Raw genomic sequence first — 71,195 nt, 5'->3', positions numbered from 1 at the left:
ATGTGTTAACACCAGCTGAAAGGGAAGAGGTGTTTTCTGTTCTGCAAGAACACGAAGAAGGGTTTTCAAGCCAGGGAAGACACACTTGCTGACCCATAAAATCACCACAGAAGAACCACAGCAGACCCGACAGGGCTACTGGCAAGGTGCAGGAACAAATTCATACAGAAATGCAAAACGTGTTAGACTGAGGAGTAATTAAAGAGTCTGACAGCTCTTGGGCGTCACTGTGGTCTTAGTCCCTAAGAAAGGGAGCACTGTATGGTTTGGGGTTGATTATAGAAGACTCAGGGCTGTCACAGTACCAGATGTGTGTCCCAGGCCTAGAACTGATGATGTGCTGGATGTTTTAAGCAAAGCAAATATCTCAGCTCTTTTGATCTACCTCAAGGTTATTGGCGGATTCCTTTAGATAAGGATGCCCAGAAAAAATCTGTTTTCATCACTGATACGGGGCCCTATGAGTTCATAATGTTACCCTTTGGGTTAATTAATACCAGAGTGTTAAATGGTTTACAAAACTTTGCAATGGCACATGTGGACAACAACACAGTGTTTAGCAACACCTGGGCTGATCATGAAAAATACTTGGAGATTTTGAGCTTTGACAGCCCAGAGGGCAAACCATAAAAGCCTCTAAGTGTAAAATTGGAGCAGGCAGAGTTCCTTATTTGGGGCATTGAGTCTGGGGGAAGAGCCATGTCAAATATCCCCTGATCCCTTCAGGGGATATGCCATTGCAAATTGGCCTGTACCCCAACCACAAAGCAGGTCCAATCTTTCATAGGTCTGGTAAACTGTTACAGAAGGTGAGTTAGTGTGTGGGGAGGGAGGGAGGGGGTTCAGTGATATTGTATCTGCAATCACAGCTCTGTGTAATAAGATTAAACTAACAATGTCACATGTGTGATGGCATCTCAGGAAGGGTTTGATAAGGTAAAGAAAATCTTGTCTACCACAGCACAAACAACTACACAATGGTTGTGTTATTTCCCAACCCAAACTTAAGGAGAAAGCTTAATGTTAAGCCTTCCAGAAGTGACTCCAAGTGCCGCTTACAGACAAACATTGATGCTGAGCTAACTCCACCCCAGCCAGGCAGGCCCATCCTTTCAAATAAACCAGCTGATTTCTGCACAGTGAGGTTTTACTTTTGACATCCTCAGATTCTGGACACCCTTCACTTCAGAGCCCTCCCCTTTTAAGGGTTTGCAATTCTTTTCTCTTTCTCTCAGACAATGGTGATTCCTGGTTACACAGAGGGGGCACCTCCCTCCGTTCTTAGATTTCCAAGACTGGGGTTTTCTTCTCAGTTTCAAGGTCTTTCCATTAACTTTCAGGGTCCCCCGTTGCCTCATCCTGGCTGGACAATGGATGGGAACTTGAAGTTAGTTTTGTCTAAACAGCTGGTCTGGGGGGAGCCCCTGCCTGCTGGAGGTGCACTGGGAATGGTGGTACAGGTCAGGAGCGTAGCGGTCTCTGTACAGGGACACACAGACTCAGGACCACCGTCCGTACAGAGCTCCTAATGACCACCCAGCTCAGAGCATTCCAAGTGTTCATAACAGACCTCACCGGACATATTTTATACCCACTAACGTTGCAGACACCGGTCGGGTCAACTGCTCCCTCCTGGGGGTTCAGCGCCCCCCTGTTCGCCCCTTGGGGTGGTGGGCCCTGCGAGTCACAGCAGGAGAACAGGGATAAGATCGGGAGAGCTGGCAATCTTGGGGCTCAGCCTTTCGCTTTGAAAACACGTATTTCCTGTTATTCCGCTGTGAATGTAGCGGCAGCCGCAGTGGGACACTCGCCAGCAGTGGGAGGCCAAAAGCAAAACCTTCCTGCTCAGAAATCAGCTGGTTTATTTGAAAGGGTGGGTCTGCCTGGCTGGCATGGAGTCAGGGCGGGGTCAATATTTGTGTGTCTGACAATGGCACCTGGAGCCAGTCACAGCAGGCTTAAAACTAACAAACAAATCTTTAAGGGCAGGTTGGCAAACAGCGTGACCAGGCGTGGGGCAGCTGTGGGGCTGGAGCAGGGACTGACCCAGTGGCACATGGAAGCATTAAAGATGAACGATCTAAAAGCATTTTGTTAAAATGTGACCATGTGAGATTTTGTGTGCCTTTTGACAGGCGGGGTGGGGTGGTTTTTCTTTGACCTATCCTGAAGCTTTTCATTGGGCTTCAAACAAAAATTAAATCAAGGAGAGGGAGGCACAGTGGGGAGGGGACGTGGATTGTAGTTGAATCCTCTGGGCGGGTTAGTTAGAAGGTCCGAGTCCCCCGGAGCAGGGCTGCCGCAGTTACTAGATAGAAACAGCTGCTGAACCTGATGCTGTAAGGAGAGTTTCCATTAAGGGCTAGCGGTCTTTCAGAACTGTGTCTGCTGTGAAGGCTGTGTCCCAAACCTCTACCGCTCTGGGACAGTGGTTTCTGTTGGTGGGGGAGGCAGGGCTAGGAGGGGTCCCATCCCCCCTCCTGGTTTCTGTGCTCGCTCACAGTTCCCTAGGCTGGGATGCCATGGCCTGAACGCTTTTAAGCAGTGGTCCTGTACTGAGTCCGGAGTAGGGTCATCACCTGGCTGGTATTTGACCATCCTGGCCCGATTTTTTTTATGGATTTGCCAGTTGCAAGGAAAATAATTTAATCTGTTGAGCCTTTTTTAAGTGGGTCTAAAGATCATAGAATCATAGAATCCTCGAACTGGAAGGGACCTTGAGAGATCATCGAGTCCAGTCCCCTGCCCTCACGGTAGGACCGAGCACCATCTACATCATTCCTGATAGATGTCTATGCAACCTGCTCTTAAATATCTCCAGTGATGGGGATTCCACAACCTCCCTGGGCAATGTATTCCAGTGTTTCACCACCCTGACACAGGGCCATCCTTAGGCATACACAGAATATGCAGCTGCATTGGGCACTACGTAATTTGGGGCACCAAATTGCATGGTGCCCTAGGTCAGCTGCATGCTGCGTATGTGGCCCTGGCTCTAGCGGCCAGCCCCTTCCCCCGCCCTACCCCCCTTCCAGCCCCCCCCCAAACCCCCTCCTCCAAGTGACCTGGCACGCGAGATTAGCAGGGGTACTGGAGCTGGCAGAAGGGGGCGGGCCCACCCACCCCCGCACTCACCAGTGGCGGGAAACATTCTCTAGGCCACGATCTAAATTGTTGCTGAAGACATTGAACAGAACCGGATCCAGAACTGGTCCCTGCAGAACCCCACTCGTTATGTCCTTCCGGCATGATTGTGAACCGTTAATAACGACTCTCTGAAGATGGTTATCCAGCCAGATTTGCGCCCACCTTAGAGTAGCCTCATCTAGGTTGCATTTCCCTAAGGTCACGTGAAACAGTATCAGATGCTTTACTTTAGATGTGCATTATTCTCGCAACAGACTGGGATAGCTAATGTTCAAAGTTTCTGTGCCCAGCTAATAATGCTGCTGTGTTCCCAATTCTGCAGTTTACGTGATAACCGATCAAACTTGTGTAACCCTTCTGCCCATCAGAGTTGGCAGCAACAGGGGCCGGGTTCAGTATCTAAGGGTTCCATTTCAATAACACAATGCAAAACCGGCTCGAGCCCCCACCCAGTGACCTGGGACAAATATATACCACCCCCGCTGGGCGCCTCCAAGAGGCAATACTTCCCCTCTCGCAAGCACAGAGTCTGAGTGTGGCAAAAAGCCTTTTAATAACAGAGAGAAACCATGTGGCATTATGTTGGGGAAACACCACCAACAGGATTCATAACACAAACCATGAGCAAAAGACCCATCCCCAAGTAAGTTTGACAGTGTCCTTTTCCCCTCAGGGTCTTAAATCCAGCAACACAAAAGTCATCCCTCCCACAGTTTCTGTCCAGTGCAGCCCCCAGAGTTCAGAAGTTTACCTCCCAGCCTGGGCAGAAGTAGGGGGAGGTATGGGGGCAACTTACATGCCCCACACCAGCTGCGCCTCTCCACTATCCGCTCCTCTCTGCTAGCAGCTCACCAAATTGTCTTCAGGCCCTCGCCCTCTCCACACAGCTCTCAGTGATCTCAGCTCCTAGGAGGGGGGCCTCAGTGCTCACACACTCAGAACCACTAGCCCAAAGCAGGTCTAATGCTTAGACCTAAGAATCAGTGATTGCAGCTCTATAGCACCTAATAAGACTCCTAACTGTGTCAAAATTACACTCTGGAGAGAAAAGGAGCCAAAATGGTGTTTGCAGCCCACAGACAAACCTATGCCAGCCTCTCTCTCGTTTCATTGGTTTTGGAACCCGTGTCCCTTACCTAGCGAGTGCTACTACATTGAGAGCAAGTCCCTCCGTCATAAAATGTCAAGAACAGGTCACATTACAATTCACATAACCAGGATAACAACGCTTTATTACTCCTGCCCCAATAACAAAGAGACCGGGGATCCCACAGCAGCCAAAGTGACCATTTGGGCCAGCAGTCCATCATGCTCGGCAGGGTGGGTGTGCCCATGCAAACGAGATCAGCCCCTGAAGTCCCTTTCCACAGCTCACCACCAGGTGTCCGGGTAAAGCTCATTCGGACTCTGCTTACACTTGTAGAAAATACAGCAGCGTCTGCCCAGCACTGTGCAAGTGACCGCACATGTGTGTGCGAGAGGGTTTGAGTCACGTGAGTGAGGAGACCTGCGCTGTTCTCAGTCGTAGCTATCTACCTCATCTCTCTAGATGGCTGTTGAAGGGGAAGTTGCAGAGAGGCCTGGGGGTTGGGGTTGCAGTGGGATTGCTTTGGGGGTGGGGGGTTTTTGCATTACTAAGGTGGTAACACTATGCCGGAGCGGTCTGGAGGGTCGTTCTGGCTTCACAGTCCTAATGCTACAGTAATTTGGCTCCGCTGGAGACCAGGGTTGCAACATCACTGAAATTTGGCCCGGCTGCCCCTCCATCCAGCCCAGCCCTCCACCCCCATAGCAATCCCACCGCAACCGCAACCCCAACCCCCAGGCCTCTCTGCAACTTCCACTTCAACAGCCATCTCTCTACCCCAACCCCCAGGCCTCTCTGCAACTTCCACTTCAACAGCCATCTAGAGAGATGAGGCAGATAGCTACGACTGAGAACAGCGCAGGTCTCTTCACTCACGTGACTCAAACCCTCTTGCACACATGTGTGCGGTCGCTTGCTTGGTGCTGAGCAGACGGCTGCTGTATTTTCAACAGGTTTGATCTGTTATCACTTAAACTGCGGAAGGGGGAACACAGCAGCAGCGTCAGCTGTGCACAGAAACTCTGAACAGTAGCTATCCCAGTCTGTTGTGAGAATAATGCACATCTTTAGACCCACGTAAAAAACCCCGGCAGATTAAATTATTTTTCTGACAACTCAGTAAAAAAACCGGGCCAGGCTGGCCAAATACCAGTCAGGTGGGGACCCTCCTCTGGCTGCAGTGGTGCTGACTCAGTACAGGACCACGGCTTAAATGCACTCAGGCCATGGCATCCCGGCCTAGGGAATTTTGAGCGAGTACAAAAACAAGAAGGGGGGATGGGACCCCTCTTAGCCCTCCCTCCCCTGCCAACAGAAACCACTGTCCCAGGGCAGTACAGGTTTGGAACACAGCTTTCATAGCAGATGCACCTCTGCAAGACCGCTAGCCCTTAATGGAAACTCTCCGTACAGCATCAGGTTCAGCAGCTTTTTCTATCTAGTAACTGCGGCAGCCCTGCTCCGGGGGACTCGGAGACCTTCTAACTAACCCGCCCAGAGGATTCAACTACAATCCACGTCCCCTCCCCACTGCGCCTCCCCCTCTCTTTGGGCTTCAAACAAAAATTAAAAAATAAATCCGTGAAAAGCTTCAGGATAAGTCAAAGAAGAACCACCCTGACCCCGCCTGCTTTAAGTGTCAAAAGGCGCACAAAATGTCACAAGGCCACATTTTAAAAATGTTTTTAGATCGTTCATCTTTAATTCTTCCATGTGCCACTTGGTCAATCCCTGCTCCAGCCCCACTGCTGACAACCAGCTGGTAAGCAATCAGCTCCCCCACGCCTGGGGGGTGGCTTGGAAGCCAGAGATTTAGTTTTAAATGTGAACTATCAAGCTGTGCGCCCAGCTGACCACCGTAACCATGGGAACTGATTCCCATTTCCATCACTCTCTCCTTGTCTTTTGTTTTCAACTAGCCCGTGAGCTCTGTGGGGCAGGGACCAGGTCTCCCAGTGTCTGTGCACCACCCGGCGCAGAGGAGCCCTGACGCTGACTGGGGCCTCCATCCATAGATGCTACCACAGCACAAATTAATACACAATGGTCTTGTGATTTGCCAACCTGCACTTAAACATTTGTTAGTTAACTATAAACCTCCTGACACTGGTTCCTGGTGCCATTAACAGACAGACAAACAACGACCCCCGCCCTGACTCCATGCCAGCCAGGTAGACCCACCCTTTCAAATAAACCAGCTGATTTCTGAGCAGGAAGGTTCTGCTTTTGGCCTCCCACTGCTGGCGAGTGTCCCACTGCGGCTGCCGCTACATTCACAGCGGAATAACAGGAAATACGTGTTTTCAAAGCGAAAGGCTGAGCCCCAAGATTGCCAGCTCCCCCGATTTTATCCCTGTTCTCCTGCTGTGACACGCAGGGTCCAGCCACCCCAAGGGGCGAACAGGGGGGCGCTGAACCCCCAGGAGGGAGCAGTTGACCCGACCGGTGTCTGCAACGTTAGTGGGTATAAAATATGTCCGGTGAGGTCTGTTATGAACACTTGCAATGCTCTGAGCTGGGTGGTCCTTAGGAGCTCTGTACGGACGGTGGTGCTGAGTCTGTGTGTCCCTGTACAGAGACCGCTACGCTCCTGACCTGTACCACCATTCCCAGTGCACCTCCAGCAGGGAGGGGCTCCCCCCAGACCAGCTGTTTAGACAAAGCTAACACCAAGTCCCATCCATTGTCCAGCCAGGAAGAGGCAACGGGGGACCCTGGAAGTTAGTGGAAAGACCTTGAAACTGAGAAGAAAACCCCAGGCTTGGAAATCTAAGTCCAGCGGAGAGCAACGAAAAGGATTAGGGGGCTGGGGCACATGACTTATGAGGAGAGGCTGAGGGAACTGGGCCTATTTCGTCTGCAGAAGAGAAGAGAGAGGAGGTGTAACAAAGCGGGCTTTGGTGGGATACTACTAAGAGTATCAATTCAGGACAAATTGCTTGGAGCACGGCAGTCACAGCCCAAGGCTGGGGGTCCTTTACTAGTAAGGCACCAAACCACACAGACAGAGAGGACTTCGGTTTCACCACACTGGCTAACCAGAAGTCACACAAGCAATTCCCTTAGACACTCCAGTTACTCAGTATCACCACCAGCGCCACTCGGTATGGGGACGAATGGTTATGAAAACCAACACCCCAGTAAAAGAAAAAGGTTCTCTCGATCCTAAAGGACCAAGCCCCAGACCCAGGTCAATATACAAGTCAGATCTTACCCACAAATCACGCTGTTACCAATCTTTTAGAATCTAAAATTTAAAGGTTTATTCAAAAAGAGAAAGAAATATAGATGAGAGTTAAAATTGGTTAAATGGAATCAATGACATACAGTAATGGCAAAGTTCTTGGTTCAGGCTTGTAGCAGTGATGGAATAAACTGCTGGCTTAAGTTAAGTCTCTGGAGAACATCCACAGCTGGGATGGGTCATTCAGCTCTTTGTGTAGAGCTTCAGTTTGTAGCAAAGTTCCTCCAGAGGTCAGAAGCAGGATTGAAGAAAAGATGGAGAAGATGCAGCTGCCTTTTATAGTCTCTTGCCATCCGGCCTGTGCTTCCTTTGTTCCAAAAACAAGCTGCCCAGCACAAGGCCTGAAAGCCTTAAAGTCCTCTCCGTACGCTGGTCTCTCCATTCCTTGCTGAGTCCCCAGGTGTATCTGCCTTCTCTCAATGGGTCAGTTGTGTTGCTGATGGTCCTTAATGGGCCATCCAGCAGGCTAGGCAGTGCTGATGCCAAACTGTCTGGGGTGTCACCCAGAAGCAAGGCACAAGTTTGAAATACAAACATACATAAATATCTATAACTCATAATACAAAGGCCATACAAACATATAAAAGAGATTATCCTATCTGGCAAATTATAACATTTTTGCAGACGTCTTACATGGCATATCTGGCTGATTACTTTGTGAGCGTTATCCTAGGAGCCAACATTTGAAACAGGTATAGAGTCAATACTTGTAACTTTAACTACAAAAATGATACAAGCATAGAGATAGCATAATCATAACCAGCAAATCATAACCTTTTCATGGACACCTTACTTGACCTCCTTTGTACAAGATTTGGTACAACTACAGGACCTTGGTTGCAACAATGATCTATACGATCACAGTTCATCTCAACAACATCACAGGGGGGATTTGATAGTAGCCTCCAAAGAGGATGGAGCTCGGCTGTCCTCACTGGTGGCGGATGACAGAACAAGGAGCAATGGTCTCAAGTTGCAGTGGGGGAGTGTAACGGGTTCGGTCATAGAGACCCCCTTGGGACTGCCACCTGATGTGCTGAGACTATCTCTGAGCCTGTTTTCCCTGCCAGCTTGGGACTTCAGCACCCTGCCCTGTTGAGCTAACCTGCTTCAAACACAGACTCAGGTCTGAAGCATGTCCCCCAAAAGCTGCAGGCTTAACTGAAAACAGCTTAAGAAGTGCTCCTGTCTCTAACACCCAGACACCCAGCTCCCAATGGGATCCAAAACCCAAATAAATCCATTTTACTCTGTATAAAGCTTATACAGGTGTCACGGAGTCCCTGGGCGATACTCTGGAACTGCTCCCCATGAAGCCAGTCAGGACTCTGGGGCAGTCGCCTTTCTGTGAGCAGCCTGTCTTCAGGACACACAGCTCACACAGCTTCCACCTTCCTGGGTCTGACCTCGGAGCATTCAGCATCCTCTGCCCCTCCGTGCGCTTCCCCCAGCGAGTCCGCTCAGGCAGGGCTCCTGGGGAAGCCAGAGGGTCCTGCCCCCCAACTCCGCAGTCAGACGGGACTCTCAGCCAGCCAGTAAAACAGAGGTTTATTAGATGACAGGAACATGGTCTAAAACAGAGCTTGCAGGTGCAGAGAACAGGACCCCTCAGCTGGGTCCATTTTGGGGGGGGGGGGGCAGTGAGCCAGACAACCACGTCTGCCCTTCACTCCATGTCCCAGCCAGCCCCCAACTGAAACTCCCTCCAGCCCCTCCTCCTCTGGGCTTTGTTCCTTTCCCGGGCCAGGAGGTCACCGGATTCCTTTGTTCTCCAACCCTTTAGCTCTCACCTTGCAGGGGGGAAGGGCTCAGGCCATCTGTTGCCAGGAAACAGGGTGTCGGCTATTCTCCGTGTCCAGACCCCTGCCCACACCTGCCCTCTAGGGCTCTGCAGTGATTATACACCCTTACCCCACCACCTAGATACTTAAGAACTGCATAGGGGAAACTGAGGCACCCCCACAATATTCGGAGGAAACATTAAGAACAGTCCCACTTCGTCACAACAGGGTAAACTCATAAATTGTCTGTCTTCTATAACAGTGATAGAGAGATATGCACAGCTGTTTGCTCCCCCAGGTATTAATACTTCCACCTGGGTGGAATTAATAAGCAAAAGTGATTTTATTAAATATAAAAAGTAGGATTTAAGTGGTTTCAAGTAATAACAGACAGAACAAAATAAGTTACAAAGCAAAATAAAACAAATCACGCAAGTCTAAGCCTAATACATTAAGAAACTGATTACTGATGAAATCTCACCCCCTGAGATGTTCCAATAAGCTTCTTTCACACACCAGACTCCTTCCTAGTCTGGGTCCAGCAATCACTCACACCCCCGTAGTTTCTGTCCTTTGTTCCAGTTTCTTTCAGGCATCTCTTTGGGGTGGAGAGGCCATCTCTTAAGTCAGCTGAAGACAAAATGGAGAGGCTTCCAGGGCCTTTTATATTCTCTCTCTTGTGAGCAGAAACCCCTTTGTTCTTCTGTGCAAAGTCACAGAAACAAGATGGAGTTTGTAGCCACCTGGGCAAGTCACATGTCTATGAATGATTCAGGTTTTTGCAGGCCGACGCCATTGTTTACATGTTAGTTTGAACATTCCCAGGAACGCTCAGATGTGGATTGGCATCTCCCAAAGACCATTGTCAGTTAAGTGTTTCTTGATTGGGCACTTACCGAGAATAGTCCTTGCTCAAGAAGCTAACCAAATGCTTCACTGAGACTACTTAGAATCAAACACATTGAGATACAAATACATAACTTCAAATACAAAAACGATACACACATACAGACAGCATAATCATAACCAGCAAACTACAACCTTTCCATAGACACCCCATTTGAAGACCTTGAAACTGAGAAGAAACCCCCAGTCTTGGAAATCTAAGAAAGGAGGGAGGTGCCCTTGCTCTGTGTAACCAGGAATCACCTTCCTCTGAGAGAAAGGAAAAAGAACTGCAAACCCTTAAAAGGGGAGGGCTCTGAAATGAAGGGTGTCCAGACACTAAGGGCCAGCGTGTAAGGGGAGTGCTGTTTGTGAAACTCTGTGCAGAGTGTGTTCCCCGCAGTGAACTGATAATGGGGAGGGAAAAGGCAGAAGGGGTCGGTGTAAGCAGGGTCTGAACGAGCTCTCCTCTGACATCTAGCCATGAGCTAGGCGAGGAGACTTCAGGAACTGACCTTGTTTGCAGGGACACACCCACTTGGCCTAGGTGCGCCGAATGATGGGGCTGCTTTGCCTAAATGATCACTTGTGGCTGGTGCTGGATCACAAGTCACTTTGCTATTGGGGTGAGGAGTAATAAAGTGTTGTTACCCTGGGTGAGCGAATAACAGGCATCAGAGCTGTTCTGATCGAGGGACTCACCCTCCCCTGAACTGCACTCGCTAGGCAGGGGTGCCAAAGCCCAGTGGAAATGAGAGAAAGTGGGTCACAAAGTCACAAACCATTTTGGTGTCACTGAATCTCCATTTGTTGCTGAAAAAAAGTTGTGTGTGAAAAGCTTTTTGCATAACTCTGGCATTAACTCTGTGTTGGAGAAAAGCCCAGAAAGTTCTGGCTGCTTCCATTTGATAGCTGAATCATTTCAAAAGACCTGTGCCCATGAATCCTATCTAGAGGGGACAGGCTTTTACACTCACACAAAAATATAATTCCTGTAATACAATATAAAGCAATTATTGTGACCCTTATCAGAACTGGCCCCACACGGGACTTTCCAGTAACAAGAAACCGAAAGCGAATGGTTTGATGTCACAGGGGTTTCCTGTTGTTGTGGGGGTGATAGGACTAAGCTCTATATAGGGAGGAGGCCGTAGGGAAGATCCCACAGCACTTTTGGGACAAGCGATCAGCAAACAGCCCCGTGCCCCACTGGGCCTCTCTCATTCTGCAGCCAGCATTTAACCCGAGCTGCATTGGATCGTTCAGTGGACATGGAACGGCCGTCGCTGCAGCCCCTGAAGTGAGAGACCAGACGTGGCACCAACTCAGCAACATCTGGTGAGTACAGAGCCCAGCTCAGCCGTGACTCGCCCCTCTCCTGACTGACCGGGCATGAGGGCAGGGAAACTGACAATTCCGCTGGCTGCTCTTTAGTTCAAAGCACAGTGAAGAACCAAGCTTCGCTTTGCAACATTAGTAAGTTACTCTTGGAAGAGAGCGATTAAACCCCAGCCAGGGCTGCAGGTGGGTCAGGGCTGGCAGGGGATGGGGATTGCTCTGTGACATGGGAGTTGGTGCACCACACAGACTCGCCGAGATCACATCCTATCTCAGCCCGAAAGCGAAATGCTGCAAGTCTCGCTTTGCAATGCTCACAAGAGCGTCATCCCAACACAGGCTGGGCCAAGGAAGTCTCAGGACTGGACCAGGAGGGAGGGGCTGTCAATCGAGTTGAGGGGCATCAGCAGAGCTGTTGGGGGCTGGAATAGAAGGGGGGAGATGCAGATTGGAATTAAGGGGCATCAGCAGAAAAAGAAGGGAAAACTGAAACGTGCTCATATGCAGACTGAGTGAATACAGAGCAGGGTATCCCATTGTCAGGGGGCCACTCACCACTAGGTGCGCCTCCTCCTGGGGATTAGCTCTGCCAGGTGCTGCCCTCCTCTGGCGGTGTCCCCTGCCTGTCATCCTTTCTCACCCCCAGAGCCTCTCTCGCTCCAGGACCTGCAGCCTCTTCTTCATGACTCGGCCCTCCAGCCAGGTCACTACACGGTTCCCCCGTCGTGGGGGGGCGGGAGGGAGAAGAATGAGGGGGGATTTGATAGCTGCTTTGAACTACCTGAAAGGGGGTTCCAAAGAGGATGGATCTAGACTGTTCTCAGTGCTAGCAGATGACAGAACAAGGAGTAATGGTCTCAAGTTGCAGTGGGGGAGGTTTAGGTTGGAGATTAGGAAACACTATTTCACCAGGAGGGTGGTGACGCACTGGAATGCGTTACCTAGGGAGGTGGTGGAATCTCCTTCCTTAGAGGTTTTTAAGGTCAGGCTTGACAAAGCCCTGGCTGGGATGATTTAGCTGGGATTGGTCCTGCTCTGAGCAGGGGGTTGGACTAGATGACCTCCTGAGGTCCCTTCCAACCCTGATATTCTATGATTCTATGAGGAGCGGTTTCAGGGGGCGGTTAACCCCTGGGAGTGTGTGACCAGCGAGAAGGACTTTTGCAGTAACAGGGTTCCCCTGGGGATTGCAGCAAGCGGTCCCAGGGGTGGAGGAGTCTGCAGCTCGACCCTGACAAAGAGGTGGTGATCTCGAGAAGGGCTGGCACACGAGGAGTTCTCCCTGGAAACAGTGGGGAGCGGAGAGCACACAGGCCTGTAAGTCCACAACAACTTGGGAAGAGCGGAGTGATGGCCTGTCACCGTCTCCTTAAGAAGGACATTGTAACCCTGTGCAGAAAGAGAGGGTTGCACATTGGAAAGTTCACCAAAGCACAGTTAATCGTGCAGCTGGAGGAGGATAGTCCGCTCTAAGGAGCAGATTCCTGACCCCAAATGGGGCTATAGCAGGATCTGGGAGCAGCTGGAGTGGGAGCCAGGCATCCCCAAGACTCCTGTCCCCGACCAGACGGGGGTCTTCACGATCGGGTTCCCCATCGGGGGATCGGAGACGGATGCGATTGGAGCTGAGTCCGAGAGAGCAAGAGGACAGTGAGAGACAGCGAGAGCCCGAGAAAGAGCTGCAGAAGCAGCAGCAGCATGAACTGGCGGTGGGGGAGCGGAGAGGGTTACAGGACCTCCCCGGGGTGAGTGGGGATAGACCCCGGGGGGCCAGTTCTGCAGGGAACCTCGAGACTAAATTGCTGCCCCTGGTTAAGGAGGGGGGGGATGTGGATGCTCACCTCACTGCCTTTGAGCAGGCTGGTGATTTGAACCAGGAGGACCCTGTGGAAAAGCCCTGGTGTCTAGCTCCCTTGCTGGGTCGCAAGGCCATAGACTCCGTCAGCCAGATGGGTGGGGAGGTGGACAGGCTCCCACTCCTGGTCCCAACCTATATGTCTGTGTGGAGTTTCCTGGGGTCAGGACCCTCGGACCTCCAGTGGGAGCGGAAGGTGAAGGTCAATGGGGAGACATTCCTGGGGTGGCGAGATCCTGGGACAGAGAGAACTGGTGTTAGGCCCTGGGTGATGCAGCCTCACCAGATGCTGAGGGGCTGTGTGAGCTGGGTGAGGGTCCCAGGGACGAAGCCCCTCGCCCTGCCTATGGCCCAGATCCCTGTGCAGACCCAGGAGGGGTAGGGCTGGCTGGCCATTGGGGTGCTCCAGGACACCAGCTGCGAGACCCTGTTGTGGGGTGACTGTGTCTCTTTGGGACAGGATCCAGTCCCTGCTCCTGTAACTGCCAAGGGTTTGAATTTGAATCCAGGGAACCAATCGGTGGAGAGGGAAATGGTCAGTGAAGGTGCAGATGACCTGGCTGGCAGGGGGAAGGAGCTGCTAGGCTCAGGCTACCTGCCTGCCTGTAACCAGACCCCTGGGGCTGGGTGGGACAGAGAGATGCTCCCCGCCCCCCTTGCACACCGGAGACGGGGCTCACTCTGGCTCTGATGCAGTGAGTAAAGCAGCGAGCTCGCTGCCTACCCCCACTGGGACAGCAAGGGCAGCGCTGAGCACAGTGGGAGCTGAGACCCCAGCTGAGTGGGGGGAGACACAGGCAGGGCAGGGGATCTGTGGGGAGTGGCAAGGTGCTTGGTAAGGAAAGTCTGGATGAGCCTAGGCAGCCTTGTGAGCCGATGGCTGTGTCTAGTCAGCAGGGTGGGAAGGCGAGGAGAGTGGAAGATGAGTGTCCCTGGACCTTACCTGTTAGCTGGGTGGAGAATTGGGACAGAGAAGGAAATGTGCCTGTGTCTGTCAGGGGTATTGACTTGCCTATGGAGGGAGCTACCCTGATCTCCAAGCAGTTGTCTGTGACCAGCCTTGTGTGCTGGGACAAGGGGAATGAGATCCCAAGCTGGGTGTCTGGGAAAGGAGAAAGTGTCTCCGGCTCTTCTTTGTCTGTGGAGCAGAGAGAAAGGGCCTTTCAGCCTGTGATGGTTGAGGGTCGTGCAGTTGTCTCAGAGCTGGTTCTGGATTCAGCTAAAGCCCAGGAAGGGAAGGGTCCTAAGTTTGTGTCTGCTCGGGAGAATGGCCCTGTAACTAGGTCACATCCAGTTAGTGTCTATGTAAAATCCCAGAGAACCGACAATTCTGGTGCTTGTATTTTGCCCGTTGCTAGTGTGTTGTTGGGAAAGGGTGTCGCAACTCTGTCTAATCAGGGTGAGATCCTAGCCAGGGCATGGGCCGCATAAACCTTCCCACATGCGGCCTGCGAGTGCTATCGACCACCCCCGATCTAAGGGAAGGTGTGAAACTGGAAGGGCCTGGTGTAACTCCTACCAAGGAACAGGAGAGATGCTGGAGCATCCATGGGAACGTTGGTGGCTTCGAACTTCCCCAGGTCACTGGCTAAAGTGACCCCGCTCAGTTCGAACTCGAAGGGGGGAGAGATGTGACGAAGTGCGACTGTTCTTAATGTTCCCTTTGAATAGTGTGGGGGTGCCTCAGTTTCCCCTAGGCAGTTCTTAAGTATCTAGGGGGTGGGATAAGGGTGTATGATCATTGCAGAGCCCTAGAGGGCAGGTGTGTGCAGGGGTCTGGACACAGAGAATGGCCGACACCCTGTTTCCTGGCAACTGATGGCCTGGGCCCTTCCCCCCTGCAAGGTGAGAGCTAAAGGGTTGGAGAACAAAGGAATCCGGTGACCTCCTGGCCCGGGAAAGGGACAAAGCCCAGAGGAGGAGGGGCTGGAGAGAGTTTCAGTTTGTGGCTGGCTGGGGATGTGGAGTGAAGTGCAGACTTGGTTGTCTGGCTCACTGCCCCCCAAAATGGACCCAGCTGAGGGGTCCTGTTCTCTGCACCTACAAGCTCTGTTTTAGACCATGTTCCTGTCATCTAATAAACCTTCTGTTTTACTGGCTGGCTGAGAGTCACGTCTGACTGCGAAGTTGCGGGGCAGGACCCTCTGGCTTCCCCAGGACCCCGGCTGAGCGGACTCGCTGGGGGAAGCGCACGGAGGGGCAGAGGATGCTGAATGCTCCGAGGTCAGACCCAGGAAGGTGGAAGCCGGGTGAGCTGTGTGTCCTGAAGACAGGCTGCTCCCCGAGAGGAGACTTCCCCAGAGTCCTGACTGGCTTTATTGGGAGCAGTTCCAGAGCATCGCCCGGGAACTCCGTGACAGGGGGTGTGAGTGATTTCTGGACCCAAACTAAAAGGAGATTAGTCTGTAAAAGGAACCTTACTGGAAAGGGTGAGATTTTATCAGTGCTTCTATATCCTAGGAAATTTCCGAAAACCTGGGAATTTTGGAGTAAAATATTTTTGAATGAAAATTCCCAGTTTCCCAAGTTGAAACATTTTACTCACAAATTCCCAGGTTTGGGGAAATTTCCCAGGATAGAGAAGCACTGCAAAAAACTTTATCTGGGAATTTTTCACCAGATTTGGGAAATTTTTAGCGCTAGGTTGGGAAAAGTTGGCATCACAATAGAGAAGCACTGGATTTTATCTGTATTCAGTTTGATTAGACATAGACTGGGGTGTTTTGTTTTATTTTTCTTGGTAAGTCACTTTGTTCTGTCTGTTACTACTTGGAAACACTTAAATCCTACTTACTGTATTTAATAAAATCACTTTTTACTTATTAATTAACCCAGAGTATGTTTTAAAACTTGGGGGGCAAACAGCTGTGCATACCTCTCTATCAGTGTTATAGAAGGCAAACAATTTATGAGTTTACCCTGTATAAGCTTTATACAGGGTAAAACGGATTTATTTGGGTTTGGACTCCATTGGGAGTTGGGCATCTGAGTGTCAAAGGCAGGAAAACTTCTTAACTGGCTTTCAGTTAAGCCTGCAGCTGTTCGGGGATGTGGTTCACACCTGGGTCTGGGTTTGCAGCAGGCTAGCGGGTCTGGTTCAAACCAGGCCGGGCACTGAAGTCCTAAGCTGCTCAGGCAGGGAAGGAGGAGCAGAAGTAGTCTTGGCACATCGGGTGGCAGCTCCCAGGCGGTTTCTGTGATCCAGCCCGTCACACACCCCATCAAAGAGCTAGCTCTGTTCACTACCCTACATTCGCAAAGTCCTCAGACATCCAGTTCAACAAACATCGAGGTAAAATGAAATTGCAATTTTACATGTGTAACCCCTGCCTGCTCGGGGTGCTGCTGTGTCGTTCCCCCCACCCCGAGGGGTGACTAGGCCAGCCAGAGATTGATGAACCTGCTACAGACAGGGCTAAGGGAGCGGAGGCTTTTAGTTCAGGCAATTGCGGCTCCTGCATTCAACTCAAGAGGTCCCAAGTGTGATCCCTGCTGCTGAGGGGGCATCACCGTTACATTTGCATATTGTATTAACTAAACCTAATCACTAATAACTCTCATTGGAATGTGTTGATATGTGTTTGTATAGTTTCATTAAACAGGTTAATAGACAGTAATCCTTATGTCCAATGCCTGAGAAGGCGGTCGTTTGTAGTCTGAATAGAAGTCCTCAGCTAGGATGTTATGAAAGCCAAGTCACTATTCAAACGCCTTGTGAAAAGACCAATATGGGGCAAAACCGGTTCCCTGTTTAATTCACTGGGGTGAAACGCCCTGTGCAGGGAGCACCAGCTGCTGTGCCTCTGACTCTGGTGCCCCCAAATGACAGCCCCCCAAGCCTGCAGCAGTTGCCCTCTCACAACTCAGCCCTCCAGCCAGGTCACTTACTGTCCCAGAGACGGGGGGACTATAAAGAGTCCAACAAAGCAAAACCTGATAACGTTACACCAGGTCTCCAGCCGCCCCGGGCTCAACAGTCCTCGTTTCCCCTTGCATCAGGAGCCTTTTGCACCCCTTTCCCTGGTGGCTGGCAGGAAAACCCAGGCCTTCTGTCCCCACAGAGCTCCAGCCAGTCACCTTGTGCTAAGCGGCTACAGTCTGGTCCCTCAGTCTCACTGGGGTTTCCCTGGGCCACTCCCAGCTCCCATCACAGAGCAGCTCCTCCCAATGCTTTCTCCCTGGGGGGTCGGCATCTGCTCATAGGTCCTGGAACTAGGGGTTCGGGGGTGTAACAATGCTGGTTCTGGCGGGACCCAACTGAGAGTGCCAATTCAGGACAAATTGCTTCAAGCAGGGCAGTTACAGCCCAAGGCTGGGGTTTTTCCACGTCCAAGGTGAACCAAACCAGCCAAACAGAGCAGACTTTGGTCTCACCCCACTGGCTAACCACAAGTGACACAAGCAATTCCCTCAGACACTCCAGTTTCCCAGCATCTCCACCAGGGCCACTCGTTATGGGGACGAACGGTTATGAAAACCAATACCCCAGTAAAAGAACAAAGGTTCCCTCGATCCCAAAAGACCAAGCCCCAGACCCGGGTCAATATACAAATCAGATCTTACCCACAAATCACGCTATTGCCAATCCTTTAGAATCTAAAATCTAAAGGTTTATTCAGAAAAGGAAAAGGATACAGACGGGAGCTAGAATTGGTGAAATGGAATCAATGACAAACAGTAACGGCAAAGCTCTTGGTTCAGGCTTGTAGCAGTGATAGAATAAATGGCAGGTTCAAATCAAGTCTCTGGAGAACATCCACAGCTGGGATGGGTCCTTCAGTGCTTGGTTCAAAGCTTCAGTGTAGCCAAGTCCCTCCAGAGGTCAGAAGCAGGATTGAAGACAAGATGGAGGAGCTGCAGCAGCTTTGTATAGTCTCTTGCCATGTGGTCTCTGCTTTCTGCTGCCCATCCCATGGCCTGGAAACACCTCAGAGTCCTGTCCATAGGCAGGTCCCTGCACACCTGGCTGAGTCCCCAGGCGTGTCTCCCTTCTCTCAATGGGTCAGTTGTGTCGCTGATGGTCCTTAATGGGCCACCCAGCCGGCTAGGCAGAGCTGACACCAGCTTGTCTGGGGTGTCCCCCAGAAGCAGAGCATAAGTTTGAACTACAGACAGTACAGAGCCAATATTCATAACTTCAACTACAAAATGATACACACACAGATAGACAGCATCATCCAGACCAGCCAACCATAACCTCGTCTGAGACACCTCATTTGACCCCCTTTATATAAGATTTGGTGCCACTACAGGACCTTGGTTGCAACGATGATCTATACGGTCCCAGATTATGTCAGTAACATCACAGGGGGGTGCTTCAGCATCCCCTGACTTGAAGTGGTTTCAATTTGTGACGGGTTCCCCTCAGGGTGCCACCTGGAACTGGGGTACCACTGAGCCCCCTGACCCACCAGCCTGGGCTCCCTTTACACTGTATGACTGTGACAAGCTGCAAATCCTTTGAGCCTGCACTTTCACTAGCCTTCATACAGGTAGGGCCACACCCCGCTGCAGTTACATGAAGGCTCTTTGCACAGCCCCTGCAATGAACCAACAGTGGAAAGGCTACAGCTAAGGCAACTCCCCAGGCACGCACCCCCTCTGGAGCATAAACCCAAAATTATAGCATCTTGTGCTGCACAGGGAACTGTACAGCGTAAGCTCGTAAAGTTCACCCTCTCCCTCAATGTGGAGAGGAATATGCAACAGCCTTCGCCCCATGAGCTAAGATTCCCATACAGTTCACTCCGACTCACTGGTTTAGATAAAGCAAAAACAAGTTTATTAAGTGCAAAAGATAGATTTTAAGTGATTATAAGGGATAGCAAATGGATCAAAGCAGATTACCTAGCAAATATACAAAAATGCAAACTAAGCCTAATATATTAGATTGCTAATTCATATCCAATCTTATTCTCACCCTAAGAGATATACAAGCAGGCTGCACTTGCTTTACAGCTTGGAATCACCAGGTGTTTCTTTCACAGGCTAGAAATCCCTTTAGCGTGGATCCAGCACTTCCCCCAGTTCAGTCTTTATTCCTTGGGGGTTTCCAGGAGTCCTCCTGTGTGAGGAGTGGAGAGCACCAGATAATGTCACTCCCTGCCTTATTTAGCTTTTGCATATGGCAGGAACTCTTTGTTCCCAAAGCTTGGTTCCCAGACTGGTCTGTGGAAAAATACTGATATCCCCAGATGAAGTCCAGAGACTTCTGATCACATGTCCTTGTAGAGTCATAGCAGCCATTACTTACAGGCTATTTGGAGCATTCACAGGAAGGCTCCCCAGGTGGGAGATAAGCTTCTGCTAAGGCCTATTGTTTTTTCCCAATGGTCCATTTCCCTGAATAGGCCCTTCCCCACCAACTATCTCGACTGAAAATATCTTGTCTAGTGAGCATTACCCAGATGTAACTACATTTGAAATACAGATACATAGTCAATATTCATAACTTCAGATACAAACATGATATATGCATACTAATAGGATAATCGCATCCAGCAAATCATAACTTTTCCAATGACATCCCGCATGCCCCATCTTGCACAAAAGGCATCATAATTATGCCATAGTCATATCCTAATAACATCACTAAAGAATATGGGGTTGCAGTGTCACACCGTCAGATCCAGGGTTCACAGTCTGGTTCAGTGGCTCTCAGCACCCCCACTCTACACATTGTCCAGCACCCCTGCCTCTGCCGCTCCCTGCCAGGCTGCAGCGGACTCAGCCATCCTCAGGCTCCCTGGTCACCCCCTTCTGCCCCAGCTGTTGATGGGTCGCCAGCTGGCCCCAGCGGAGCGACGGCGGCCCTGCCGTGGTTACTGCTCGCTGCCTCTGCCCCCAGCTGCGACGCCGCGTTCTGCGGCCCCACCACAGAGCCCACCGCTCTGCGATTTCACTGGGCACCCTCGCTGCAGCTGCTGCATTCTCTGCACTGCCTTCCACGGCAGCACTGCCCGCCCACCCCCCGCCAGCTGAAGGCACCGTCCCCTCGGCCGGCTCAGCAGCTGTCAGTGGAGCTCCCAGGGTTGGGAGAGGGGCCCCAGGTCCCAGCCAGGCACCTCAGCACAAACACCAGCCCTCCCTCTTAGGGGGTCAGAGGTAACCCCTGGAACAAGCACCTCACTTACCATAGCTCCACCCCACGTCTATCTTAGCCAGGCACAGGCAGGGGCAGACCCAGGCCAGGATCACTGATGGGGTCACACAGACTCCCTCACCCCGGCACGGCATTCAGCAAAGGGACTCCCCCACCCCAGCCCAGCCCCCCCCACACCTGGCTAGACTCACACAGACTCTGCTCCATGCCAGTGCAACCCCCTTCCCGCTTGGGTCAGTCTGACCAGCCCATGCTCTGGTCGGGTCTGGCGCTGGCGTGTGGTGGGAACTCAGGGCGCATCGGTTACATGGTCTCAGCTCCTGTCAGCTCCAGGCTGGCGGTTTATACCAGTCCCCTTGTGCCAGGAGCCGACTCTCCTCCCAGCCACCCTCTCTCTGCCCTCGCTCAGGGCTCTAGCCTCCTGCCCTGCTGCTTCCTTTGTCTCATCTGTGACTCCTTCCCGGCTCGGTGCCATGTCCCGGCTCATTGGCTCAATGGCTCAGCCCTCCCAGGGGTCTGAGTTAATCCGATGAAGTGAGCTGTAGCTCACGAAAGCTTATGCTCAAATAAATTTATTAGTCTCTAAGGTGCCACAAGTACTCCTTTTCTTTTTGCAGACTAACACGGCTGCTACTCTGAAACCTGAGTTAATTCTGTGTCCTTGTTTTAGAGTGGACTCTCCCTCCCCCAGCCAAGCAGGTTTGTGTGGAGTAGGGGTAGGGAGGGTTGGAGGAGAAGGAAAGGGAAAGGAGGAAGGAGCTCTCTCACAGCTCCACACCAACCACCGTGTAAACACACCTGTCCCCAGGTAGTGGGATGCCCCGTGGCTTAGCCACCCTCAGCATTGCTGGATCTGTTGGGGACCCCCCACCCCAATTTGGGCTGTGGAAACGCTGGGATGCTCCTGTCCCATTGCTTGGCTTCCCCCAGCCTCAGGGTCAGGCTTTGATGCCTTTTGTTTGCCCTGCTCTTTCCCTTCCTGGGTTCCCTGACCTCCTCACTCTGCTTTTTCCCGGCCTTGGGGCCACAACCAGGGCCAGGTGCTTCTGGTGAGGATCCCCCCAGCGCGATTCACCCCACTAGTGGGAGCCCAAGGACTTGTTTCGGCCCTGCCTCTTGGCAACTAGGCTAGGATCTCCCTCACACACCATGCTCTGTGGCTAGGGTTGCCAGGTGGCTGGTTTTTGACCGGAACGCCCAGTCGAAAAGGGATCCTGGCGGCTCTGGTCAGCACCACTGACCGGTCTGTTAAAAGTCTTGTCGGCAGCGCGGCGGGGGACCGGGGCTAAGGCAGGCTCCCTACCTGCCCTACTTCCGCGGGTCTCCCAGAAGCAGCAGCCAGGTCCTTGCAGCCCCTAGGCGCATGGGTGGCCAGGGGGGCTCTGCGTGCTGCCCCCACCCCGAGAGTCGGCTCCCCAGCTGCCATTGGCCAGGAACCATGACCAATGGGAGCTGCGGGGGCAGTATCTGTGGGTGAGAGGGCAGCGCGTGGAGCCTCCCTGGCCGCCCATGCGCCTAGGAGCTGCACTGAAGGGACCTGGCAGCCGCTTCCTGGGAGCCACGGTAAGCGCCGCCGGGACCCCGAACCCCCTCCTGTACCCCAACCCCCTCCTACATCCCAAACCCGTCCATCCCCAGACCCACCCCACAGCCCACACCCCCAGCCAGAGCCCTCATCCCTCCACACCCCAACCCCTTGCCCCAGTCCAGAGCCCCCTCCTTCACCCCAAACCCAGTGTGACAGGTTGGACCCCCCTTCCAAGGTGCCACCTGATGTACTGGGGTCTCACTGAGCCTGCCTGCTCCACCAGCCTGGGCTCCCTTACGCTGTTTTGCTGAGCCAGGCTCTCCGGCCTCCTCCAGTGCGCGCACACACACACACATCTGTAGAATCACACAGAGGCTGCAATCAGCTCTGCATAGGAAGACTCAGCTGGGAAATTGCCCAGCACGCAAGTGCACAGCCTCTCTGGAGTGTAAACCCAAAATTGTATTGTCTTGCACGGCACAGAAATCTGTACCCCCTCCCTCAATGTGAAGGAAGATATGCACAACTTTTTTGCCCCCTCCCAGTTACGAATTGCACAAACTGGTTTAAGGAAAACAAAACGAGTGTGTTAACTACAAAGGATGGATTGTAAGTGATGACAAGGGATGGCAAACAGATCAAAGCAGATCACTGAGCAAATAAAACAAACACACAAACTAAGCTCCACACATTAACGAAACCGGTAACAAGTTGTCATTTCTCACCTTAAATGTTGTTTTAGGCATTTCCTTCACAGACCAGACACCTTTTCCAGCCTGGGCTCAGCTCTTCTTCCCCATTCAGTCCTTTTTCTCAGATGTTTCCAGCAGTCATCCTGGGCAGGGATTCAGTGAAAAATGAACCCTGATTACCTCACTTCCCTGCCTTAAATAGGATTTATATATGGTGGGAATCCTTTGTCTCTCCCTGTGATTCCCCCCCTCCCCCTAGTGAAAAAATACTAGAAGTCCAAGATGGAATCTAGTACCAGGTGACAAGATCACATGACCCTGCAATGTCAAAGCCCCTAGGTGCATGTCCGGCCCCTAGGTGCAGGGGTGATCAGGGAAGTTCCGCATGCTGCCCCCACCCCCAGTGCCAGCTCCGCAGCTCCTATTGGTCGGGAACCGCGACCAATGGGAGTTTCGGGGGTGGTGCCTGTGGGTGTGGACAGCGCATACCATGCAGAGCTGCCTGGCTGCACCTCCATCTAGCCGCTTCCAGTAGCAGTGCAGAGCCAGGGCAGGCAGGGAGCCTGCCTTAGCCCTGCTGCACCACTGCCTGGGAGCCACCTGAGGTAAGCGCCGCCTGGCCAGAGCCAGCACCCCGAACCCCCTGCCCCAGGTCAGAACCTCCTCCTGCAGCCTAACTCACTCCCAGAGGCCACACCCCACACCCCATCCAAAAACAATGTGAAGCTGCAGCAAAGCTCCTGTTAGCAAAACAGCATCCGTGAGTTAGTGGATCGCAGAGCAGGCGTTTTCTTCTTCACCTGCTTTTTAACAAACACAAGTAAAAGTTACATTAAGTTTTGCAAAGGCATAAAGCTCCGCTTTATAATGACTTGAAAAGACAAACCTATCTGAAGACACATCCCTTTTGCATGTGTTTCAATAAAAAATCACGCAGAAGCACCCCAGGTTCAAAACCACACCTTCTATTTAAATGGTCCGATAATTACAGATGGCTGCACCTCGACGGCCCTGGCCAACACCAGCAGTCAAGCTTCTCATGAAGAGATGCTATATGGTCGCTGCTACGGGACCTGAAGAAACAAACACACGTTTGTTCCTCTAACAAAGGCCCCTGTCTGTTTGTACATGAGGAATATAGGCAGTGGAGCATCCGGGCCAGTGCAAAGTAGCCCAGAACCCCTCTTAAATCATAGAATCAGAGAACTAGAGCACTGGAAAGGAGCTCGATAGGTCATCTAGTCCAGTCCCCTGCACTGAGGCAGGACTAAATACCCATCCCTGACGACGGTTTGTCTAACCTGTTCTTTAAAACCTCCAATGACAGATTCAACAACCTCCCTAGGTAATTTGTTCTAGCGCTTAACCACTCTGACAGTTAGGAAGTTTTTCCTAATGTCTGACCTAAACCTACGTCCTCTTCCACTTCCGCGGCACCTTTTAATTCCCCCCAGGCCCTCTGCATTCGGGCTTTAGTCCTCCCCCTGACACCTATTTTCAGCAATTTCTCAGGTCTCTTGTCGACAGGCTTGTTTTATTTAACACTGTAAAATATCTAGGGTTCCAGCTTGTATAAAGGTAAAATGCAAAGTGTTATATAAAACAGAATAAACAATTCTCTAGGGTCTCTAGACAACGTCATAATAAAGAAAAAGAAAAATGTAATTGTTGCTTTGCAGGTACTGCTACAAAATGTCTCCCCCCCCGTCCCCCCCCCAGTGTTTCTGTTAATCAGTTTTAAATTAAAAAATAAGCCAGGAAAGGTGGCGGGAGCAAGGGGTGGGTTTGGGCTGTTTCTTCTGTTAACTGTGTCAGAGGCGACACCCTTACCTCTGCCCTTCATGCAGTCACAGAGCCATGGCTTTTCTCCTTTAAATTTGTCTTCTTTTTTTTACTTTAAAAACCATCAGTTGTGGGTTTTGTACCGTACCCTGGAATTTAAACCTTTTGTTTGTTTTACCATTTACAAGCGATAAGTCTTTAGAGCAATTTTTGTTTGTTTGTTTTGGTATTCTGGACAATTCAGTTAGTGTTAGTTTGCTTTTTAAAATGTTGCCACTTTTTAAGAGCTCCTTTAAACATTTATAAAGCTATAATGTGTCTTTTTACATTTTATATTTCTATTATAAAACCCTTCTTTACATGTGGGTTTTGTACAATATTTGGTATTCCCCAGGAACTTATTTCTTCACATTTGACATTCCTGTAAACCATTTTTATGGGCCTTTTTCTTACTATGCAAGACATTTAGACAAAAAATTACTAAAAATCTCTATTTAAACTGTGTCACAGGGATGATAATTATTTAAGTAAACTTGGCTACTTCCTGCTCTTGACATTTCTCTAGTAGGTAAAAACATGCATACATTATTTTTAAAATTTACGCTAGTATAGCTTTTAATTACTTTACTTCAATTTTCATTTTAATCCTGTGATTAAAAATTCTTTCACTGCAAAAGTGAACCGTTTTTATAAAAGCATGAAGGGGTGAGTGGAAACATGCTGCTTCAAATATGCCACATGCTCCTCTCTCTCCTTACTAGTTACTCAATCCTTCATGCTGACACAAGGCCTTTGTCTTCTTAAACTTTAATTTTTATTATTGAAACATATGTATAAATATGGCTTATCTAGAGTGACAGTTCCCACTGTGCCTTAAATAACATTTTATTGTAAGCCCCTCGGTTGAGGACTTTTATGTTTTCTCTGGCATCTAAAGCTTTCTTTACAGTTCACACGTAAACCATTTTTTGTTTGGTTAAGGCTTTTTGCAGTCGTTACTTTAAAAACAAGCAAATGCTATTTTTGAAAGGATAGAGTAGCATACCTAAAACATTTCCTCATTTCACTCAACCTCTGCAAACACCCCTTAGACTGTAAAGACCACTCTTTTTGTTATGTTACAGGGTTTTTCATCTCAGTCACAAATGACCAGTGCTGTTGTTTCATGTTAAACTTTTAAAAGCTTATTTGTTAAAACTTAACTTGGTTTAACAGCATTTTGATTTTTAGAAAGTTAGGAAATAAGAGTGGTGATAGGGTGTGATTGGCCCCAGGGTCTGTTGCCTAGCGGTCACAGTCCCTGGTGCCCCCCACCCCCACCCCCGCCTACCTGTCACGGTCTCTGCCACCCACGCCACAAATGGGCACAGTCCCTGACATCCCCTCACCTAGCAGGGGTCACAGTCTCTGGCACCCCCACTCCCAACTCGCCTAGCCAGGGTCATGGTCTCTGGCGGCCTCCCTCCCATAGGAGGGATAGGGGAACCCAGGTCCTCCCACTCCACTTGGCTCCGACTCAGGGCCTCGCCAGGCCTGGCCAGCAGCCTTCCCTTAGATTGCCACAAGTCAGTCTCCCAGGGCCACTTCCGACCTCCCTCTTGTCTTGGCTGCTGTCTGTCCCAGGAGATGCTGCCCTGGGGGTTGCTGTCTGTCTCCGTCTGGCAAGGGCTGCCACTCCCTGACATGCCTTCGTGATCTGGGGCTGGCTGCCGCTGCTCCCGAGCCCCCAGACCCAGTCCTCCCCCTTGCTCTGGCTGCCCCCATCTTTTAAATTCTGCTTCTAAGTGGAGCACAAGCGGCCAGGCATGGGGCCTCCTCTGCCCAGAACTGCTCTTTAGGGGGTTCTGCTCCCTCTCAGGGAGGATGAAATAACATTTTTTCCCAGCGGTCAGAATGCTATCAACTGTTTCACGCAAGCTAGTTTTCTGTAAAGTTCGGCTGTGGGTGTTTTGTGTAACATCTGTACAGCTTAAGCTTTCTTTACAGTTTGCAAGTAATCTATTTTTAGAGAAGTTTTCCCTTAGGCAAAACTTTAAAAATCAAGGTAAGATTTGTTTAAAGGCTGGCGTAGGCCTTTAAAGGCCACAAAAACGTGCCGTTTGTACAGCGCTTGTCTGGTCACTCACCTGTTTTAAGAGGTACATTTTTCTAAACCGGCCAGCAGCCAATAGCCACACCTCTTGGCACATTATGATTGGCTCAGGAAAATACAATTCTATGACATGTCTAAAGAATAGCTTCTGATTGGCTCAGCTAAGAGGTGTGGCTTGTCCAAGGCTGTGGCTGTCTCAGAATTCCAGGCGTTCGACTGGGGCAGGTGCAGGGGTGAGCTGCTTTTCTCTTCTCTTTGCCCTGTGGCCAGTGACAGGCTTTCTTCCTTTCCTGTTGGTTTAATACTTTCTCTGAAGCCTCTCGCTTTATTGTCTCTCTCTTTCTGTAACGGGCTGAAAAGCTTTTGCAGCTTCTCTTACTTGAGTGTTGTCTAGCCCCTGCCCTTCTCTCTAAAAATGCATGTTCTATTACTAATATTTAATGCCTTTATTTCAATAATTTTTTTTCCTCTAAAAAGGCCCATTAATATATTTAGGTCTTAACACTTTATTCCTCTGATTACTAAACTTTTGTTTAAAATGTGTAAAAAGACTATTTTCTTCTGAAAAAAATGTTCTTTTCTCTTCTAACCTTTAAAAAGGCTTGACATGTGAAAAAACCACATACACAAGCAGTCCTCATGTTCCCCATTAAAAAAAAGTAAACAAATTCAAGATGGCCACCACACCAAGCATGTACATATCCAGAAAGGAGGCGAGAGGGTGGGACATAAACCAAAAAGGGGGTGTGAAAACCTGTCAGAATTATATTGTGATGAAAGACATAGAGGTATTTACTACTGGGGTGTATTGCCAGGAGTGTTGTATGTAAGACAAGGAAGATAATCGTCCTGCAATGTTCGGCACTGGTGAGGCCACAATTGGAGTACTGTTTCCAGTTCTGGGTGCTACACTTTAGGGAAGATGTGGGCAAACTGGAGAGAATCCAGATACCAGCAACAAAAATGATAAAACATTAGAAAAACATGGCCTACGAGGTAAGGTTGAAAAGAAGACTGAGGGGATACCTGATTACAGTCTACAAATACGTTGAGGGCTGTTTATAAAGGAGGACAGGGACCAGTTGTTCTCCAAGTCCAGTGAAGGCGGGACAAGCAGCAACGGGCTTAATCTGCAGCAACGGAGATTTAAGTTAGATATTAGGAAAAAATCTTTCTAAGTCTCAGGGTAGTTAAGCTCTGGAACAGGCTTCCAAGGGAGACACTGGGATCCCCATCACTGGAGGTGTTTCAGAACAGGCTGGACAAACCCCTGTCAGGGCTGGTCTAGGGTTACTTAGTTCTGCCCCGACACAAGGGGCTGCACTTGATGACTGCGCACGGTCCCTTCCCTCCCAACATGTCTATGATTCTATGGAGTCACTGCTGCTGTCTCCATAAGGTAAACGAGCCCACCTAACATTGCTGGCTGCATTCATCCCCCCACTCCATGTCCCAGCCAGTAATGTGCCCCTCACTGGGGCCAAGGGCAGGGGGTTCCTCTCCCTCCAGGGGAGCCCTGTGGCATCTGAGATCAGGACCCACAACACAGTAGCTCCTCTGTTCACAAGTGACAGGCTGGCTGAGGGGCAGAGCCGGGAGCTGCACTCCTGACCTGGTTTCAGCAGCCCCTTCTCCCTAGGGAGGTGGTAGAATCCCCTTCCTTAGAAGTTTTAAGGCCCGGCTTGACAAAGCCCTGGCTGGGATGATTTAATTGGGGATTGGTCCTGCTTTGAGCAGGGGGTTGGACTAGATGACCTCCTGAGGTCCCTTCCAACCCTGATATTCTATGATTCTATGATTCTCCGTGCCTCTTCTAGGGTGGCAGGCAATTGCACCTGCTCAGAATTTATTTTGTTAATACAGAACGTAAGCTTTCCCTTCACAATGTTCGTGTGGGGCAGGCAGGAGCAAGGGGTCAGAGGCACCCAGGGTTTCAACAGAGGTCAGAGGTTTATTAGCGATAACCCAGAAAGGCTCCGACAGTGGAGATGTCACCCATCTCCCAGCTCACCCCCCGCCCAGGATAGGCCCCACCCCACAGCACTAGCATCCAGCCACCAGGCTCCTCATCAGTGAGAGCCAGAAAGCTTGGTTGAAAGACAGCAACAGTGTTTGCTAGTGCTAAGCTTTCACTTACTCACTTCCATTGCCACGTGCGTGCAGGGAAACTGGCCACAGCCCCTCCCTCTCCCCTGCGCTGGCTACGCCCCAGCTGAGCGGCCACATCCTGTTCAGATAAACCAGCTGACTTCTTGTCAGGCCTCTTGGCAGGGAGAACCCCTCCCGTCAGCAGAGGCAGTGTCTTCACTGAAGAGCTCCAACAGCACCCTGGGACACACAGATCTGCCCCACACCCCTGTAACGAAGCGACCTCTGGCGGGACACAACTGAGAGTATCAATTCAGGACAAATTGCTTAGAACAGGGCAGTCACAGCCCCAGGCTGGGGTTCGTTCACTACTAAGGCACACAAAACCAGCCAAAAAGAGAGGACTTTTGTGGTTAGCCAGTGCGTTAAAACCAGTCACACAAGCAATTCCCTCAGACACTCCAGTTTCCCAGTATCCCCACCAGCGCCACTCGTTATGGGGATGAATGGTTATGAAAACCAATACCCCAGTAAGAGAAAAAAGGTTCTCTCGATCCCAAAGGACCAAGCCCCAGACCCAGGTCAATATACAAGTCAGATCTTACCCACAAATCACGCTGTTGCCAGTCCTTTAGAATCTAAAACCTAAAGGTTTATTCATAAAAAGAAAGAAATATAAATGAGTTAAAATTGGTGAAATGGAATCCATGACATACAGTAATGGCAAAGTTCTTGGTTCAGGCTTGTAGCAGTGATGGAATAAACTGCTGGCTTAAGTCAAGTCTCTGGAGAACATCCACAGCTGGGATGGGTCATTCAGTCCTTTGTTCAGAGCTTCAGTTTGTAGCAAAATTCCCCCAGAGGTAGGAAGCAGGACTGAAGACAAGATAGAGAAGATGCAGCTGCCTTTTATATCCTCTTGCCATGTGGCCTGTGCTTCCTGTGTTTCAAACACAAGCTTCCCAGCACATGGCCTGGAAAAATCTCAGAATTCTGTCCATAGGCAGGTCCCTCCATGCCTTGCTGAGTCCCCAGGCGTGTCTGCCTTCTTTCAATGGGTCAGTTGCGTCGCTGATGGTCCTTAATGGGCCATCCAGCAGGCTAGGCAATGCTGATGCCCAGCTTGTCTGGGGTGTCACCCAGAAGCACAGCACAAGTTTGAAATACAGACATACATACATATCTAAAACTCATAATACAAAGGCCACACAAACATATAAATCAGATCATCATATCTAGCAAATTATGACATTTTTGCAGATATCTTACATGGCATATCTGGCTGATTACTTCGTGGGCACTACCCCAGAAGCCAACATTTGAAACAGGTATAGAGCCCAGTTTCAGAGTAGCAGCTGTGTCAGTCTGTATCTACAAAAAGATGCATCCGATGAAGTGAGCTGTAGCTCACGAAAGTTTATGCTCAAGTAAATTTGTTAGTCTCTAAGGTACAACAAGTCCTTCTTTGCTTTTTGTAGGTATAGAGCCAATACTTATAACTTTAAATACAAAAATGATACATGCAAACAGACAGCATAATCTTAACCAGCAAATCATAACCTTTTCATAGACACTTTACTTGACCTCCTTTGTATAAGATTTGGTGCAACTGCAGGACCTTGGTTGCAACAATGATCTATATGGTCACAGTTCATGTCAATAACGTCACCCCCCCACAGACTTCCCAGACACCCACTCCCCCACACCCTGCCCCCTCCACCAGAGCCAGCCCATAACATTTTGGTACCTGAGGCGGGGAACTCAAATGACGCCCCCATGCCCCCTCACTTGAGCCAAAACTTTGAAAGGTCTCAATTCTGCCTTCTTCCTGTTCTACTCCTCTCATGGTCCTGCTCTGCCACCTACCCAAGTAAAGGAGAACTAACAACTTAAAATGCCTTGTTCACAAATTTTAAGTAACACTTACATTTGCTGTTCAGGTGTTTGAAAGTTAACTTTTCTTGTCTGCAAAGTAAATACTGACAGTTTTATCTGTTTGAATAATCAAAGTGGTGCTTTCTGTGCCTTCTTGGTTGCAAAGATTTGAACTGCTTCCTGCTGCAGGTCCACAATCTGGGCCAGCTCATGCTTTATTGAGATGGTTGCAAGGCCAACCAGCCTCTCCTGTGTCATTGTGGAGCACAGATGTGTTTTTATTAACTTCAGCTTGGAGAAGCTGCGTTCTCCACTGGCAACTGTGACAGGAAGTGTTAGAATCAATTCTGAAGCACTTAGAGGAGAGGAAAGTGATCAGGACGAGTCAGCATGGATTCACCAAGGGCAAGTCATTCCTGACTAATCTAATTGCCTTCTATGACGAGAGAACTGGCTCGGTGGATGAGGGGAAAGCAGTGGACGTGTTGTTCCTTGACTTTAGCAAAGCTTTCGACACGGTCTCCCACAGTATTCTTGCCAGCAAGTTAAAGAAGTATGGGCTGGATGAATGGACTATAAGGTGGATAGAAAGCTGGCTAGATTGTCGGGCTCAACGGGTAGTGATCAATGGCTCCATGTCTAGTTGGCAGCCGGTATCTAGCGGAGCGCCCCAAGGGTCGGTCCTGGGGCCGGTTTTGTTCAATATCTTCATTAATGATCTGCCAGATGACACTAAACTGGGAGGAGAGGTAGATACGCTGGAGGGCAGGGATAGGATACAGAGGGCCCTAGACAAATTGGAGGATTGGGCCAAAAGAAACCTGATGAGGTTCAACAACGACAAGTGCAGAGTCCTGCACTTAGGACGGAAGAATCCAATGCACCGCTACAGACTAGGGACCGAATGGCTCGGCAGCAGTTCTGCAGAAAAGGACCTCGGGGTTACAGTGGACGAGAAGCTGGATATGAGTCAACAATGTGTCCTTGTTGCCAAGGCGGCCAATGGCATTTTGGGATGTATAAATAGGGGCATTGCCAGCAGATCGAGGGACGTGATCGTTCCCCTCTATTCGACATTGGTGAGGCCTCATCTGGAGTACTGTGTCCAGTTTTGGGCCCCACGCTACAAGAAGAATGTGGAAAAACTGGAAAACATCCAGCGGAGGGCAAGAAAAATGATTAGGGGACTGGAACACATGACTTATGAGGAGAGGCTGAGGGAACTGGGATTGTTTAGTCTGCGGAGGAGAAGAATGAGGGGGGATTTGATAGCTGCTTTCAACTACCTGAAAGGGGGTTCCAAAGAGGATGGATCTAGACTGTTCTCAGTGGTAGCTGATGACAGAACAAGGAGTAATGGTCTCAAGTTGCAGTGGGGGAGGTTTAGGTTGGATATTAGGAAAAACTTTTTCACTAGGAGGGTGGTGAAACACTGGAATGCGTTACCTAGGGAGGTGGTGGAATCTCCTTCCTTAGAAGTTTTTAAGGTCAGGCTTGACAAAGCCCTGGCTGGGATGATTTAGTCGGGGATCGGTCCTGCTTTGAGCAGGGGGTTGGACTAGATGACCTCCTGAGGTCCCTTCCAACCCTGATATTCTATGATTCTATGAATAAGATGATATGTAACAGTCAGCATGGATTTGTCAAGAACAAACCGTGTCAAATCAAACTAATATCCTTCTTTGACAGGGTAACAAGCCTTGTGGATAATGGGGAGGCAGTAGATGTGGTATATCTGGACTTTACTAAGGTTTTTGATACTGTCTCACATGACCTGCTCACAAGCAAACTAGAAACATAGAGCCTAGACAAACCTACTATAAGGTGGGTGCACAACTGGTCGGAAAAGCATACTCGGAGAGTAGTTATCAATGGTTCACAGTCATGCTGGAAGGGCACATCAAGGGGCTCTCGCAGGAATCTGTTCTGGGTCTGAGTCTGTTCAACATCTTCATCAGTGATGTAGATAATGGCATAGAGAGTACACTGATAAAAAGTTTGCAGATGATACCAAGCTGGGAGGAGCTACAAGTGCTTTGGAGGACAGGATTAGAATTCCAAATGATCTGGACAAACTGGAGAAATGGTCTGAAGTAAATAGGATGAAATTCAGGGAGGACAAATGCAAAGTACTCCACCTAGGAAAGAACAATCAGTTGCACACATACAAAATGGGAAATGACTGCTTAGGAAGGAGTATGGCAGAAAAGGATCTGGAGTTATAGTGGATCACAAAATAAATGAGAGTCAACAATGTAACACTGTTGCAAAAAAAGCAAACATCATTCTGGGATGTATTAGCAGGAGTGCCGTAAGCAAGACACAAGCAGTAATTCTTCCACTCTACTCTGTACTGATTAGGCCTCAACTGAAGTATTGTGTCCAGTTCTGGGCACCACATTTCAAGAAAGATGTGGACAAACTGGAGAAAGTCCAGAGAAGGGCAATAAATATGATGAAAGGTCTAGAAAACATGACCTATGAGGGAAGATTTAAAAATTTGGGTTTATTTCGTCTGGGGAAGAGAAGACTTGGGGGGAGGCATGCTAACCGTCTTCAAGTATGTAAAAGATTGTTATAAAGAGAGGGGTGATAAATTGTTCTCCTTATCCACTGGGGACAGGACAAGACAAGAAGTAATGGGTTTAAATTGCAGCAAGGAAGATTTAGGTCAGACATTAGGAAATAAACCTTCCTAACTGTCAGGGTAGTTAAGCACTGGAACAAATTACCTAGAGGGGTTGCGGAATCTCTGTCCCTGGAGGTTTTTAAGAGCAGATTAGACAAACACCTGTTAGGGAGTAGATAATTCGTAGTCCTGCCTCGTGCAAATTGATCACTTTGGCAACGCAGGTCTGTCCGCTGATCCCCTACTCAGAGTAGGTGTGTCTACGCAAATAATTTGCTCGTGAGGTCTTTTCCCCCAGTTTATCACTAGCTGTCACAGGAGAGTGCATTCAGACCCTGTTCACAGCAGCATCCCTATCCAGCAGGGATGGGAATCCTGGTGGGCAGTATGGTAACACTGGTGCAATGGTGACAGCTCCTTTCATCTCTTGGGATGCCTGGTTGCTCGTGGCTGTCCATCTGAACGCTGATCCTTCTCTGTTCCTCCATGCAGTGGGGCAGCAATCAGCAAACCCCTGTACATACCTCCGGTAGGCAAGAGGCAATCACCATGAACCTCTGTCATTGGGGCGCATCCTGGGGTCCTGGCCACTCTGCTATTGCAGCCACCTTTTCGGAGTCAGTGGAGATTGTCCCTAGAACAAGTTCTTAGGGGGGAAGAGTTTCCCTTTGGAAGAGCTTGCACTTTTCAGGGAAGAGTTGTAGGTTTGCTCGTTGAAGCTGCTCCAGCACATGGATCAGGATGTCGCATAAGTGCACTTGACATTCAACAGATGGCAGATTCCCCAAGACGTGCTCCATGAGCTGCTGAAATATAGCTGGTACATTGCACAATCCAGACAGCATTATTAGCAACCTGCCACAACCCCAGACCTGGGGGAAAGATGGTCTTTACACAGGCAGACTCTTTCACCTTGATCTGCCAGGACCTGCTCTGGAAGCCGGTGAACAGAACTACTGGGAGCTTTCTAATGCTTCCAGTGGTCTGGAAGAAAATATAATTCCTGGCAAAATCTGCAGTTAACACAAAATTGGTGGCATGGTAACTAATGATGGGGACAGGTCAGTTATACTGTCTGACCGGATCACTTGGTAAAATGGACTTATTTGAACAACATGCGTTTTTAACACAGCCAAATGCATTATCATATATCTAGAAACAAAGAATACTTGTCACACTTATAAGAATACTTGGTTTCCATCCTATTCTCCCAGACCCTCAAAACTACACCCACCTGCAGCCCAGCCAGTCGGGGAGGGGAAGTCCATTACAGTATCTTCTTACAAAAGACTTGCCAAGATTAGGCTTAATCAAAATGCGTTAGAGGCTCTGGCTGGGAGTGGCACTGTAATCAAGGCAAATGTTCTGTGTTTTAACAGGGATCTCACCTGGAAGTCGCTTGTGACTGAAGTGCACGTCCTACGTCTGTACGAAGATGAATTTCCTGGAAATAGTGTGCAGCAATGCAGCAAATGAAAAAACATGCTGCAGTCATACAGAATATAGACATCCACTGTTCTTAGCGCTAACAAAGGAAAAGAGAAGAACTGCAGAAGCAGCAAAGCAGAGTGCACTGGAGATCCTGAGAGATGCCCTCAAGAAGAATCAAGTCCTTGTGGAAAAGCCTACGGAGTGGCTTCTCCGTAACAATGGAGATCCCAAGTTCTGGATGCTGACAGCCGAGTTGGTTAGAGACCTCATCTCAGTGCTTGAGGCGGTGACGTTTATGGAGGACCTTTCTGAAAAGAATATTTTTGCAAGAGTTTATCCAAAATCTGAAGACAAAACCATTTATTTGGGCCCACAATTCTGGGAGGCTTCTAAACATCTTGCCAAAGATTCCCAGCCGGGAATGCTAATCCACGAAGCATCTCACTTCCTGCGTACAGATATCATCACTTATGAGGATGTCTCTGTTGATCGCAGAGCGCTGATGGAAACAACTAATTCAATGAGTCTGCATAATGCAAACTTTGCTCCACTTTCAGGAGCAGTATTAAATGCTAACATTGAATACGTGTTTGAACTTACCCTAAATCACAAAGGAAAATACGAGAATGCACAATACTCGTGTTGTGGGGAAATAGCGAGGAATTCAGTCTGTGAGAAAGCTGTGCCTGCTGAATTTTTCAGTAGCCCTTTCAATGGAAGGTAAGCAACTCTCATTTCCAGTGCGCTCTCTTGCATGTAGGTTCCCTCACTGCCCCTTCCCTCACGAACCTAATGCCTTGAATGTCACAAGTGGCATTTTAGGACATGCCCGTTTGTTTTCTGTGTTTGTGGACCTGTCAAAGGGGAGTCCTTCCCCAGCTGGAAGGCCAGCAAATATTCCCATTCCACAGAGATCTCTTCTTGGCCCAATACTATTCAGTCTCTTTCCCAGTGGTCTGAAAGAAAATGTAGGTCAGTTATACAGACTTGGTAAAACGGACTCATTTGAACAACACGCGTTTTAACACAGCCAAATGCATGATCATATATCTAGAAACAACGAATACAGGTGTCACGGATCTTGCACAGCTCTGGAAGAGTCCCTGGGAGGACCCCCCAGTGCGTCAGCCCCCTTAGGGTCACGCTCAGTGGCGAGCTGGAGCCGGTTCGCACGAACTGGTGGTTAAATTTTGAAGCAGTTTTAGATCCGGTTGTTAACCCGCTTCCCTGCAGGGGGCGCTGAGCCTTTGCGGGGCTCTGGCTGGGAAGTGATGTAATTCCTCCTCTGGCCACCGGGGGCGCTGCGCTCAGGAGCCATGTGGGCTGCTCCCCTGGCCCTGGGCACGAGCCCTGGTGCTGCTGCTGCTCCCCCGACCCCTGGCCCTGGGGCTCCCCCTGCTGCCTGGGGGGTCCCCGGCTGCTCTGCTGGGCCGGGGCTGCGTCCTGCTGCTCGGGCTGCTCCTCGTGAGTGCCCCCCACCCTGCCCTGCAGCCGGCCCCCGCCCGCAGCCACCCCCGCACCCCCTGCCCTGCCCGCAGCCAGCCCCCGTCTCCAGCCACCCCGCATCCCCTGCCAGCAGCCAGCTCCTGCCTCCAGCCACCCCCTGCCCACAGCCACCCCCTGCACCCCCTGCCCTGCCCGCCGCCAGCCCCTGCCCGCAGCCACCCCCGCACCCCCTGCCCTGCCCGCAGCCAGCCCCCGTCTCCAGCCACCCCCGCACCTCCTGCCCTGCCCACAGCCAGCCCCTGCCTCCAGCCACCCCGCACCCCCTGCCAGCAGCCAGCCCCTGCCCGCAGCCAGCCCCTGCACCCCGCCCCTGCCCACAGCCAGCCCCTGCACCCCCTGCCCTGCCCGCAGCCAGCCCCTGCCTTCAGCCACCCCCGCACCCCCTGCCCTGCCCGCAGCCAGCCCCTGCCTTCAGCCACCCCCGCACCCCCTGCCCTGCCCGCAGCCAGCCCCCGTCTCCAGCCACCCCGCACCCCCTGGCAGCAGCCAGCTCCTGCCTCCAGCCACCCCCTGCCCGCAGCCACCCCCTGCCTGCAGCCACCCCCGCACCCCCTGCCCTGCCCGCAGCCACCCCCTGCCTGCAGCCACCCCCGCACCCCCTGCCCTGCCCGCAGCCAGCCCCCGCCTCCAGCCACCCCCGGCACCCCCTGCCCTGCCCGCAGCCAGCCCCCGCCTCCAGCCACCCCCGGCACCCCCTGCCCTGCCCGCAGCCAGCCCCCGCCTCCAGCCACCCCCGGCACCCCCTGCCCTGCCCGCAGCCACCCCCCGCCTCCAGCCACCCCCGGCACCCCCTGCCCTGCCCGCAGCCAGCCCCCGCCTCCAGCCACCCCCCGCACCCCCTGCCCTGCCCGCAGCCAGCCCCCGCCTCCAGCCACCCCCGGCACCCCCTGCCCTGCCCGCAGCCAGCCCCCGCCTCCAGCCACCCCCGGCACCCCCTGCCCTGCCCGCAGCCAGCCCCCGCCTCCAGCCACCCCCCGCACCCCCTGCCCTGCCCGCAGCCAGCCCCCGCCTCCAGCCACCCCCCGCACCCCCTGCCCTGCCCGCAGCCAGCCCCCGCCTCCAGCCACCCCCCGCACCCCCTGCCCTGCCCGCAGCCAGCCCCCGCCTCCAGCCACCCCCCGCACCCCCTGCCCTGCCCGCAGCCAGCCCCAGCCTCCAGCCACCCCCCGCACCCCCTGCCCTGCCCGCAGCCAGCCCCCGCCTCCAGCCACCCCCCCGCACCCCCTGCCCTGCCCGCAGCCAGCCCCCGCCTCCAGCCACCCCCCGCACCCCCTGCCCTGCCCGCAGCCAGCCCCCGCCTCCAGCCACCCCCTGCACCCCCTGCCCTGCCCGCAGCCAGCCCCCGCCTCCAGCCACCCCCCGCACCCCCTGCCCTGCCCGCAGCCAGCCCCCGCCTCCAGCCACCCCCCGCACCCCCTGCCCTGCCCGCAGCCAGCCCCCGCCTCCAGCCACCCCCCGCACCCCCTGCCCTGCCCGCAGCCAGCCCCCGTCTCCAGCCACCCCCATACCCCCTGCCTCCAGCCAGCCCCTGCCGCACCCCCTGCCCACACCCCCTGCCTCCAGCCACCCCCGCACCCCCTGCCCTGCCCGCAGCCAGCCCCTGCCCTGTCTCCAGCCAGCCCCACACCCCCTTGCCTCCAGCCAACCCCACACCCTCCTGTCTCCAGCCAGCTCCGCACCCCCTGCCTTGCCCGCAGCCAGCCCCGCACCCCCTGCCTCCAGCTAGCCCTGCCCCATGCCCCTGTCTGCAGCTGGCCCCACGTCCACTGGTGTCCTGCAGTTCCCAGGGCAGTAACCCTGCACTCCTGCTTCAATGAGGGGGGCAGGGAGCAGCTGGGACCCACCCACGTGCACACTCTAGGATGACCAGACAGCAAGTGTGAAAAATCAGGACGGGGTGGGGGCTAATAGGAGCCTATATAAGAAAAAGACCCAAAAATCGAGACTGTCCCTATAAAATCGGGACATCTGGTCCCCCTAGCACATACCCAGGGCGTGGCGGGGCCCCACACCTGGGAAACAGAGCTTGTTTCTAGCTCAGGCCCATCTTTTAAAAAAAAAAACTTTAGGCAGAGTTAACACACACCTGTATTTTCCCGGCCTTGTCCGGCTTTTTGGTTCTTAAATCACCATCTGGGAGGAATTTTTAAAAATACAGACGTATGGTAACCCTGTTGGTACAAAAAATACATACTGTGGCACATCCCTTAAGCCAGAACTTTTTATAGGGAACCGGTTGTTAAGATTTTGGCAGCTCATCACTGGTCACGCTCTCTCACTGGGGTAAGCCACCTGTCTTCACCACCTCCTGGGCCCAAACCTCAGAGCCTTCAGCACCCCTGGGTCGTGCTGTGAGCTCCCCTCAGTGAGTCCACCTGAGTTGGACACCTGCAGGAACTTGCCCACCTAAAGGGAGCACTGCACCCCCGGTTTCCTGACTCTGCAGTGACTCTCCGACAGCGCTGTGACTGCAGGAGGGTTTATTAGAGGTCAGGAACACATCGTAGAAAGTCCTTAGTTAACAGACAACAGAAAGTTACAGCAAAGTCCACCTGGGACAGGCCCAGATCCCTGGCCCCTCTTTAGTCCCAAGTTCAGAAGCTTCTCTCCTGCTCACACTTAACAACCTCACCCCAGTTCTTTGTTCTCCAGCTGGTCACGCCCGGCTGGGCTTCTAAGGAGGGTGAGCCATCCATGGTCATTTGTTACTAGGTGCCAAATGTCCAGGCAATTGGAGGGGCCATTGTCTTCTGGGACTCTCCATGGGCCCCCAGGCCCCAAGCAGCCAGGCATCGGTCATGCCTGTATCTCTGGGTCTCTGCAAAGAGTAAACAACCTTTTCCCCCACCTGATTAAGCATGCACCACATGGAGAAACTGAGGCACACAAAATAGTCATTCAAAATATTATGAAATTCCTGGTCCATCACAACTCTTCCCTCTTTGAGGCCAAACTGAGCCAGTGACCTGGGGAAGTTCAAACCCATCAGTGTTACCCATAGATGCCACAGCATCTTTCCCATTTCCTTGGCAGTTGTTCTACCAGGCACTTTCAAGATTCCTTTAGCACCCTGGCTAGTCTATCACACTTACAGTTTACAATGCACAATTCAGAGTAGTTTCACATCCTCTCTTAGGTCTGGTCGGTTCGATGGCACTTGCCGGGCACACATGAGGAGCTCTCATGTAGCCTCCCAGCCCTTGTGTGACCCCAAAACCTTTGGCCTGCCACTGTCTCCCCCTCGTCTGCCAGGGAGCGAGGAGGACAGTGAGCCCACACTCCTCCATGAGTCAGTCATTGTGGCTGCAGCCTAGGGTGTCCTGACTCCTAGGCTGGAATAGGAAGTGAGCCCTTGAACACTGGTATCCCAGGGGCTCTGGTATCCCAGGGTTTGGTGAGGTTGGCATGAGGTGAGGTGCCCCTGCACATTGGCAGATGCTTTCTGGAGATGTGTCCCAACCCCAGGGCTGTGCATATGCCGGGAGCCCAGCTCCCCTCTTGGAATCAACTTGTTGCCCTCGCAAGGACTCTCTTGACCCCCCTTTCTGGAAGGCTGCGATCTGGGCTCTCTTGGTTAAAAGAACTCACCATGGCCATGGCCACACTCTGACCAGGCGTCTCTGGCCTCTCTCACCCCTGGACAAGGCACAGGGACAGGTGCTGCAAGAACAAACACGTTTGGCAGCTGTCCTCCCCTGCCCGTGTCTCTCCACACGTAGCTGGGGCCTCAGCTACCACCGTGCTCAGCTCTGCCCCCCAGCAAGGGTAGACAGTGAGCTCACAGCTTGGGTCACAGCATCACAGCCAACGAGAGTCCCATCTCCCCATGTCCCACTCAGATCCAGAGGTCTGCTTACAGAGAGGCAGGGGTGTTGACCTTAGCCGCTCTTCCTGTGTGTTACTAGCCAGGGGGGAAATGCCCTCCTCCCTGCCAGCTGGGCCATTTGGATGTTCACTGTCCCCTTCAATCGGAACCTTCCGGCTTCCTGCATTCAAATTCTTGGCCGTTACAGATGCAGGGACTGGATTCTGTCTTAAAGAGATCCAGTCATTTCCCAAAAGTATGTCAAAGCTGATTCCGTCTTAAGTGCAGAGTCCTGCACTTAGGACGGAAGAATCCCATGCACCGCTACAGACTAGGGACCGAATGGCTCGGCAGCAGTTCTGCAGAAAAGGACCTCGGGGTTACAGTGGACGAGAAGCTGGATATGAGTCAGCAGTGTGCCCTTGTTGCCAAGGCGGCCAATGGCATTTTGGATGTATAAATAGGGGCATTGCCAGCAGATCGAGGGACGTGATCGTTCCCCTCTATTCGACACTGGTGAGGCCTCATCTGGAGTACTGTGTCCAGTTTTGGGCCCCACACTACAAGAAGGATGTGGAAAAATTGGAGAGAGTCCAGCGGAGGGCAACAAAAATGATTAGGGGACTGGAACACATGACTTATGAGGAGAGGCTGAGGGAACTGGGGATGTTTAGTCTACGCAAGAGAAGAAGGAGGGGGGATTTGATAGCTGCTTTCAACTACCTGAAGGGGGGTTCCAAAGAGGATGGATCTAGACTGTTCTCAGTGGTGGCAGATGACAGAACAAGGAGTAATGGTCTCAAGCTGCAGTGCGGGAGATTTAGGTTGGATATTAGGAAAAACTTTTTCACTAGGAGGGTGGTGAAGCACTGGAATGGGTTACCTAGGGAGGTGGTGGAATCTCCTTCCTTAGAAGTTTTTAAGGTCAGGCTTGACAAAGCCCTGGCTGGGATGATTTAACTGGGGATCGGTCCTGCTTTGAGCAGGGGGTTGGACTAGATGACCTCCTGAGGTCCCTTCCAACCCTGATATTCTATGATTCTATGATATCTTGGAGAACCCCAACTACCAGCCTCCCCCCTTCCCTGATGCTTCCTGTGTCTGCCTAGGGATCTGAGTCATCAGCAGGGCAAAAGACTTCATATTTGGGACCTTCACCCAAGTTACACAGCCCTTCAGCATTTGATGGGGTTGCACCACATAGAGTTTGACAAGGGTTCTCTATGTCCCAGAATCTCTCCACCCCATGAATGTCTCCCTATTGACCACCACCTTCTGCTCCCACTGGGGATTGATATGTGTGAGCCCAATAGGGAACACCACCACGCTCTGTGTCCCTGAGGAGCTGGCTGGGTGACTGCTTTCCTCCGAAAGGTCAGTCACATAGTTTATTCCTGGAGGCTGCTTTCCTGGTCAGACAGGGCCTGAGTTAGTCCTTCTGTCCTCGACATTCACCAAGTTATCCCTCAAGGGTTCTGTTTGGCCACTATTCCCTTAGCCTTTAGGTATTGCATCCATTTATGCCCTTTTTGTCCACAGTAATTACATCTCAGGTCTCTGAGGTCCCTTGGAGGAGGTCTGCCCCCCCCCCCCCTTGGACACTCCCCTAACTCTGGGTTTGCCTGAGTCCCACTTCTGGGATGCCTCCATGAGTTCCCCTTCCCCAAACCCATGCTTTAGCCAGTCCCCTTTGGGTCTATTCTCATACCCTGACCTATTGTCCACAAACTCATCTGCCAGCCGGCCTGCCCTGCGCAGATCCTTGGGTTTCCTGTCCACTAACCACATTTTAAAGTCACGAGGACAGATCTCATACAACAGCTCCAACCCAATCAGCTTATAAAAATCCTCCAGTGCAATGACCCCTGCTCCTTCCCCCATTTGCGGAGAGATTCTCCCAGCAGGGAAGCGACTTCCAAGTCACACCCGGGGTCTTTTGAACACCCTGAAACCTTTTCCTATACGCCTCAGGAGTCAATTCAAACTTAAGCAGCAAAGCTCTTTTGAATAACTCATAGTCCCTAGTATCCACTCCATCCATCTAGCTGTATGCCTCTATGGTTTTGGGACCAAGGGGGTCAGACAGTGGAGCCAATCCGCAGGATCAGCCTAGTTCAAATCACAAACCTTCCCAAAGGCAGTGAGGTAGGCATCTATATCCCCTCACCCAGGGCCGGCCCACAACATTTTGGCACCTGAGGCGGGGAGCTCAAATGATCCCCCATGCCCCCTCGCTTGGGCCAAAACTTTGAAAGGTCTCAATTCTGCCTTCTTCCTGTTCTACTCCTCTCATGGTCCTGCTCTGCCACCTACCCCAGTAAAGGGGAACTAACAACTTAAAATGCCTTGTTCACAAATTTTAAGTAACACTTACATTTGCTGTTCAGGTGTTTGAAAGTTAACTTTTCTTGTCTGCATAGTAAACACTGGCAGTTTTATCTGTTTGAATAATCAAAGTGGTGCTTTCTGTGCCTTCTTGATTGCAAAGATTTGAACTGCTTCCTGCTGCAGGTCCACAATCTGAGCCAGCTCATGCTTTATTGAGATGGTTGCAAGGCCGACCAGCCTCTCCTGTGTCATTGTGGAGCGTAGATGTGTTTTTATTAACTTCAGCTTGGAGAAGCTGCGTTCTCCACGGGCAACTGTTACAGGAAGTGTTAGAAGTATGCGCAGAGCAACAAAAGCATTTGGAAAGAGGGTGGTCATCTTATTTGTGCACATATATTCCAGAACAGCCTTTGGAGTTGATCCTGCTGAAATGTATCTTGAAAGGGCTTTCAGTTCATCCCCTAAATCACTCGCATCAATATCGCGCATGTCACCTTGTGTCAACACCGTCCCTAGTGCCCTGCATTGCTGGTGTAGGTCTTCTTCGGGTATCGTGAGGAGTTTTGGAATATCATACAACATCCCAAATACACTGCTGTGTTCCTTGAGCTGCATGAAATGTTCTTCAACCGACTGTATTGCACAATCTAGCACCTGGTTAAAGAATTCAACTTTGAATTGTTGTTTGGGGTCTCTTATGGCATTATCCCGTGCCTCGTATTCAAAAATGTCTTCTTCTTCGGTGACTCTTGTATTCTTCAATGGGTGGGAAAATAGCTTCAGTGTGAAGTTCCTCTGCCAACTTCTGTGCACTCTTCAGAACATTTTGAAATCCCTCATCTGACCGGTAAGGCCATAGGTATGACTTTGCTTTGTCCACTTGTTCCATTGCTCCAGATACATCAAGGTCAACACCTTGGAGTCTCGTGCTTACAACATTTATTTCAAACAGTACGTCATGCCACAACACTAAGCCACACAGAAATGTGAAGTTATGTATGTTTCTGGTGATTCCCTTTCCCTCTGCCACTGTTCTCCCACGAACAGTTCCTGTCATAGCATTATCCTCCATAATGGCAACTATGGCATCATCTATCTTCCCAATTTGGTGTTTGATAGTTTTTATCACCTCCACTCGACTTTCCCATCGTGTGGCACTCAGTGGTTTCAGTTTCAGAGAGGATAATCCCAGATGTTGCTTCAAAATTTGCCATTGATGAGTTGATGCAGAAAAAGATACATCGATGCTTTGAATTACATTAAAAAATTCAGCAGCCTCATTAGAAGCTGCTGCTGCATCACTGACCACCAAGTTCAAGGAATGAGAACTGCATGGGACAAAAAAAGCTCAAGGGTTTAACTCTCGGATCCGTGTCTGCACTCCTCTGTTCTTTCCTCTTGTGTTGGCACCATTATCGTAGCCCTGACCTCTCATGTCAGCTATCGCAAGTCCTGTATTTTCCAGCTTTTTAAGAAGCACATTTGTCATACCAGCTCCTGTAGTATCATCAATGTCAATAAATTCTAGAAAATGCTCTGACAGTCACCATTGCAGGGACACTTTCACTAGGTTCTGTTGTTGTTACAAAACGCACCATTAAAGTCATTTGTTCCGTATGGCTGATGTCAGGTGTGCAGTCCAGAATAACAGAGTAATATCGTGCTGACTTCAGATCTGCCCCAATCTTCTGTTTGACTTTTGTTGCCAGTAAGTGTATGATCTCACTGTGAATTGTTTTCCCAAGGTAGTGGTGTGTGTACATTTCTTGGGTGGTGACTCTTCTTCGATGCTCCTGGAGAACAGCATCAAACTCTGCCATCAGCTCCACAATGTTAAGGACGTTTCCATTGTTTGGCACATACAGCTGATCTGCAGGGCCACGCAGGGCTAGGCTTTGGGTAGCAGCATTCTCACAATGACAATGAGTCTTTTCAGAACATTCGGCCAGTAAAGAGACTCTGATTCAATCTTCTCTTGATGCTGATCATCTGTGGTGGCCTTTAACCTTAGTCTCATCTCCAGCTCTTTCCACCTATGGAATGCTCTCTGGTGATCTGCTGCCTTCTCATGGCATGCCAGATTTCTAGCCAGATTTTTCCAGTCCTTTCTTCCTGTAGAACCCAATGTGGCTGGAACATTAGACTGGAAGAGTTTGCAACAAAGACAGTATGCAGCATTCTGGGTTTTTGAGTACATAAGCCATGGCCTCCCCACTTTGTCACCATTGGGGATTTCACGCTAGTAAGGTGTTGGATGGAAACTTCTATTTTCATTGTCTTTGGGGAACATGAAGTTTTTCACTTGCTGTGGCCCATGCAGTACAAGGAAGTCCCTCAGGCTACTGGTCAAGTGGATCCACAGTCCTGGATCATCTAGACTTAAGGAACTAAACTCAGCAGCTGCTGTTTCCTGTGCCCCCACCACACTCTTCTCTGAGCTACACTTTTTTTCAGGAATGTGCATGGCTACATCCACTTGAGATGGAGATATGGATGCTGCAGTAGGTGCCCCGTCACCTGCACTCTGACTACCTGGAAGATCAGGCATCTCCTCACCACTCACATCCTCCCTGGGGCCGGAAGGCTCATCGTGAACATTTGTGTCTATGTCTCTCAGGAGAGCTCCTTCCTGCTTAGATAGAAAAGCTTCCTTTGTTTGCTTTCTTTTTCTGAATGCTGCCCCAGAGGAGCGTTTTCTTCTTTCACTCATGGCTGCTGTTCTGGGCCAGCTATAGTGGCTCTCAACACTCAGTTGAAGGGGACAAATAAGCAGGCTGGTAGCAGGGCCTGAGCGAGGGAAGATATCAGCGTCTTAAGGGCCTCATTGGCTCCTACTACTTCAGTTGACTGCTTGTTCTCCTCAGGTGGGTTCAGGGAATCAGCAGGAAACAGGAAGCTCCCTGAGAAGCTGGTGTTAATCAGTCCAGGCTCCTGGGGTGCTAGAGGGGTACATAAAAGGCTCCTCCTCCTCTCTCAGTGCGTTACCTAGGGAGGTGGTAGAATCTCCTTCCTTAGAGGTTTTTAAGGTCAGGCTTGACAAAGCCCTGGCTGGGATGATTTAACTGGGAATTGGTCCTGCTTCGAGCAGGGGGTTGGACTAGATGACCTTCTGGGGTCCCTTCCAACCCTGATATTCTATGATTCTATGATTCTCTCCCTGCAGATCCTGCTGCTTTCTGTTATTCCCGCTCCCCTTTTCTCCTGCCTGCCTCTTATGTCTCTTGTGCCCTCCTCCCTCCAGCCCAGCACTCCCCCCTCTCTGTGCATCTCGAGCAGAGAGAATACAGATGCGCCAGCAGCAGACCCCATTTTCTACACTCTGGGTCCTAGTGGCACCCTCCCCCCCGCCCCCCCCCAGTCTGGCACCTGAGGCAGCTGCCTCAGTTTGCCTCATGGTAAGGCCAGCGCTGCCCTCACCCTCCACCCCTTTAAACTGGGTCAGCAATTCCGTATCTAGGCTCCCTGCAGAACTGGCATCCTGGGGACTTTCCCCACTCACCCCTCAGTGGGGCCTCTTGCTCCTCGGCTGCTCCAGCTGCTGCTTCTCCTCATGCTTCCACTGCTCTGCATGGTCCTCTAGCTCCTTCGCTCTCAGCTCCAAATCCCACCACTTCCAATCTACTGCTAGGGAATCAGGTCATGAAGACCCCCTGCTGGACTGGAAACTGGGTCTTGTGGACACCCTGTTGCTGCTTTGGCTGCTGATTTTGCTGCTCCCAGACTCCCTTGAACCCCAGCTTGGGCCTGGAACCTGCTTCTTTGACTGGTCATCCTTCTCCAGCCATGCAACCACCTGCACCTTGTTGAGCTTCCCCTCACTGAACCTCTCACTCTGCTCAGGTTTGCAATGCTCTTCTTAGGGAGATGGTTATAGGCCATTTCCCCGCTGTTTCCTTTAACTTCCCTTGTTTTACTGCTGCCAATCACCTACCCCAAGACACTACTGGTGCCTTCAGCAGCCAACCACCCAGCGGGCGCGTTCGCCAGCCATCCTCTGCTGCCGCCTCTCACAGATCCACAGGTCCGGTGCTCTTGGAGAGCTCTGGAACAGTCCCTGGGAGGACCCCTCAGTGTGTCAGCCCCCTTGGGGTCACACTTTTTTACTAGGGTAAGCTACTTGGCTTCCCCAGCTTCTGGGTCCGAACCTCAGAGCCTTCAGCACCCTGGCTTCACGCCATGAGCCCCCCTCAACAAGTCCACCTGATTTGGAGACATGAAGGAGACTTGTACACCCAAAGGGAACAATGCATCCCCAACTTTCTTACTCTGGAGTGACTCTGAGCCAGCGAAGTAAAAGCAGAAGCATTTGTTAGATGTCTGGAACGCAGCGTAGAAAGTCCTTAGTTAACATGGAGAACAGAAAGTTACAGCAAAGTCCATCTGGGTCAGACCCAGAAGCTTCTCTCCTGCCTTCAGCAGCCCCCCCCCCACCTTCCCCAGTCCTTTATCCTCCAGCTGGTCACACCTGTCTGGCTGTCTAAGGAGGGTGAGCCATCCATGGTCATTTGTTGCTAGGTGCCAAATGTCTGAATGTAGCGGGGCGGTTACCCTGCTCCTGGGATAAAAAGGAGTGAGAGCAGCTGAGGGAATAGCTGACCACAGGTGTGGCAAGCTCAGTCAGGGCACAGCTGGCCCTGATAAGAGGGCTGTGGGTAAGGAGCTGTGTGAGTCCCACTCCAGCCCTGGAGTGAGAAGGACCTAGCTGCCTGGGAGAGCGGTGCTGGGGACGGGCAGGCATGGCTGGGGAGCTCTGGCCTGGCGAGTCCCCAGGCTGAGGCCTGGCAGGAAGGCCTAAGGAGGTACTGGGGCTGCAGGGAGACAGCTGGGCTAGAAAGGCAGCAGGTCCAACCCCCTCGCCAATGATGAGTGGCCATTGCAGACTGCAGTTTGCCCCAGTGAGAGGGGGCTAGATGACGACTGGCAGTAGCCACTGAGGCAAGGTGTGCATGGGGGTTCCCCTGGGAGGGGAGACCCAGAGTGTGGGGGCACTGCTGTGGAGCAGCACCCCAAGGTAAGGGGTACCGGGGTCCGGGAGGGACACAGGGCCAGAGGTGGTGGAGACGAGGAAGCAGGTACCAGTAGGGAGAAACCGGCCAGCAGGAGGCGCTCCGAGGCTGGAAAGAGCTAATTCCCAGACTGACCAGCAGGAGGTGCCATGCCAGTGAGTCGGCGATCTGCTACACCGAGCAATTGGAGCGACCATTGTCTTCTGGGACGGTCCATGGGCATGGAGCCCCAGGCAGCCAGGTGTCAGTCAGGCCTGTGTCTTTGGGTCTCTGCAAACAGTAAACAACCCTTTCCCCCACTTAGTTAGCCCTGCAACACATAGGGGAAACGGGGATACGCACAATATTCATCCCACTCCATCACAACAGGTCACACATACAAGATGGGCAACTGGATGTACCCTGGAAAGCACCAACACTGAAAGAGATTTAGAGGTCAGGGTGGACAACCAATATCACAGTGAAATTCTTAGGAGGCTCAATCTCATTAATTTATCAAAGAGAAGATTCAGAGGTGACTTGACCACAGCATATAAGCACCTACACGGGCACAAGAATTCAGATAGGGAGGCACCCAAACAGCCTTAACTCTTCCCTATAACAATGCCACACAAAAAACTGATTTCTAAAGACATTTAGATAGTTTTCATTCTTTCCTCCTGGAATACAGGGCAGCACTAAGGATGCTTAGGTCCGTATCAGTGCATTTCCAGACCTTATCAGACATCTAGATTTCTTTTAACTTTCAGCTTAACTCTCAATTTCATAGAATCATAGAATATCAGGGTTGGAAGGGACCTCAGGAGGTCATCTAGTGCAACCCCCTGCTCAAAGCAGGACCAATCCCCAACTGAATCATCCCAGCCAGGGCTTTGTCAAGCCTGACCTTAAAAACCTCTAAGGAAGGAGATTCCACCACCTCCCTAGGTAACCCATTCCAGTGTTTCACCACCCTCCTAGTGAAAAAGTTTTTCCTAATATCCAACCTAAATCTCCCCCACTGCAACTTGAGACCATTACTCCTTGTCCTGTCATCTGCTAGCACTGAGAACAGTCTAGATCCATCCTCTCTGGAACCCCCTTTCAGGTAGTTGAAAGCAGCTATCAAATCCCCCCTCATTCTTCTCTTCCGCAGACTAAACAATCCCAGTTCCCTCAGCGTCTCCTCATAAGTCATGTGTTCCAGTCCCCTAATCATTTTTGTTGCCCTCCGCTGGACTCTTTCCAATTTTTCCACATCCTTCTTGTAGTGTGGGGCCCAAAACTGGACACAGTACTCCAGATGAGGCCTCACCAGTGTCGAATAGAGGGGAACGATCACGTCCCTTGATCTGCTGGCAATGCCCCTACTTATACATCCCAAAATGCCATTGGCCTTTTTGGCAACAAGGGCACACTGTTGACTCATATCCAGATTCTTGTCCACTGTAACCCCTAGGTCCTTTTCTGCAGAACTGCTCCCTAGCCATTCGGTCCCTAGTCTGTAGCGGTGCATGGGATTCTTCCGTCCTAAGTGCAGGACTCTGCACTTGTCGTTGTTGCACCTCATCAGATTTCTTTTGTCCCAATCCTTTAATTTCTCTAGGGCCCTCTGTATCCTATCCCTACCCTCCAGCATATCTACCTCTCCTCCCAGTTTAGTATCATCTGCAAACTTGCTGAGGGTGCAATCCACACCATCCTCCAGATCATTTATGAAGATATTGAACAAAACCAGCTCCAGGACCAACCCTTGGGGCACTCCACTTGACACCGGCTGCCAACTAGACATGGAGCCATTGATCACTACCCGTTGAGCCCGACAATCTAGCCAACTTTCTCTCCACCTTATGGTCCATTCATCCAGCCCATACTTCTTTAACTTGCTGGCAAGAATACTGTGGGAGACCGTGTCAAAAGCTTTGCTAAAGTCAAGGAACAACACGTCCACCGCTTTCCCCTCATCCACAGAGCCAGTTATTTCATCATAGAAGGCAATTAGATTAGTCAGGCATGACTTGCCCTTGAGGAATCCATGCTGACTGTTCCTGATCACTTTCCTCTCCTCTAAGTGCTTCAGAATTGATTCCTTGAGGACCTGCTCCATGATTTTTCCGGGGACTGAGGTGAGGCTGACTGGCCTGTAGTTCCCCAGATCCTCCTTTTTCCCTTTTTTAAAGATGGGCACTACGTTAGCCTTTTTCCAGTCATCCGGGACCTCCCCCGATCGCCATGAGTTTTCAAAGATAATGGCCAATGGCTCTGCAATCACAGCCGCCAATTCCTTTAGCACTCTCGGATGCAGCGCATCTGGCCCCATGGATTTGTGCTCGTCCAGCTTTTCTAAATAGTCCCGAACCACTTTTTTCTCCACAGAGGGCTCGTCACCTCCTCCCCATGCTGTGCTGCCCAGTGCAGTAGTCTGGGAGCTGACGTTGTTCGTGAAGACAGAGGCAAAAAAACATTGAGTACATTCGCTTTTTCCACATCCTCTGTCACTAGGTTGCCTCCCTTGTTCAGTAAGGGGCCCACACTTTCCTTGACTTTCTTCTTGTTGCTAACATGCCTGAAGAAACCCTTCTTGTTACTATTAACATCTCTTGCTAGCTGCAACTCCAGCTGTGATTTGGCCCTCCTGATTTCACTCCTGCATCCCTGAGCAATATTTTTATACTCTTCCCTGGTCATATGTCCAACCTTCCACTTCTTGTGAGCTTCTTTTTTGTGTTCAAGATCAGCAAGGATTTCACTGTTAAGCCAAGCTGGTCGCCTGCCATATTTACTATTCTTTCTACACATCGGGATGGTTTGTCCCTGTAATCTCCATGAGGATTTTTTAAAATACAGCCTGCTCTCCTGGACTCCTTTCCCCCTAATGTTATTCTCCCGGGGATCCTGCCCATCAGTTCCCTGAGGGAGTCAAAGTCTGCTTTTCTGAAGTCCAGGGTCTGTATTCTGCTGCTTACCTTTCTTCCTTGTGTCAGGATCCTGAACTTGACCATCTCTTGATTACTGCCTCCCAGGTTCCCATGTACTTTTGCTTCCCCTACTAATTCTTTCCGGTTTGTGAGCAGCAGGTCAAGAAGAGCTCTGCCCCTAGTTGGTTCCTTCAGCACTTGCACCAGGAAATTGTCCCCTACACTTTCCAAAAACTTCCTGGATTGTCTGTGCACTGCTGTATTGCTCTCCCAGCAGATATCAGGAAAATTAAAGTCACCCATGAGAACCAGGGCATGCGATCTAGTAGCTTCTGCGAGTTGCCGGAAGAAAGCCTCGTCCACCTCATCCCCCTGGTCCGGTGGTCTATAGCAGGCTCCCACCACGACATCACCCTTGTTGCTCACACTTCTAAACTTAATCCAGAGACTCTCAGGTTTTTCTGCAGTTTCATACTTGAGCTCTGAGCAGTCATACTGCTCCCTTACATACAATGCAACTCCCCCACCTTTTCTGCCCTGCCTGTCCTTCCTGAACAGTTTGTATCCATCCATGACAATACTCCAGTCATGTGAGTTATCCCACCAAGTCTCTGTTATTCCAATCACATCATAATTCCTTGACTGTGCCAGGACTTCCAGTTCTCCCTGCTTGTTTCCCAGGCTTCTTGCATTTCTGTATAGGCACTTGAGATAACTCGCTGATCGTCCCTCTTTCTCAGTATGAGGCAGGAGCCCTGCCCTCTCGCGCGCTTCTGCTCGTGCTTCCTCCCGGTATCCCACTTACCTTAGGGCTTTGGTCTCCTTCCCCCGGTGAACCTAGTTTAAAGCCCTCCTCACTAGGTTAGCCAGCCTGCTTGCAAAGATGCTCTTCCCTCTCTTCGTTAGGTGGAGCCCGTCTCTGCCTAGCTCTCCTCCTTCTTGGAACACCATCCCATGGTCAAAGAATCCAAAGCCTTTTCTCCGACACCACCTGCGTAGCCATTCATTGACTTCCACCATTCGACGGTCTCTACCCAGGCCTTTTCCTTCCACAGGGAGGATGGACGAGAAAACCACTTGCACCTCAAACTCCTTTATCCTTCTTCCCAGAGCCACGTAGTCTGCAGTGATCCGCTCAAGGTCATTCTTGGCAGTATCATTGGTGTCCACGTGGAGAAGCAGGAACGGGTAGCGATCCGAGGGCTTGATGAGTCTCGGCAGTCTCTCCATCACATCGTGAATCCTAGCTCCTGACAAGCAGCAGACTTCTCGGTTTTCCCGGTCGGGGCGGCAGATAGATGACTCAGTCCCTCTGAGGAGAGAGTCCCCGACCACCACCATCCGCCTCCTTCTCTTAGGAGCGGTGGTCGTGGAGCCCCCATCCCTAGGACAGGGCATCTCATGCCTTCCAATTGGCGGAGTCTCCTTCTGCTCCCTTTCCTCAGATGTATCATCTAGTCCACTCTCCTTGGTTTATAACTTGTTTTGGGAATAATTACAACCTCCCTGTAATGCTTTTACCCTTAAAATTCCTGATATGTACCCTCAACCTTACCTCAGATAAAAATTATCTGTGAATATAGATAAAGAGATCATCCTCAATTAAATTAGATAGGATACAACATTTGAAAGGGATATAAACCCTCCTGCTTCAGGGGATGAGCCAGCCACTAACTGCCTGGGAGAAGGTAGAAACTTAACCTCTGGGCAGTTTATTCCACAATTTTCCCTTTCGGGTGTTTTGCCCTTCCTGTAAAACATCTGTTTGTGGTCCCTGTTGGAGACAGAATACAAGTCTTCTGCACATGTACCATCGATCTGATCTAGTGTGGCAATTCCTGTGGTCCTAAGTTAAATTCTGGGTGTTTACCTACTGAGGTTCACCTGTCACCAATGCACACTCATCACCAAGGACCAAACTCAGCCCTGGTGTAAGTGGATGCAGCTCCCATGGAAGTCAATGGGAGCATGTCAAGACTGCACAAGAAGGTGCAGAAGCAGGGATTTTAGACCTGGAGACTAATTTTTCCTTTTTTTTCTTTTCTGTCAGTTTGTCAATAAGTCCAGACATTGAAGAAATACTGAAGGAGTCATTATTGCCAGCAACAGGCAGAGTGAGGAGACTCTTAGATGAGCTTCGGGAAATTGCAGATGCTATTGACAAGATCCACAAAGGAGCGACAATAGCAAATGTTGCTGGAGGGACAGTGGGAATTGCCGGGGGGATAACGACCATCGTAGGCCTCTGTCTCGCTCCTTTTACATTTGGAGCATCCCTGATAGTCTCTCTTACGGGGTTTGCTGTTGCTACAGCAGGGGGATTGACCAGTGCAGCCGCAACCACCACAGATATGGTGGCAAGTAAAGTCAAGAAGGAGACAGTAGAGAAGCTCTTACTGGAGTGCCAGGCCGAGCTGGAAAATATCAAAGACTATACAGAAAGCATAACTGAAAAAATCCACAGATTGAAAGATTATGAAAATAATGGGTTTGTGTTTGCATTCGCACAGATAGGGTCAGGGGCAGGACGAACTGTTCTTAACACCTTAAAAATAGTCAAAGCTGGGCAGCTCCTGGCTAATGCTGGTAGAATTGCAAGATTTGCAGGAGCTGCTACCCACATTCTAACAGTTGTCACCCTGGGGTTAGATGTTTTCTTTGTAGCAAGGGATTCTATGGAACTCCACAAAGGCGCAAAAACGGAGCTGGCAGCTAAAATCCGAGAAGCCGTCAATGAAATGGAGCAAGTGATTGGCGAAGTCAACGAAATGTGCACGGCCCTAACCGCAAGTACACAAAAGTGAATATTGGGCAAAAATCAGCGGCTCAGTCCTGCAAGATGCTGAACGTCCATCCCCACTGCCTTCCACAGGGATTGGAGGGATTCAGCACCCCACATCATCCTGCGCTTATGCCTAGCAAGAGTGACGTTCCTATAGAACACTCCCACTCCCGGTACCCAGCCCCCACACTCTTTATTTAGTCACAGGCATGATTATTACATGTCACGTAGATTATTAAAACAAGGCCTAAAATTACTCTTTGAATTTCATAGTAGCCGCAGTGGTTAAAGAATTTTTCCACAATTAGAATCGTAACAGGGGTGCACAGAGCATTCTGTAGTTAAGTTCCAGCTTCCTTTTCAACCTCATTCTTTCCCCAGGACAGGTTTGTTTGTTTTTTTTGCAGCAAATTCTGAACATTTCCATTTTTTTTGTTCAAATTTGGCTTGCTTTGTAGATCTCATTGAGAGTTAACAGCCAGGTCTGAAGAAAGTAAATTATACTGTCTTAATGTTATGACCATTTAACATAGCTCATAATGCCCAATAAGGTGTTTTATTCCCTCAAAGGAATTACCATGCAGTCAACTCACTGAGTGGATTTTTCAGACAAGAGCTTAAGCTGAAATCTTGCCTGCTCTGCCTGCCTGTTAAAGAGAGCAGATGATGCCTCTCCTAAGTAGCTGTTTGCCCAATGCCATTGTACAAACGTTTACTTTGCTCTTGTGCAATGTCCTGAGGGCCAGCTTGCTGCTGCCCTCGAACCAGAGGCCACTGCAGTTCAATGGTTCTGCACTTAAACAATGTAAACTGCTTCAGGACGAAATAAATCACATGAACGTAAATATTACTGTCACTCTACTCAGGTAGAAACAGTTGAACCTGGATGGCTGCTTTAGGGCTTGAGCCAGCACCGAGCACTCTGGTCCAGGGATGTCAGTGGGACCATATGGATCCTGAAAATTAAACACACACTTGAATGCTTTGTTGGATCAGGATCAGAGCGCTCTGGAATGAGCCCTTGCTGAGAAGCCTGTCAAGGAAATTGTTTTATCCAACAATAGCACAACTTCCAGCTAAAGGGAATTAATTTACCCTATTGCCAAGTAGTTAAATGGAGTTCAAAAAGGAATTTAATAGTGTGAAATTCTATGTTCTGGTCTTTTAATACACCTGTTGCCAAATAAAGATGAAGGACCTGATCTGAAGCATGTGGCTTGATTTTTAAGCCTTAATGAGCTTTATAAATGAGTCAGATACATAGTGTCTTTGAGGTCTCCCCAGCTTTCTTCCTCCAGTTGTACCTTGCTCATGAGGTGCAATGAGGCACTATGCTACTGAAGGCATAAAACCATTCTGTCTCCAGGTGGCTAGGAGACTGTTCCAGCCGAGTGGATCATGACCTGGCCTTAGTAATACAAGACACTGTCACCTCTCAGATGGATACAGCAATGCAATGTACCTGGGCATGAAACCTCCAGCGCTCACGAAACTCCAGCTAGTACAGAACGCTGCAGCCCATCTCCTCAGCAATACAGGCTACTGCAGGCACAGCACACCTTCCCTCCGTTCCTACACGGGCTTTCCAAATCAAGTTCAAGCTCTCGGTCCCTATATTCGAAGCGTTCCACAGGTGGGCTCAAGGTGTCTAAAGCAGCCTAAAGCTCCAGGACGAAGACCATGATTGACAGCTTTGCTCCTCTGGCACAATGGAGCTCCCTGCCATACGGGTAAAATGTATCCTGCAGGAGACAGAACTTTCTCAAGGGCTGGTCTAAGACTGTGGACTGAACTCCAACAGGAACTAAGGACCATCAGAAACCTCACCACCTTCTACTCCAAGTGCCAGGCACACTTTCCCCCGCTCTCACTAATGGCAGCAGACAGCACACAAAAATATAGAACCTTATTTTTAAATCCACATGCAATTCTCCCTTGGGGAGAAGATAAGAGGAAAAGAGAACCACACGTGACAGACGCCTGTCGCGTCACTCGGTGCTCTTCTGGAAGGCTCTCAAATAGTGCTGTGAGATGGATAGTATTAGAACCTGTCTAGAATAGAATCATGGTCTTGATCACCTGTGGTCTTTAAATATCTCATGGGAGCCATTAGGGTGTTTCAGCCAAACTCAGTCTCTAAAAATGCTGTCTCCCCTGTTCCTCCTGCAGCTGCCGTTAGACGTGGTGTTCTTCACTTTGGGCCCATCGCAGCTGCGTGCTATCAGTCAGCGTTTACATTTGGCCCCAGTCACAAATGAAGGAATCTATTCATTACTTAGATTTGTAACATAAAAAGGCACCATTTACCGTTTGTTTGTATGTAGCGGCCACTCCCCCCCCCCCCCCCCCCCAAAAAAAACCATCCTCCCCTGATAGCCAATAGGTGGAACTTTTCCCACAAAGCCTCCAATCACTATAAATATTTGCCCTATCAGGCACCACTCTTTTCAGAAGCTCAGGCAAAAAGAGGGGCCCTGCTATGGTCCCTGAAGCTCAGCAATCCCTGAATATTTCAAACCAAGTGCACAAGTTTGTTCTACAGCCTTCAGCATCTGCCCAAACCAAATCACCTCAGAAAGTGTGATTGCTTCATTTTTAACACACATTATTTGCTTCCAGGAGTTTTGATCAAATTAACCAGTGATCAGCCTGAGAGGAGAAAGCTTGTGTGACACTGCACCCCATATTCATCATAATGGTATGATTATGACATAATTATGATGCATTTTGTATGCAATGTGTCATGTGGGGTGTCATTGGAAAAGTTATGACTTGCTGAATATCATTATCCTATTTCTGTGCATGTATCATTTTTTGTATCTGAAGTTATGAGTATTGACTATGTATCTGTATTTCAAATGTAGTTACACGTGGGTAACACCCACAGCCAGCCTCTCAGGTGCAACAATGAAGAAGCCAGACAATGCCAGTGGCTCATCAACAAAGACAAGAGACCATGGAAGAGCTTGGCCTTCCTGGCAATGTTCCAGCCGGCCTGTAAGTAATGGCTGCCATGACTCAGCAAGGGCATGTGACCAAACCACATGACACTGAACTCCATTTTGATACCTGTATTTGTCCACAAACGGGGCTTGGAACAAAGGGCTCCCGCCATATGGAAAAACTATATAAAGTGGGGAGTGACATCCTCTTGGGGCATCAGTCCCCACACAAGAGAACTCCTGGAAACACCTGAGGAACAAAGACTGAACTGGGGGACGTGCTGGTCACAGGCTAAAGGTGTATGGAAACTTGGTGGACTGCTTGTATCAGTCAGGGTGAGAAATTGCTAATTTAAATCCCATCTATCTAGTATGTTAAGCTTAGTTTGCGTTTTTGTTTATTTGCTAGATAATCTGCTTTGATCTGTTTGCTATCACTTATAATCACTTAAAATCTTTCTGTAGTTAATAAACTTGTTTTATCTTAACCAGTGTGTTTTGCGCGAAGTAGAAGCATTGCCAGCAGATCGAGAGACGTGATCGTTCCCCTCTATTCGACATTGGTGAGGCCACACCTGGAGTATTGTATCCAGTTTTGGTCCCCCTGCCACTATAGAAGGGATGTGGACAAATTGGAGGGAGTCCAGCGGAGGGCAACAAAAATGATTAGGGGGCTGGGGCATATGACTTATAAGGAGAGGCTGAGGGAACTGGGATTGTTTAGTCTGCAGAAGAGAAGAATGAGGGGGGATTTGATAGCTGCTTTCAATTATCTGAAGGGGGGTTCCAAAGAGGACAGAACTCAGCTGTTCTCAGTGGTGGCAGATGACAGAACAAGGAGCAATGGTCTCAAGTTGCAATGCGGGAAGTCTAGGTTGGATATTAGGAAACACTATTTCACTAGGAGGGTGGTGAAACACTGGAATGGGTTCCCTAGGGAGGTGGTGGAATCTCCATCCTTAGAGGTTTTTAAGGCCCGGCTTGACAAATCCCTGGCTGGGAAGATTTAGTTGGGGTTGGTCCTGCTTTGAACAGGGGGTTGGACTAGATGACCTCCTGAGGTCTCTTCCAACCCTGATATTCTATGGTTCTATGATATAAAACAAATGGAAAGAGGTGGAAATTGATAGTAATGAATATAAATCAGAAGCTAGGAATTGTAGAAAACTGATAAGGGGAGCAAAGGGACACAAGAAGGAACCTATGGCCAACAGAGTTAAGGACAACAAACAGGTTTTTAAAAGTATATTAGGAACAAAAAGAATTCTGACAATGATATTAGCCCATTACTAGATGGAAATGGTGGTAGAACTGTGAAAGGCAGAAGAGTTCAATAAATATTTCTGTTCTGTAGTTGGGGGAAAAAGCAGATGATGATGTCGTCGTATCATAGGGTGAGAAAACCCTTTCCATTCCAACAGTGACTCAGGAGGTTGTAAAACAGCAGCTACTGAAGTTAGGTATTTTTAAAATCAGCAGGTCCAGACAATTTGCATTCAAGACGATTAGAAGAGCTGTCTGAAGAGCTCACTGGCCCGTTTACGTTGATTTTCAGTAAGTCTGGGCACACTCAGGAAGTTCCAGAGGACTGGAAGAAACCTAACGCTGTGCTAATATTTAAAAAGGGTTAATGGGAATACCCACATAATTATAGGCCTGTCAGCCTAACATTGTTCCCAGGCACGTGTGACGAAGTGGGACTGTTCTTAATGTTTCCTCTGAATAGTGTGGGGGTGACTCAGTTCCCCTATGAAGTTCTTAAATATCTAGGGCGTGGGGTAAGGGTGTATGATCATTGCAGAGCCCTAGAGGGCAGGTGCGTGCAGGAGTCTGGACACAGAGAATGGCCGACACCCTGTTTCCTGGCAACTGATGGCCTGAGCTCTTCCGCCCTGCAAGGTGAGAGCTAAAGGGTTGGAGAACAAAGGAATCAGGTGACCTCCTGGCCCGGGAAAGGAACAAAGCCCAGAGGAGGAGGGGCTGGAGGGACTTTCAGTTTGGGGCTGGCTGGGACATGGAGTGAAGGGCAGACGTGGTTGTCTGGCTCACTGCCCCCCAAAATGGACCCAGCTGAGGGGTCCTGTTCTCTGCACCTGCAAGCTCTGTTTTAGACCATGTTCCTGTCATCTAATAAACCTCTGTTTTACTGGCCGACTGAGAGTCAAGTCTGACTGCGAAGTTGGGGTGCAGGACCCTCTGGCTTCCCCAGGAGCCCTGCCTGGGCGGACTCGCTGTGGGAAGCGCACGGAGGGGCAGAGGATGCTGAATGCTCCGAGGTCAGACCCAGGAAGGTGGAAGCCGTGTGAGCTGTGTGTCCTGCAGACGGCTGCTCACCGGAAGGCGACCGCCCCAGAGTCCTGACTGGCTTCATGGGGAGCAGTTCCAGAGCATCGCCATTGGACTCCGTGACAGCACGCTAATGGAGTTGTTGGTAAACAACTTAAGCAATAAAGTATTAATGGAGGGTAACATCATTAATGCCAATCAATTTAGGTTGACGGAAAATAGATCTTGTCAAACTAACTTGATTTTTTTTGATGCTATTACAAGTTTGGTTGATAAAGGTAATCATGCAGATGTAATAGACTTCTGTAAGGCATGTGACATGGTACCGCACAACATTTTGATTAACTAACTAGAAGGATACAAAGTTAATATGGCACATCTTAAATTATTATAAACTGCCTAACTGTAAACACAAAATCATCATCAAGTGTGTGTGTTTCTAGTGGGGTCCTGTGGGATCCCCCTGGAATTGGTTCTTGGCCCTGTGCTATTTTACCAAAGATCTGGAAGAAAACATAAAATCATCACTGATAAAGTTTGCAGATGACATGAAAATTGGGGCAGAGGTAAGTGGCGAAGACGACAGATCACTCTGCAAATTGGGTGCAAGCAAAGAATATGTGTTTTAATATGGCTGAATGCAAATGAATACATCTAGGAACATAGACTGCAGGCCACACTTACAGGGCAGGGGACTCTATTCACCATGACCCCCCAAGGCTTTTTTCAGAGTCCTTGCTTCCCAGGATAATCAGCTGAACATGAGCTCCCAGTGTGATGCTGTGGCCAAAAGAGCTAATGTGATACTCAAGATTCCCCTCTTCATGGACCCAAGTAGGAGTAGAGAGGTTATTTACTTCGGTATTTGGCACTGGAATCCTGTGTCCAGTTCTGGTGTCCACAATTCAAAAAGGATGTTGATAAGAAGGATGGAGAGGGTTCAGAGAAGAGCCCCGAGAATTATTAAGAAAATTGAAAAATATGCCTTATAGTGATAGACTCAAGGAGGTCAATCCATTTAGCTTAACAAGAGAAGGCCAACAAGTGACTTGATGACAGTCTCTAAGCACCTACATTGGGAACAAATATTTGATAATGGGCTCTTCAATCTAGCAGAGAAACGTATAGCACGATCCAATGGCTGGAAGTTGAAGCTAGAGAAATTCAAACTGGAAATAAGGTGTAAAATTTTAAGTGAGGGTAATTAATCTCTGCAACAATTTACCAAGGGTTGTGGTGAATTCTCCATCACTGAAATTTTTAAATCAAGATTGAATGGGTTTTTTAAAGATATGTTCTAATTCAAACGAGAATGATTTGGGGAAAGTTCTCTGTCCTGTGTTATAAAGGAGAGCAGACTAGATGATCAGGATGGTTCCCTCTGGCCTTGGAATCTATGAATCTAGTACACCTTAATCCTTTGGAATCCAGCACAACATAACACCTGATGATTTGAAAAAGACTTAACTGGATTGTTAGATGTGCTGGGCACTTTAAAAAGTTTTTGTCTAAGTGTTTGGACAGTTAAATAACAAACATACAAAAACCAACAAGATGCATAACCCTCACCCTCAACTTGACAAAATGACCTCTTGATTTTGGGTTGCTGGGATATTTGCCATGAATTGAGGGTTAAATCAGCTGAAATAAGGGGTGTCGCAAATATCACACTTCTTGTTGTGATGGTGTTTTGTTTTTAGTTGGAGTATTTGGTTAATTGTCTGGTTTTTATGACAATTTTTGATGTGTGCATGTGACACAATATAGCATCCATATGTTGGGTTATAGTCCCAAAAAGGCCAAGTTTATAGGGGTTTTCAAAGTGTGTTAATTACAGTTTGCAGGTAGGAGGGAAGGGAAGTTCCATCCACCCATGTTTTAGGTGTCAGGCAAAAGGAAAAAAGCAACGACCCTCTCACGGCCCCCGTACCGCACCCCCCATGAGGGGGGTAGGCAGCCATGGGGGAAGGTGACTGTTCTCAAAGCCTCATTGGAACAGGTCAACAAAAGAGCCTGGAGCCTGTCTGAGCTACAGATATGGCAAGCTGTGAGGGCTCAGCCTTTTCAAGTATTTGAAGGTTTAATTGTAACTTTTATAAAAGCCAATCAAGCAAGGTCTGTTAGTCCCATTTCGGGGGTACCGAATTCCAAGCTTTCAACATTATTAAGTGCCCTTTTCCCCCTTTGTTCCCCCCACCCCCAGTGCTTAAAATGAGACCCTGACCCTGTAAGTGACTGAGTGTGGGCATGCATATCGCCTCGCCTGTATGCAGCCCCATGGACTTCAGCTGCATGGCCGCATGCAGGAGTGGGCCCGAAGGTTTCAACTAGGGCTGGTCAGTGTATTTATTTGTTCTGAAAACCCATAAACAAAATCTCAGTGTTTTCCCATTGATTCTATTTGATTCAAAAGTTTTACATTTTAATTTCAAATAATTTAATCAAAAATAAAATTTTACAAAAATATTAAAACAAAACAAAGTTTTTCATGGAAGAAATTTCCTCTCTTTTTTTAAAACAATCCCTAGTTTTATTGAATACAAGCTATAAAACATAAGTGTACTTAAACACACAGACAATGTTTTACCTGCACACCCAGTGTGTATATGTAACCCGCAAGGGCGTTTATAACAATGTAATTACTTTCAGCTGAAGTGATACAATATTTTGCAATATACAACCTGTATTTTAATTTTATTGTGTGAGTTTCTTAATGCTGTAAGAAGTAGCTTTGTCAGTGGGGTTACCATATTTAATAATGGAATGATAATTAACCTATATAACCAACAAACATGATCCAAGGTGTAACTGCTAAAATGAACAGTCTCATTCATCCCAGCGAGAGGTTAACTCAGACCCCTAGTCATGATTATTTAATTGTCAACATTGTTAACTTTTTAATTTCTGAGGAAACCAGGTGAGAAAGGAGTGGAAAGGTCACAGGTCGGTGCCATCTACTGTGAGTGGAGTCTCATTTCAGTGCCACAAGCATCTGGGAGATCCCACTACTTATTCTCCACCCCATGAAAACATTGGAACATAGGACTGGACGGGACGCCAGGGTCCCTGTGTCCAGTCCCTGCTGTCACCGGCAACCCAGTCACAGAATCCCATTCATAAACTCCTCAAGAGTCAAGTGTGAGGCGCCCAACAAAACCCAGGGGCATGTTCGAGCCCCCAAAGGGGAGCCAAGCTCAACGGCCCTGTGGAGCTTCTCGATCATTTCTGAACAGCTGCAGAGTCTGTGAGCCAACGCCTCACGTTGTGGACTCCCACAAAGGGAGTTTGTTTTGTGGGAGGGCCAAGGGAGAGCTGACTCGATCAGGGCCTAGAAGCACCCACACGGGAAGGAGATTTCTGACTGTAGCAGGCTCTTTAACAGAAAAAGGCAGAACAAGAGCCAGTGTCTGGAAGCTGAAGCTGGATAAATTCAGACTAGAAATCAGATGTAAACATTTAACAATAAGGCTCACCTGCCCCTGGAACAGTTGACCTAGGGCAGGAGTGGTGGAAGCGCCTTAAAAGTGGGGGGGGCCACAAGCGCCCAAACTGGGGTCCCACCTCCTGCCCCCCGAGGCACCGCCCCCACACTGCCCCTTCTCCCTGAGGCCTTGCCTTTGCACCACCCCTTTCCCCCAAAGCCCCTACCCCACCCCTTCCCACGAGGCCCCGCCCCTTCCCTCCCCCCCAAGACCCTGCCCCCAACTCACTCCCCTCCATGCCCTCTCCCCCCCCCCCCGCCCCCATCGCTTGCCTTTACGGCCGGTAAGAAGTGGGAGAGCATAGCCATGGCCTGCTGGTCCCCCCTGTTCCGGTGCCCCTGACTTAGGGACGTGGTGGATTCTCCATCACATGAAGTCTTTAAATCCGCCCTGGACGCCTTTCCTAGAAGCTCTGCTCTAGCTCAGCCAGCTGTTACTGGGCTCGATGCAGAAGTTACTGAGTCAGTCTCTGGCCGGAGTTATACAGCTCAGACTGGACAGTCAGAGGGGTCACCTGAGGCCTTAACTCTCATCTAAGTGTAACCTTCTGCCAGGTGAAGCCAGCAGCAACCAGGGCCAGGTTCAATATCTAGGGGTTCCTTTCCATTGGTACAACACAGAACTGGCTGGAGCCCCCACCCAGTAAACTGGGAAGCGTACACACTACCCCCGGGTGCCTCTGAGAGGCAATACTTCCCCACTCGCAAGCACAGAGTCTGAGTGTAGAAAATAAACTTAATTAAAGGAGGGAAATAACTTGGCATCAATTTGGGGAAACACCACAAACAGGGTTCATAAACTTAAACCATGAGTAAAAGACTCACCCCCACATAGGTTGGGCAGTGTCCTTTTCCCCTCAGGTTCTTAAATCCAGCTACCCAAAAGTCCCCTTCACATGCCCTACCCTTCTCTGCACCTGACTCAGAGTTGCTGTCCTTGGTCAGTGCAGACCCAGAGTTCACCTCTCTCCCCCCCGGGGTGGGGTAAGGAGGAACCTTACTTGCTGTGCTGCCCAGGCACTCGCTCACTGCCCTCTCTGCCAGCTGCCTGCTCAGACACTCGCTCACTGCCCTCTCTGCCAGCTGCCTGCTCAGACACTCGCTCACTGCTCTCTCTGCCAGCTGCCTGCTCACCTCTCTCATCACCTCTCTCTACCGGCTGGCTGCTCATCGCTCCTCTCTGCTGCACCAGCCACTCGTGCACCAGCTGACTGTCACCTTCCGCTGCGACCATCTCTTCGTAACGTTCAGCTCTTTGCAGGCTGGGCAGGAACAGTCCTACCACAACTGAGTCCAGCTCAGATTGGGCATTTAACATAACAAAGAGGCTCCTCATGAAACCTATTGAGCTCTATTCTTTGAGCAGTAGGGAGGATCATTGAGGGTTTTCAGCCTCCTGGCTGAGGCTACCTGACCCCACCTATCTTTTGGGGTTAGTCTCTAAGGTGCCACAAGTCCTCCTTTTCTTTCCACCCATCTTAGTTTCACAAGGCTCTGACGTTCAAGCCCCTGGTTTAACGAGGCTCTTTCAACTGAGGGTGGCCCCCTCATTTGGGACAGGTTAAGCACCATCCTGCTTTCCTATATTCCTACAATAATTACAACATTGGTAACCATATTTCATACCCCTGCATTCAGTGCTATGGTGATTTGTACCCAACACCAGCCTAAGTTGATCACTTTGACACCGCTGTATGTGCCGAATATGTAAGCAGAGCCAGAGCAAACTATTTACATAAACACACCCATAGTCTCTTCCCCTCCCAGCTCGCTGTCAGGGAAGCAGTCATTCAGACCCTGCTTACATATGAACTACTGTTATTGTGATAGCACCCCGCATTGTAAGACATAAGAAGATGACAGCCCTTGCCCAGAGAGCTCATGGTCCAGCGTAAGTGATGCGAAATGCTCAGCTCAAATGGTTAAAAGTGATCAATTGGCTGTGGCTGAGGGATCTCAGCTGAAGGGACCACAAAGGACTGAATGGAGCCTGTTCTCGCTTAGAGAAGGGGACAGTCTGTCGCTAGCTCACCCCTGCAACCCAGCTCTCCGCAATCAGGAACGCCGTTAGCTGGGAGATGGGTAAATTTAAATCAGTTCCCATGAATCCCTCTGAGATTGGGAGCTCCCTGGGGCAGCGACTGTTTCCTCATTAGTTTGAATTGCACCAGCCCTTTGTAAATAGTAATTCCTCAGCAACTCCCATGACTGGTCTCAGGCCTAAGTGACCAGGTAACTGGAGACTGGAATAAGCTTGTCTGTCCCTACTTCAATTCTGATATAATTTGAGCAGATAAAAGCTCACGAACTGCTAGAGCCAAGATGTAGGTTGGGATGTTCCAAGGCACCGCAGGGAGCCAGGCACCCAAATCCCACTGAAGCCAGACAAATCCCAGCTAGAATTAGGCAAGAGTTGTGACCAGGGTGGGTCATTACCCATTGGCACACACTCCCCAGGGAAACGGGGGCTCCTCCATCTCCTGAGGCTGCGGATCCAGCCTGGGCCCTTCTGGCAGGCGCTTCAGCCAAACACACGTTATTGGGCTCAATACAGGCGAGTGGTGACATTCTCTGGCCTGTGCCAGACAGCAGGTCAGATCAGATGGTCCCTTCTGGCCTTAGAGCCTCTGAATGTGGCACCTAATGTCCTTAGGGCCCTTCCACTCTAAGGACCCTGTGACAAGCTGCTCCAGTGCCATAGAGCTCTGCTTTCTAGGGGCAGCGATTTTCTCAACAACTGCTAAAGGCCATAACGAGCCTGCCAGGTGGGGGAGCGAGAGAGATGTAAACCAGACTGTTTTCTTGAGGGCCGATATCCGATGACCTACCAAGGATACTGCTCTACCAGCCTCTCCCCAGGAAGAGGAGAACCCGCTCCCCGTGGCAGTGCTTAATCTCAGTAGTTCATGGAGAAGGAAAGAGGACTGGAAAGTCTCTTGTCACCAAGGCTTTTCAACCAACACATACCAGCCCTCGTACAAGGGCACAGCTGTTCTGCCAGTCCCGTTGCTGGTGGCTGGAGCAGCCCGAACACGCGGCACAGAAACACTCGGACAGAAGGGGAGTGACACAGGCGGAGAGGGGCACAAAACAGCACTACGAAAGTTTGCTGGAGATTTTGGAGCCCTCCCCAAGAAGCGATTTTAGAGCCTCCCATCTCACAGCAGGCTTTCAGTGAGAACTAAGGTCTGCCCAGCAGGTAGCCAGATGGATGCCAGATTCTTCTCAAACCACAAGCTGAAATGGGTCTCAAAATCTTTAAGCAGCCCAAACTCTGAAAACGAGCACACCCAACCACCAACCAACCGCAAGCACTGGGCAGTGAGTGCTTCCATGCAGTTCAGTATTCCGGCGCACGCTTAATTTTTGAACTTCGAATCATAATATTGGGACTGTAAGGGACCTCAGGAGGTCATCTAGTCCCATGCCCTGCTCAAAGCAGGACCAATCCCCAACTAAATCATCCCAGACAACGCTTTGTCAAGCCTGACCTTGAAAACCTCTAAGGAAGGAGATTCCACCACCTCCCTAGGCAGCCCATTCCAGTGTTTCACCACCCTCCTAGTGAAAAAGTTTTTCCTAATATCCAACCTAAACCTCCCCCACTGCAACTTGAGACCATTATTCCTCGTTCTGTCATCTGCAACCACTGAGAACAGTCTAGATCCATCCTCTTTGGAACCCCCTTTCAGGTAATTGAAAGCAGCTATCAAATCCCCCCTCATTCTTCTCTTCCGCAGACTAAACAATCCCAGTTCGCTCAGCCGCTCCTCATAAGTCATGTGTTCCAGACCCCTAATCATTTTTGTTGCCCTTCGCTGGACTCTCTCCAATTTATCCACATCCTTCTTGTAGTGTGGGGCCCAAAAATGGACACAGTACTCCGGATGAGGCCTCACCAATGTCGAATAGAGGGCAATGATCACGTCCCTCGATCTGCTGGCAATGCCCCTATTTATACATCCCAAAATGCCATTGGCCTTCTTGGCAACAAGGGCACACTGTCGACTCATATCCAGCTTCTAGACCACTGTAACCCCAGGTCCTTTTCTGCAAAACTGCTGCCGAGCCACTCGGTCCCTAGTCCGTAGCGGTGCATGGGATTCTTCCATCCTAAGTGCAGGACTCTGCACTTGTCCTTGTTGACCCTCAGATTTCTTTTGGCCCAATCCTCCAATTTGTCTAGGGCCCTCTGTATCCTATCCCTACCCTCCAAAGTATCTACCTCTCCTCCCAGTTTCGTGTCATCTGCAAACTTGCTGAGGGTGCAATCCACACCATCCTCCAGATCATTAATGAAGATATTGAACAAAACCGGCCCCAGGACCGACCCTTGGGGCACTCCGCTAGATACCGGCTGCCAACTAGACATGGAGCCATTGATCGCTACCCATTGAGCCCGACAATCTAACCAACTTTCTCTCCACCTTATAGTCCATTCATCCAGCCCATACTTCTTTAACTTGCTGGCAAGAATACACTGGGAGACCGTGTCAAAAGCTTTGCTAAAGTCAAGGAACACCACGTCCACTGCTTTCCCCTCATCCACAGAGCCATTTATCTCGTCATAGAAGGCAATTAGGTTAGTCAGGCATGACTTGCCCTTGGTGAATCCATGCTGACTGTTCCTGATCACTTTCCTCTCCTCTGAGTGCTTCAGAATTGATTCCTTGAGGACCTGCTCCATGATTTTTCCAGAGACTGAGGTGAGGCTGACTGGCCTGTAGTTCCCCGGATCCTCCTTCTTCCCTTTTTTAAAGATGGGCACTCCATTAACCTTTTTCCAGTCGTCCGGGACCTCCCCCGATCGCCATGAGTTTTCAAAGATAACGGCCAATGGCTCTGCAAATCACATCCACCAACTCCGTTAGCACTCTCAGATGCTTGAAGTAGTTTGATTGGTCTGTACTTCGTACTTGCATTTCAGTGCACGTTAAAAGGTACTTAAAGCATAAAGTAACGTTTTAAATCTGGAAGTGCTTTTTCAGAACAGTTTTTTTTAAAAACAGTCCCAGCCCACCCGCCTGTCCCAAGTTCTGGTCGGCCCCAGAATTCAGTGCCCCAACTAGGGAGCTTCAGGCCCTACGTTCTGGCTGCCGGGGCCTTTATCTGTTGGCCCAGCTGTTGCACCAGCCAGGGAGGGTGGCACACACACACCTTGCACTTTGGATTGGTCACTGCAACTAGGAGTAGTGGCCCGGCCCAGCCCAGCCATGAGTCAGATCCTTTTGCCAAGAAGGAACCGTCCTCAGGATGATCTGTTGGAGACTACGTGCTATTGAAGAAGAATGTCCATTTCGTGGCATGAGATGCAGTCTGTGCACTATATCGTCACACACACACTTGTACTTTTACATATAAATACATAAGCAACACGATTTCCACACCGGACTTGTCCCCGTATTTGTAAGTACTTAAGTGTAAGTGCCAAGTGCACCATTCCACGAGTCCTGCCTGTCAGCACTCACGGCAGCACGGGCACTGAGAACATATTCCTCCCCCCACCTGGCCCCCGGCTGCTCCTCCCAGCAGGGGCGCGGATGCCGTTTACTCGACTCCCCGGTCCCAACCCAGCTGTAACACGTGCAGACTCACCACCGCGGCGCCTCCTGCCGGTTACTCCAGGAATTAGCTCTGTCCAGCTGTGGAGCACCCTCTGCAGGGGGTGCCTCACCCATTGTCTGCTCTGCGGCGCTGTGTGGGACCCGCGTTGCTCCCTGGCTTGCGGCGTCCTCTCCTGGACACAGCCCTCCAGCTGTGCCCCACTCAGTTCTCTCCCCTTCCGGGGGTAGCCGCAGTCCCCAGTCTGCACCTGACCTCGTGGCCAACTGCAGCCCCAGAGTCTAGCCCCTGGCCTCAGGGGCCAGCCCTAGTCTGTATCGGACCACACTCCTCCACGGCCAGGTGCAGTGTAAGGGGGGGACCCAGGCCCACCCACTACTCTGGGTCCCTCCCCAGGGCCCTCTGGCGGCAGCCATATCCTGCCCTCCTTCTCTCCCCTCTACTGCTCAAACTCCCTGGGCTGCTTCCCTTTGTCCCTTGCACTTTCTTGGCCTCTTCTTTCAGGGGCCTCAGCCTGGCAGGGATCAGGCTGGAGCTTTTCCTCTGCTCCCCTGAGCCTGCCCAGCACCGCTCTACCTAAGGTGCAATCCCTGGGAGCCAGTCCTCCTCCCTGGCTTGTCAGGGAGAGACTGCTCTCTCCTCTGCTTTGCAGCCTTTATATATGGCCCAGTCTGGCCCTGATTGGCTGCTTTTCTTCCCTTCTCTGATTGGCCGGGTTCTGCACAGGCTCCCTCCAGCCTGCTTTAATCCCTCCTCTGCCAAAGTGGGGCAACTGCCCCACTACACCACCTCACCATATCCAACAGAGAAGAACGTTGCTCTTTAAATAGCCGCACTGAACCAATCAATGAAATTAATAGGTCTTTTTAAATGAGTGGGATGGCCAATCGTGCCTCTGCTCACTTTTTAAAGGAATCATTGCAGCCCATTGGCTGGGAGGCAAAAGGCAAGGGTGGGGTTAGAGTGGCAAAGGGGTGAGGGGCAGGGCACGATCGAAGCACACATACAAAAGCGCCCAGAGGAAGAGCAGCCCATTAGCATTAAGCACAAAAACCTGCCTGCTGCAACTTGGCTAAAAATAACCTAACAAGGCTTCAGAAACGTACGTTCCCGTTGGCTTTGTTCCCTCAGGGAGCTGCTGTGCCTGTGAGCCCAGTTCTCATCACAGACACCTCTCCCGACACAGCCGTGCCGTGTTCACCCCCTCAGCTAGGTGCCGCTAGGTGTTCGTCGCTGGTCATCGGGGTGCCCGTTGTCTCTGCAGGGTCTCAGCGCCTCACAGCCAGCGCTCCAGTGTCTCCCCGGGCCGGCAGCGCTGAGGTGAGCCAGGCCAGGCCCCGAATCTCTGTGCTGTCAGTGCCATCCCCAGCCCACACTCTGCCAGCTGGGCAGGAAGCAGCAGCAGCAGCCTGAGCGGGAGCTGGGCGCAGGGCGAGCCAGGCCCTGATCCCTGCCCCAGGCTGGCCCATCCGGCACCATGGGCTCATCTACGCACTGCGCTGCCTCTCGCTGCTCGTCCAGGTGGGGTTCAGCACCCCACGCCCCAGGACAGGACCCACTTGCCCCTCCCTGTCGCCTGCAGGATGGGACCAGCCCAGTGATGCCCCACGAGCAGTCACCGCCTCAGCACCGGTGCAAAAGCAGGGACGTGCCCTTCCACCTCCCCCCGCATGGGGAAGAGCTGCGGTATTCCGCTAATTCCGCTATTTCCACGCAGGCCGTGAAATCACAGTGTCCTCAGGGCCCTGTGCACCAGCGGGCTCATGCCAGGGCGACATCGCTGCCCTACTCGATACGAGGGAGGACGTCTACGTTACCCCGCAGCCGGCTCAGTTCTTTCTCCCTCACTGCGGAGTCCTGCCATTGACCAGAACACCGAGGTAGAGAGGGAGGGGGACGGGGCACGGGGGCGAGGAACCTCTCTTCTTCGGGGGCTGAGGTGCTTTCCCCCTGCAGGGAGATGAGCAAGCAGTGCCCCACCCGACGGATGATGGGCAGGGAGCTCTAGGTCAGCGTGGCCTGCACGTCGCACTCCCACACTGAGCATCGGCGCACGATGCGAATTCCAAAGAGCGAAAACAGGCACCAAAGTCCAAGTTGCCACTTTGCAGTTTTCCACCAGAGAGCTTCCCTGCGGCACAGCATGGCCGCTGCAGTGGCTCTTACAGAGCCGTCTTTATCCAGGAGGAACTGGCTTTCTGCCTCGGGCGTAAGAGTGTTCACGCATTTCCTTATCCTGCCCGGCAGTGGGTTCTCCCTCCATATCTCCTCGCGTGCTGCAAATAACCCGCTAGATTTTGTTAAAGGGCATGGTCTTTTCTAGGTAAGCACAGAGCCCCCTTTTCACAGCCAGGGATGAGTGGGGCTGTGGTGGGTGGGCTGGTGTCTTGCTAAGAACTAGGGCAGGAAGGTGCTTTGGATAAGTGGGAATCTGAGATAGGGTGACCATACATCCCGTTTTGGCAGGGACAGTCCCTGTTTTAAGCCATGTCCTGGCCGTCCCAACTTTTTTTGGCAAAAGTAGCCTTTTGTCCCGTTCGTGCTTGCTGACTTGATCAGTTGGCAAGAGCAAAGGGACAAATGCCCAGAGGGAGTGGTGATGCCAGCCCTGCACAGCGGGGCGACGGGGCTCGGGCGGAGGGCAGGCAGGGCTCGAGAGAGCAACGATGCCACCCCCAGCCTCGCATAGGGGGGCAGGCAGGGCACAGGTGAGCAGTGACACCAGCCCCATTGGGAAAGAGGGGGCAGGGCTCGGGTGAGCGGCTCAGGCCAGCCCCACATGAAGGGTGGGGGAGAGGGGCTCGGACAAGCGGCTCAGGGAGGGGGGCCTCAGGCTAGCCCCACGCAGTGTCCTGTTTTCCCTTTGGGGAAATACGGTCACCCTAATCGGAGAGCACCTTAGGCACGAAGCTGGGGTGGGGCCACATGGTGACTGTGTTCTTGTGCAGCACGGTAGAAGGTGGAGGGGCCACAGCACCAGGCTTGCTCAGCCTCTGCATGCCCATCTCCCTGGCACACGGAAGGGAAAACATCACCCTGAGCGAGCGTCCTGAACAGGAATGCCGTATGCACCTGTCGAGGTGTGAGATCCCGATGGTGCTCAGACAGTTGCTCATTCTGAGGATCAGGAAATAGAGGCAGAGGCTCGAGAGGGGCTCACACAAGATGTTGGTGATCAGCCTAGTTAGGACGAGATTTAGGTCCCAGGATAGTGGGATTTCCCTGATGTGTGGGGAATATGTCCGCTGACCACGCTGTTAAGGAATGGGGAGACTCAGGTGAAAGAAGGTGGGGTTGTCCTACCTATAGGATAGGACTTTCCAGGCTTATCAGACCTAGGTCCATCTCGCCCAGTCTCTGACAGCAGCCAGAAGCAGATGCTTCAGAGGAAGGTGTAAGAAACCCCTCGGCAGCGGCTGTGGGGCAGCCCGCCTCCACGCCAGGTCTCCTGGTGGGCTAATAGCCAGCGATTAGCTAACACCCTGAAGCAGGAGGGTTAATTTCCCTGCCAGACTCTGTTTTTATTTATTCTGTGAACTCTGGAGAGGGTTCTTCAGATCCACGTCCAACTGTGTGAGGGTCAAACGTAAAATGGCAGTGAGCAGATATTGCTGCCATGTGAACTTTTCGGGGGCTAAGACTAAGCCCTGAGACTGCAGGGACCCCAGCTCGAGTGAGCAAGTTCCTTACCAGCAGCCCAGATAGTAAACAGTTCCCATTTCTGCGTTTAGCATTTAACTTCAAGTGGAGCCTTTCCTGGCTTGCAACAGGGCGGCCTGAACCCTCGGATGGCAAAAGCTGCCCCCATTACTCCGCAGGGTATCGAACCGGCACATGGATCTGGGCTGGAGGCAGAACCTTCCCTCGCTGTCCAGGCAGGAGGTCCAGGGACAGGGAAACAGGTGCAGAGGGTCACTGGCCAGCTGCAGGACACCAGGGTACCAGTGCTGATGAGGCCACATGGAGCCTGTTAACAGGATGTTGGCTCCATCCGACCTGATCTTCCTTATGAGCCTGGGCACCAGGGGAATCGGAGGGAAGCCG

The 71,195-nt window shown here is 50.7% G+C and overlaps 1 protein-coding gene across 2 annotated transcripts; it reads left to right on the top strand.

Annotated features, from left to right (window-relative positions):
* The first annotated feature begins 11,179 nt into the window (after positions 1 to 11,179).
* On the top strand, positions 11,180 to 55,224 carry LOC102932677. 2 transcript variants are annotated; one of them, XM_037912373.2, is made up of 4 exons: positions 11,238 to 11,482; positions 21,057 to 21,138; positions 34,505 to 35,276; positions 52,149 to 55,224. In XM_037912373.2, exons 3-4 carry the CDS (start codon positions 34,561 to 34,563, stop codon positions 52,900 to 52,902), a joined length of 1,470 nt encoding a protein of 489 aa, XP_037768301.1. In that variant the 5' UTR covers positions 11,238 to 11,482; positions 21,057 to 21,138; positions 34,505 to 34,560; the 3' UTR covers positions 52,903 to 55,224. The 2 variants fall into 2 exon arrangements, with proteins under 2 accessions (XP_007066530.2, XP_037768301.1); XM_007066468.4 differs by lacking the exon at positions 21,057 to 21,138 and having other exon boundaries at positions 11,180 to 11,482.
* Positions 55,225 to 71,195: the final 15,971 nt, after the last annotated feature.

The sequence above is a fragment of the Chelonia mydas genome, chromosome 11 (assembly GCF_015237465.2).
Source record: "Chelonia mydas isolate rCheMyd1 chromosome 11, rCheMyd1.pri.v2, whole genome shotgun sequence".
NCBI classification, from domain to species: Eukaryota; Metazoa; Chordata; order Testudines; family Cheloniidae; genus Chelonia; species Chelonia mydas.
This window is presented reverse-complemented; position numbering and strand designations above follow the sequence as displayed.

Bases quoted from the DNA above. Each gene is read 5' to 3' on its own strand.
- LOC102932677 (XM_007066468.4), top strand. From the start codon at position 34,561: ATGAATTTCCTGGAAATAGTGTGCAGCAATGCAGCAAATGAAAAAACA. The intron at 35,277-52,148 runs GTAAGCAACTCT...CTTTTCTGTCAG, and splicing joins AGTAGCCCTTTCAATGGAAG to TTTGTCAATAAGTCCAGACA.